This window comes from Zonotrichia leucophrys, chromosome 11 (assembly GCF_028769735.1).
Source record: "Zonotrichia leucophrys gambelii isolate GWCS_2022_RI chromosome 11, RI_Zleu_2.0, whole genome shotgun sequence".
NCBI classification, from domain to species: domain Eukaryota; kingdom Metazoa; phylum Chordata; class Aves; order Passeriformes; family Passerellidae; genus Zonotrichia; species Zonotrichia leucophrys.
The window spans coordinates 2,725,830-2,795,038 of NC_088181.1; the positions used below are offsets into that span (position 1 = coordinate 2,725,830).

The 69,209-nt window shown below is 50.7% G+C and overlaps 4 protein-coding genes across 7 annotated transcripts; 3 read left to right on the plus strand and 1 right to left on the minus strand.

The window, feature by feature from the left end:
• Positions 1-16,595: 16,595 nt before the first annotated feature.
• On the plus strand, positions 16,596-19,383 carry FOXF1 (forkhead box F1). Its single transcript, XM_064723270.1, has 2 exons — positions 16,596-17,655; positions 19,223-19,383. The coding sequence occupies exons 1-2, from the start codon at positions 16,596-16,598 to the stop codon at positions 19,381-19,383; spliced, it is 1,221 nt and encodes a 406-aa protein (XP_064579340.1).
• Positions 19,384-30,814: 11,431 nt separating this feature from the next.
• MTHFSD (methenyltetrahydrofolate synthetase domain containing) lies at positions 30,815-51,671 on the minus strand. 3 transcript variants are annotated; one of them, XR_010441696.1, is made up of 8 exons: positions 51,443-51,668; positions 49,936-50,049; positions 48,826-48,939; positions 47,089-47,179; positions 45,594-45,706; positions 45,257-45,382; positions 33,736-36,674; positions 30,815-33,635 (listed from the first exon to the last, which is right to left on the minus strand). XR_010441696.1 is itself a non-coding variant. In XM_064723192.1 (7 exons), the coding sequence occupies exons 1-7, from the start codon at positions 51,569-51,571 to the stop codon at positions 36,171-36,173; spliced, it is 1,191 nt and encodes a 396-aa protein (XP_064579262.1). In that variant the 5' UTR covers positions 51,572-51,671; the 3' UTR covers positions 30,815-36,170. The 3 variants fall into 3 exon arrangements, 2 of the variants coding, with proteins under 2 accessions (XP_064579262.1, XP_064579261.1); XM_064723192.1 differs by lacking the exon at positions 49,936-50,049 and adding an exon at positions 50,111-50,224 and having other exon boundaries at positions 30,815-36,674; positions 51,443-51,671; XM_064723191.1 differs by having other exon boundaries at positions 30,815-36,674.
• Positions 51,672-56,029: 4,358 nt separating this feature from the next.
• On the plus strand, positions 56,030-58,846 carry FOXC2 (forkhead box C2). Its single transcript, XM_064723086.1, has one exon. It carries the CDS (start codon positions 56,536-56,538, stop codon positions 58,021-58,023), a length of 1,488 nt encoding a protein of 495 aa, XP_064579156.1. The 5' UTR covers positions 56,030-56,535; the 3' UTR covers positions 58,024-58,846.
• Positions 58,847-63,834: 4,988 nt separating this feature from the next.
• Positions 63,835-67,107, plus strand: FOXL1 (forkhead box L1). Of its 2 annotated transcripts, XM_064723189.1 has the most exons (3): positions 63,835-64,359; positions 65,178-65,489; positions 65,610-67,107. In XM_064723189.1, exons 2-3 carry the CDS (start codon positions 65,310-65,312, stop codon positions 66,153-66,155), a joined length of 726 nt encoding a protein of 241 aa, XP_064579259.1. In that variant the 5' UTR covers positions 63,835-64,359; positions 65,178-65,309; the 3' UTR covers positions 66,156-67,107. The 2 variants fall into 2 exon arrangements, with proteins under 2 accessions (XP_064579259.1, XP_064579258.1); XM_064723188.1 differs by having other exon boundaries at positions 65,178-67,107.
• The last annotated feature ends 2,102 nt before the right edge of the window (positions 67,108-69,209 follow it).

The window sequence follows — 69,209 nt, forward strand, 5'->3', positions numbered from 1 at the left end:
TACCATATATATAAAGAATACTATACTAAAGAATACAGAAAGGATACAGACAGAAGGCTAAAAAGATAATAAAACTTGTGACTCTTTCCAAAACCCTGACACAGCTTGGCCCTGATTGGCCAATAAGTAAAAACAATTCACATTAAACCAATGAAACAATCACCTGTTGGATAAACAATGTCCAAACACATTCCAAAGCAGCAAAACACAGGAGAAGCAAATCAGATAATTCTTGTTTTCCTTTTTCTCTGAGGCTTCTCAGCTTCCCAGGAGAAGAATTCTGGCAAAGGGATTTTCCAGAAAATATGGCAGTGACAGGAGACTCCTGTGCTCTGCCACAGACCAAAGCAAGGGCTGAAATGGGAGTGGAATTCAGAGATGCTGCTGTGGGTGGCCCAAATGGGACAGGGACAGGATGGGAGGGAGGGGCAGCTGAGCAAGAATGACTTTCTGAGCTTCACTCCTGAAAATGAGCCCCTCAAAAGGCTTGGGAGGAGTTGGAGTAGCTCATTTTAATGAGTTGTTAAGGAAGAATTCACTGTGCAACCATCAATGTTGTACCCTCAATTCTTACTCCACTGGGCAGTGCATCACATCCTTTGTTGATACCAGCCCTCAGAGAGAAGGAAATTATGTTTTCCCCTGCATTCAAGAAGGATTTATACACAAAGAGTAACCTGATTTCAGTTTAGCAACTTGAGAAAAATCAGAATTTTGCTCCCAGCATTCCCTTTTACTCCTTTTCATTCTCTTGACTGAAATCTGTCCTGGGAATGGTGTTGTCCCCAGCCTTTCCCTGTTCCTGATGGACACTCAGCCCACACTCAGTGACCCTTTGCACAGCCATTTCTTTGATGAAGCCCCTAAATTGGCCCTTCCAGCCAAATGCAACAGAGATTTCACAGAGAAACTTCACAGGAAATCATTTTTTGACCTGATCCCAAAGAACATTTCCACACAGGAGGGAATGGTTCCTCCATGGAGTGGACCTTCTCTGCCCACTGCTATCCTTTCTGCTGACAGGCTGGCAGGTGCTGAATCACCTCAACTCAACACAAAATATTCTGTGATGGATGAAGGAAATGCACAGAGCTGTTTCTCCACCCATTCACTTCCATCTGACAGAGCTCTCCCCTTCTCCCATCTGATTTTCCTGCTTATTTATCCTTCCCCACGAGCTAAAAGCAGCCTCGTTGTCCTAGGAAAGAACCAGGGATGAGATGAAGCCCAACAGGGCTGGCTGCACATCCAACCCTCCCTCAATCCACCTGGATCCATTAAAACAACCACTGAAAAGGGTGTGGAGCCACCCTCCTGCAGGACACTTGGAAGCTGGAGCTGTGTCCATAACCTGATGCAGATTTCCAGCAAATCTGGAGAGGGAAACAGGCTCAAGTCTCCCCTCCAAGCCAGTGTAAACATTTCCATGAAACCTCCGGCCTTGAATCTCTCCCTGGTGTTCCCCACTCCCCTTTTACCACCCAACCTCCTGACCTTGCTAAAATATGGCTCTGGAGGGTCAGAGCAGGGGCCTGGAGCAGACCCTGATTCCTGGGATTAGGGCTGGGTGGCCCAGGGCTGGACATTCCTGCTCAGGGGCTCTGGTTGAGATAAGGCAGCCCCACACTGTGATTTACTCCAAGAGCCCTGTGTGTTCCCTGGCAGATGAGGCAGGGGAAATTCTGCAGGATAAACCCCGTTTAATCTGTCAGTAATGGTTTGCTTGGGGAAAAAAAGCAATTTTGTACAGCTAAAAGCACCAGGCTGGGCTGGACCACAAGCCAAGGCTCACTCCCTCCAAGCCCAAATGCACAGGATGTGCTGAGCTCTTTTATTCCTGCTTTGTTTAACCCTGGCCCAAATCCTCCTGGGTTTGCAGCCTTCTCCTGGTTGGATTTCAGTGGCAAAGTGAGGCAAGAGCAGCAGAGTTTCCAGGTGAGAAAACCCATAGAGATGCTTGGAATTCAGGGTTTGGCAGGGTCAGAGCTAAATAAAAGTATCAATCTCCCTCACCTGGCTGGAAAAGAGAGAATTAATCCCAACCCAGAGGTCCAGCAGAATGGAAAGGTAACAGAGAGTTAAATTCTTTCTCCAGGGGGATTTCATTGATCAGTTTGGTGGGAGGATTGTGTGTGTGTCCCCACCAACACACCCTGCCTTTATCCTCACCTTATCTCTGACATTCCCACCATGCTGCACACACTGGGAAGAGCCAGTTCCCCCCATGTGCAATCCCTCTGGCCATTCTCCAAGGAGGGAAATGCAGGAAGGCTCTTCCAGCCCCTCTGGAGCCCAAACACAACCCCAAGGCTCACAGCTGAGGAAACCTGAAGGTATCAATGCATGGCCACCATGAAACCTTCAGATCTTCCTTCACCTGCAGTGCTGGTCCCAGCTACCAACCAGCACTGGGGCTGGTTTTTCTTGTACTCCATTTGGGTGGCTCCAGAATCTTGCCTGGAAAGCATTTCCAGCATTTTTGGGATGTTACCAAGAGTTGCCAACACTGGGAACTGTTGCAAAATGTGTTCAAGGCAAGAGGAGCCTGAGTGAGGAGTCCCCATCTAAGGTCACCTTGGGAATGTGACATCAAACACAGGATTGAAGTCTTTCAATGCATGGAAACATTTCATGGAGCACAGCAGATGACTTTGGAATTTGAGCTTCACTCCTTTCTTTCCCATATATTTTATTACACAACTTTTTCCCCCCAGAAGAACACCAGGTTCTCCTCCCAGTTTGTGAACCAAAGCAGGAGAGGTGACTCTGACACTCTGGTCCTCAGCCTGAGAGGGCTCCTTTCATCCCTGCCACCGATCTCAGTCCCATCTCAGGGAGGCCACTGGAATGAGTCAGGTGACAAACAGAAAACACACAGTTTATGCAAGAGCATGAAATGAAGGAATCTCCCCTTGGAAAAACAATGAGGCCATTGTGTTCCCCACCAGAGCAGTTGGGAAACTTCAGGGCTGTGATGAATTAAAGGTTTTTCTGCAGCTGATGCAGTTGCTGCTTGCTGCTAAGAAAAGCTCTCTGGTGTCAGCAGCACTTTAAATCCTTGAGCTCACATTCCCAGCATCACCAGAACTTGAAAAATAGCAATAAAATAGAATAATAGAATTCTTTAATAGAATTCTTTATATATCTAATAGAATTCTTTAATAGAATTAAAGGTTTTTCTGCAGTTGCTGCTTGCTGCTAAGAAAAGCTGTCTGGGTGTCTGCAGCACGTTAAATCCTTGAGTTAATGTTCCCAGCATCACCAGAACTTGCAAAATAGCAATAGAATAGAAAAATAGAATTCTTCATTAGAATTCTTTATATATCTAATAGAATTAGATATATAAATTCTAATAAAATTAAATTATATTAGAATTAATTATTTAATTCTATTAAATTCTAATAGAATTAAAGGTTTCTCTGCAGCTGATGCAGTTGGTGTTTCTGCTAAGAAAAGCTGTCTGGGTGTCTGCAGCACTTTAAATCCTTGAGCTCACATTCCCAGCATCACCAGAACTTGCAAAATAGCAATAGAATAGAATAGAATAATTCTTTACATATTCAATAGAATTCTTTAATAGAATTAAAGGTTTTTCTGCAGTTGCTGCTTGCTGCTAAGAAAAGCTGTCTGGGTGTCTGCAGCACGTTAAATCCTTGAGTTCATGTTCCCAGCATCACCAGAACTTGCAAAATGGTGCAGGGGAAGGAGACACCCAGAGCTGAGTGGCTCAGCCCCGTGCTGATCTCTCCAGTTTCATGGGATATTGTTCCTCAATCACACAGTGGAGGGAATCACAGCCACAACAGCTTCTGCCCTGATAGCAGAGCCTCCCAACCTGCTCGGATGGACAGGAGGGCACTGACAGATCCTCTGCTGCTGGGCTGCCCATAGTCCTGCTTGTTGGAGCCTCTCCCTGGAGGTTTCAGCTGAACAAAGCCATGGCTGACCCTGCCCAGAGCTGCTGATGGACCTGCCCTGAGCAGAAATTTGGGTTGGACCCTCTGAGGTCCCTCTGGATCATGCAGAGACCTCCTGAGAAGGTCACAGGAGGGGCTGTCAAGGCAGCAGAGCCTTCCCTTGACCACACTCCCATTTCCAGTCCATCAGCCTGGCTTTTGTTGGATGTACTCCCCTCTTTTGGCTGCAAGAGGCCACCTGGCAGCAGCTACGGGACATTTCCAGTGGGCTCTGAAAAGCTGGAGCTGTTGGAGCTCCAGAAATGGCTCAAAGGGCTCTGCCAGCCCTTCTGCTGTGCCCCCAGCAGCAGTCAGGGCTCGCTGGGAGACAGAAGAGCTCCAATCCTGGTGCTGGAAGCGAGGAACTGAAATGCCAAGAACAACAAGCACAACAATGCCATGAATTTCCTCCTCTACAACACTGAAGGGGAGTGACAGGGAACATTTTGATGGGCCTGAACAGTTCTGAGCATTGGTTTCACTTAAGAAATTCCAACTGGTTGTGTTTTGATTTTTCCAGCGGTTGGAATTGCTCTCAGGGGCAGGAATCATTGGAGTGGATCCTGAGCTCCTGTCTTGCTGCTCCACGGGCTCCAAACCAGTGAAGCAGCTGGGAAAAGGGAGCTGGATCCTCGGGCTGGCTCTGTCCTGCATCCCATGTGTCATGTGGGAACTGGATGCACCTGCTGGAGGAGCTGTGTGGGGGCAGGCCTTATCCACCAGTTATAAATCCTGGGGCTATCAACAGCCTTCAGTAAACATTTGGACAATCCTTCCTACCTCTCCCTCGTCCAAATATTTGCATCACAGGGGCTGCTGCCCGTTTCCTGACACGCTGCAACAGCTCAGAATATCCTGGGATCCCAGGTCGGTTCCAGCTCGCTGTGATGGATGGATGAAATAAATGGCTCGGGGAGAAAGAAAAGGAAAAACAAAAATCTGTCTCCTGATAATAAATCCAGGTCAGGATGGAGTGAAAGAGCTTTCTGGTGGTTTTAGGAGCTTTTAGGATCTGATCTGGAGCACCCAAGGGTTAACAATGAGCAGGTCTGAGTTCTTTTAGTGGACCCAGATCATTTCATCTCTTGGAGGACAGGCTGAAGATGTTCCTGAAAGCTAAGGAAAAATAAAAATCTGTCTCCTGATAATAAATTCAGGCCAGGATGGAGTGAAAAAGCCTTTTGGTGGTTTTAGGAGCTTTTAGGATCTGATCTGGAGCACCCAAGGGTTAACAATGAGCAGCTCAGAGCTCTTTTAGTGGACTCAGAGCACTTCATCTCTTGGAGGAAAGGTTGAAGATGTTCCTGAAAGCTCTTCCTTCCTGCTGGGTTGGGAACAGCCCCAGCCAGCTTTGGATGTAAAATAGGAACCTGCTGCATGAAGCCAGGTTTGGTGGCTCTTCCTCCAGAGCCGAGCCTCCTCCAGGTGAGGAATCACCAGGTTGTAACCTGTGTGTAAAACATTTCATGCAGCAGAGTTGCCAAACAGAAATAAATCACTTTTTTTTTTCTCTTAATGCTGAGAGAGGAAAACAACCTGAACTCTCCTTTAGCAGTGTAAAGGGTTTAGCAGTTAATTGAGTTTAGCAATTAAGAGTTCCAAACACAAAATCTGTGTTTTGTGATTTAAGACTGCTGTGTTAACAACGACTTTAGGAAGATTAAGACAACACAATAATTTTAGTCATTTGCTAAAGAGTTGACATGGCTGGGACTTCATGGCTGAACACACACCACAACAAGCCAGTGGATTTTCTGATAGAGTAGTAAAGAAAATAATCAACCCTCAGCTTAAGTGCAGGATAAACAGCAACCTGGGCTGTTGGAACCCACGGCAGGGAGCTGGAACAAGAGGAGTTTTAAGATCCCTTCCAACCCAAACCACTCCACGAGTTTACGATAAAACTCCAGGTTTAAATTCGCTTTTCCACCGCAGCTTCAGCTTGGACTTTTTGTTTTAATCTTCTCCCCTGTCCAAAACCCACCACAAACAAGAGCAGCACACAAATATGATTTCTAACCCTGATACGGTACAAACCACTCGGAGGGTTTGCTCACCCCCAGGTAATTCCCCTCTTCCAGCATCTCCCCTTTGCCCCCAGCGTGCTCATCACTTCTTTCTGAGAAGCCCAAAACTCGGAGCCGTTTTTGGACAGACTAAACAACATCTGCAGCCGCGGTGGGGACACAGAGCGGGGACAGAGGCGCTGTCACCGCGGAGGGCGAGCGGCGCTGCCGGGGGCCGCGGGCGAGCCGCGATGTGGCGGAAGCATAAAGCACCTGTTGGGAGGCTATTTAGGGATTAGCCGAGTGCTGACAGACAAATTGGCAAGATTAATAAGAGCAATCAAGGCTGTGTGGGCTCGAGCTGCGAGCTGACATTAATGTGACATCACTTTCATCTGCTCCCGCCTCGCCCCGCGCGGTATCCGCGGCGCTCCGGGGGTTGCAGCCCCGCGGGTGTCCCTGAGCGTGTGGCAGGGCAGGGGACAGCTCGGGGTGTCCCTCGGGGACCCAGCAGAGCGTTTGGGGGAGCCCCGGTGTCCCCCAGCCCCGGCGGCTCTGCAGGGCCTACCTGGCTCGCACAGCGCCGGGCTGGGTTTGGGGATGTTCCATTCAAACCCGCTGCCTTTGGGGTTTTGGTTTTCTGTGCCTCGCACGGAATCGCTGGATGTCACCGAGGGAATGCAATGCTCGCACTCTCAAAAAAAAAAACAAAAAACCAAAAAACCCACCAAAAAACCCCCCAATCCCCCCACCCCAAAACAAAACCAAACAAACCCCAAACAAACTAACTAACAAACAAAAAACAACACCGAGGAAAGAGTGGGAAAAAAGCATCAGGGAATAAAGGTTAATTCCAGGTGCGAGGAGAGAACAAAGAAACCCCGCTGCTGTCGCTCTAAGCCCCTCACATCGAGACTCGCTGGCTTGGGGAGATGTTTGACACCCTAAAGATGTTTTAAGGCAGAAAAAGCTGTTTTTAGAGCTCTCCTCTGCCTCCAAAACCCGAGGGAATTCTGCCCTGCTTCCCTCCTGCAGCACGGCCGTTGCACGGGGAAAATATAGGGATTTTTAAGGGATTTTTCTTTTTCTCCTTGGTTTTTTTTTTGAACACATTCCCTGCTAAAATCTCCCTCGCCCCTAACTCTGTTCGCATCCCTTTCCAACGCGAAATTGGATGGATTTTCTTTGTTCTTCAGTCAATGAGGGATCCTAACAGTAATAAAATATCTGAATGTCCAAATCCTGCAGGTCTGCCGGGCTCTGCCGCTCGGGCTGCTCCGCCGAGAGCTTTTGCCCACAAAAGGAAAGTGTTGGAAAGGAGGGAGATGCCAAAGGCTGAGCGCACGTTCGCTCCCAGAGCTCCTGGGGGAAAATAATCCTGTCCCTGGGACCTGATGTGAATCCCTCCGTGCCGGGGGTTTATCGAGTACGAGGGGAAAAATCCGTAAAAATCTGATTTTTTAACTATCAGCTGTTCTAATTTTCAAATGGAGATGGGGATAGACGCAGCTGAGGAGTCAAGAATGATTTTGGAGAAAGGTTTTATGAAGAAAACAAGAAAGAGACTGACCCCAAACCAGACTCAGAAAACAAAGTTACAGGATGATTGGTCCTCCAACCCCCCCCAAAAATTAATTTTAAAAGTCCTTATATTTTACTTTGTATGTAAATTATTGAATTTATTTTTTCTTAGTTGCATTTATAAGGACTGGAGTTATTATACATATCTACTGGAGTTATTTTATATATACAAACATACATATCCCATCCTAAATGGGTGAATTAACGGGGGTTTTGGAGTGAATTTCAGGTTCCTCCAATCTCCACCCTGAGCACAATGTCCCCAGCAGCCGAGGTTTTTTGGGACAAAATTCCATTTCCACCAGGACCCATTCGGGGTCGAGGTGGATTCAGGGAGGGCGAGATGAACCCCCCTTTTCCCTGCCCTCTTCCAGGGCTCGGTTTTTTTGGGATTTATAGCTAAATTTTGTCGTTTTTCCCCTGCAACCCTTCTCCATCCCCGCCTTCTCCACTGTGAAACCACACGGTCAGGGGCAGCCCCGGAGCTCCCTAATTCCTTTACCGCTAAAAATAATAATTCCCCATCATTTTTTTAAATCAGATTTGCTGCCCCTAAAAGCGATTAGGTTAAAAGTACACATCTTCCACCAATCCGGCAGCACCACGGCGGGCATTCAGTGGTCTGTTTGTAATCTCAGCCTTCTTCATGAACATAAACACGGCTCCAACCCAAATACACGCGGCCACCAACGGAGCGAGCGCGGGGCCGCGCTCCCCGCGGGTTAACCCGGGTTTAGCGCAGCCCCGCGTGGAAAACCCACGGGGAAATGGCTGCTAAATCTCTGTTCGCTCTCGTGTTGTGCCCCGGGGATAGAAGGGATCGCGGAGCGGCATCTCCGCCCTGCCCAGAGCCGCTCCCCGCGCACCGAGAGCGGCCGGGCCCCTCCGGGCTGTGCTTTCCTCCCTCTCAGCCCCGTCTGACAGGGGAAAATTGAATTGTCTGTGTCGTATTCTTGGTTTTGCAGGGAAATAATTCCCCTTTCCGTACTCGCTGTGTTGCTTTCTTTGGGTTTTTTGATTTTGGGGTTTCTCTCTTGTTCTGCTCCTTTTCTGTCTTTTTCACACTTCTATCCTTTTGTCTTTTCTCTTGCTCTTTTAATAGTTCTTTTTAAATCTTCTGTCTTTTATTTTTCCTTCCTTTCTCCCCTTTCCTTTTTTTCTTCATTTCTTTTCTTTCTTTCTTTCTTTCTTTCTTTCTTTCTTTCTTTCTTTCTTTTTCTTTCTTTCTTTCTTTCTTTCTCTCTCTCTCTCTCTTTCTCTCTTTATTTTCTCTTCCTCTCTCTTTCTTTCTCTCTTTCTCTCTTTCTCTCTTCCAGCTTTTCCCCTTTCCCTTTTATTTTTCTTTTTCTCCTCATTTCTGTCTTATTCTTTGTTTCCTTTTTTGCTTCTCCATTTCCCCATTCCTCCGGGGTCTTTTTCACCCTTTCTCTATTTCTTACTCTCTTGCTCTTCATTTGTCTTAATTTCCTTTCCTCTCTTATTTCTTTGTTTCTTCCTCACATTCCTTCTAGTTCTCGTTCTTTTTATATTTTTTCCTTTCCTTTCCTTTCCTTTCCTTTCCTTTCCTTTCCTTTCCTTTCCTTTCCTTTCCTTTCCTTTCCTTTCCTTTCCTTTCCTTTCCTTTCCTTTCCTTTCCTTTCCTTTCCTTTCCTTTCCTTTCCTTTCCTTTCCTTTCCTTTCCTTTCCTTTCCTTTCCTTTCCTTTCCTTTCCTCCTTCTCTTTTTCTTTCTTTTTTCCCTTCTTTCTTTCCTTCTTTCCCTCTTTCCCTCTTTCTCCCCCCACTCATCTCTCTTTCATTTCCCCTTCTTTCCTTCTTTCCTTTCTCCTGCCCATCCCGCCCGTTCTCTGCTTTTCTCCTTCTCTTTCATCCTCTCTCCCCTCCAGCACGATTTCTCCGTGCATTTATTTATTGCAATATTTGGAAACATTTCTGTTTTCCTTTCCTGGGGCTGCGGGGCAAACCAGACCCAGGGCTGTGCTCCAGCTCAGCTCCAAACCCTTTTCCCGAGGACAGAAAAATCCCTTTCCTGCGGTGCCAACGCGAATTTCCCAGCTCGGTTGTGTTTGGCCGGCCCCGCTCCCACTCGGGCACTTTTCCATCGTTTTTGGGGCTCAGCCGCGCTCCCGGGGGTCCCCACGCGGGACACGGGGAGAAACCGCAGTTCCGAGTGGGGGAAAACTCCTCCAGCCCTCGCTGTTCTGAGCCAAGTGATCAAATTCGATCGTTTCCAGAGGAAAAACGAATAATCCTGGAAGGAAAATTCTGATGCTGCAGCCCCAGCCCTCGGGCAGCATCTCTGCGCGCAGGTATCCCGCAACATCTGCGGGAGAAAGGAGCTGCAGAAACTCCCTCGTTCCCCGATTTTAAAGAGGATTAGTGCAAAATTAGTTGGTGAATTTTAACAACTTGAATTTGAGGGAGATTGGGAGAGATGAGCTGAGGGTGCTGCGCAAATCGCGCTGGGAGTTTTGCAATTTCCCGAGCGGTTCTGAGAACGGGAAAAGCAAAACCATTTCTGGGTTCATTATTCGAATTTTTAGTGAGTTCTTGGCCAGTTTTGGTGCGGTTTTTCTTTATTTTAGGTGGGGCTGTTTTGTTGTTGTTTTCAGTGGATCGTTCTTTCGGGTTTTTTGGGTGTTTTTACAAAATCCTTCCAAATTCCTCTCTGGCTTCGGAATTCCTCCCAGTCCCTCTGGCACATCTACCCCAAAAGCCCCAAAATATTCACAACGGGAAGATGGACACATGGATGCACCCGTTCCCTTCCCGTTCCCACTGTGATTCTCCCCAAATAAAAATCAATCCCTTTGCTGCAGAAATCGTTAAACTTCGGGGCACAACAACCCGAGCTGGGGAAAGTTTTTCCCACCTTGGCTCGGGCATTTTATGTATCTACAGCTCATCTTTCCCGGGAATGCCAGCCGAGCTTTTTATTCCTTGCAGAACATTTTTTAAAGTCCTTCCAGGTCGCTTTTAATATTGAAGTAGGTGCTGGTTGTGCAAAAGGGATCGATTTACGAGGAGCTGCTCTGTTATCGGGAGGTGGGAAAGATGATAAACCAATTTTTGGTGTATTTTAACTCTCTGCTCTGGCAGCTGTAAAGTAGAGGGGTGCACAAACCTGCACCAGGCAGAACCCGCTGATGCACAACATCATTATTTGGGAATTCTGGCGGTGGAAATCAGTTTTTTTGTCGGGAAAGCTTCCAAGGCAAACCATGCATCTTTGCAAAGAAAGAATCGGGGAGAGCACAACAGCGGGAATTTTTCTTTACAGAGGGAATTTCTGACGGTGTTTGTCACCGAACCCCGGTTTTGGGTTGGGAAAAGGGAGAAACGGAGTTTCTGTGCAGGATTGAGTGTAGAAATCAGGTTTAGAACCCGCAGCCCACCAGGCCGTTGTGCAGCCCAGCCCCGCTCCTGCGCGATTTCCCTTTCTCCACACGAACACCCCAAGCTTCCCTACAGCCAAATCTGCTTTTGCAATGCTCTGTCCCTGCACCGTGGGCACGAACAGGAGGGTTCTGCGGCCCCAGGGACCTTCTCGCACCGAGGTTTTGCTGCCCCGGTACCTCCAGGGACATCCCCGTTCTCAGCATCCCTCCGTGTCCCTGTCCTGCCCGGGTGGCTCTGCCCGATGGGCAGGTGACAAGGGCCAAGGCTGACAAGGGCCAAGGGCTGACAAGGGCCAAGGGCTGACAAGGGACAAGGCTGCTGCCTGCTGGGCACCCCGCCACCTGCCCAGGGCAGTGCCCGGTGCTGCCACCCCGGCCCGGGTGATGCTCTGTGTTGGATAAAATCCTTTTTCCCTGCAATAAGCCCACCTGGATCTGCACCCCTGGGTCCCCCCAGCTTCCCTCGGGGTTTTCCTCTTAGAGATCGCGCTGTCCTCACCCCCAGGGTGCTGTGCCCTGGATCTTTCCCCAAACCCGCCGTGTTTGTTGTCCGCATCTCCCCGCGTGTTTAGGAGCGATCCACGCCGCCACCTTGCTCGTTATTTATCCCCAGAACGGACGGTCCCTGCGGCTTTTGGCACCCGAGGAAGAAATAACCTGTTCCTCCTTTATGTGGGATATTCCGTTTGAATTTCTCCCAGCTCTCGGTGCAGACGGATTCTGTGGGACGCCCCGAAATGGGGCTGGTGACCCTCGCCTGCCTGATGCTAAAATTCCCCTTTCCTCCAGCACCGGCACATTGCTGGGATTTCGACAGCGCTTTGCTTTAAACTTGGGGAAAAAACAAACCAAAGCAAACCCAAACAAACCAAAAATCAACAAAGAGGTTCCATACGGCTGGAAATGAGGCTGAACCCTCTGGAATTCCCTCGTCCTCCTCGTTTTGTGGAGACCCCCGGCCCGGCTTGGCCCAGCCGGACTTTTGGCATCGGGAGTCGCCGGGGGCTGGAGGTGGTTCCCGATGACAAAAAGCTCAGCAGCGAATCGAAAGGTTTCTCCAGCACAATTTTATCTCTATCCTGACGGGATTTGGTGCTGGAAAAGCTGGAAGTGGTTATGAATTTTGTTTGGATGCCATTGCTATGCCAAGTTGTTGGGAGAAGGGAAATCCTATCCCAAAGGTTCTGTTTGCTTTGGGCGCATCCCTAACCTCGGGCCCCCGGGGGAGAAACCTCGTCCAGGAAAGTCTGAATGCCTCAGGAACGGATTTACACCTGGATTTACACCTGGATTTACACTTGGGTTTACAATTCGAGCTGCCTTTAAGGGCGAATTTGTGGAGCATCACTCGCTGGGTCTCAGCCCCGCTGTTTCTCTCGGTACCAAATTCTTCGGTGCTGAATCCCAGCCAGCCCAAAAGCATCTCCCCGGGAAAACACTCTAGCAATCCGTCCCTGAGCGGGGATATAAATACCCGGAGATATTTGGAAGATCTCTGTGGGAAGCGATTGTGTCTGAGTGGTAGCGCTCCGAGCTTATTATCGCTGGAACCGATTTGTATTGCAGGGAGCGGCTCCTGCCAGAAAACTGCACAGCAAAAAAATCCCGAGCTGAAGAAGGCTGTAAATTCCTGTGCTGCAATATTTCACTGAAGGACGTCATGGAAAATCTGGGCTTGAAGGGCGGGGGGAGACTTGGGACGGGCAGAGGGGGGAAACGGAGACAAAAAGGGGGAGATTAAGATTTTCTTCTTTTTTTTTTTTTTAATTTTTTTCCCTTTCTGACCAAAGCCTGAACTTGCGGTGACAGCCAGCCCGCACCTCCCCGCAGCCACCTCACACCCTTGGGCAGCTTCGTTACGCTCCCAAATTTCGCCTTCTGCTCTCCCAAAATCTTCTCCTGGAGAAGATTTTGCCTCCAGGAATGCGAGAGGCCAAGGCTGGGATGGGAAAGGTCCAAAGCGGTGCCGTGTGCTGGACCCGCAATAAAATATTTGGGGTGTGCGTGCATCTCCCTAAAAACATCTTTCCCTCCGTGCTTCCACCTTCCCCCAGCTCTCCTCCCTCCATCCTCGGCCCCCTCGCCTTTAAATAAACATTTAGGGATCAATTCGCCGCGGATTTGGGGCCAGCGGCCACGGGGATGGCGGCGACTGGGAAAAAAAAAAATAAAATAAAAAATAAAAAACCCCCAAAGCAGGCGAGGGGGAAAGGCTGGTGCTGGGGAACAGGGGGGGGTCCCGCGGGGGGTGTTAATGCAAAGCAGGACAGCGGGGAGGGGGACACGGGGCGGTCACTCCCCTCGGCCTGGGTGGTCCGGGCTCGCAGGAACAGCCCGGCCCCGGGCGGAGCAGCACCCTGGAACAATCCCACCTAGATCCATTTCCATCCTCGGGTTACACCGGCCTGCAAGCCGACTTGACTTCACTTAAGCAATTAGCTAGGAAAAATACCTTGGGCGCAGGAAAAGGAAGAAAGCTCGGATTTGTCTATTTTTACACAAAACACGGCCCGAGTTTGGGGCAGGGGGAGGGAAGGAGCCGGGTGGGAAGGGAACGGGGCCGGGGGTGTTGGAGGGGTCGGGAAAGCGGCTCCGAGTGGGATGGCAGAGGCTAATTGCGCCAGATGATAATTTAATTTTTGTCATTTCTTCTTTTCCTCCCTTCTTTTCATCTCTGCCCGTCGGGGGCTGGGGAGGACCCGATTAAGCCACCCAAATCACGAGCAGATAACAGCAAAAGCGAGTCCCGTTTTCCCCCACACCATCCTCCTCGTACACCAGGCTTTTCTTCCCCAAAACTCTCCTTTCCCCACTCGTGCGCTCGGATTAAAACCCCCAAACATTTCTGCAATTCCCACGACGAGGCCTAAAGGACCCGGAGCGAGATATTCCCATTTTTAACTTTTGCTAGCTCTAATAAATGCATCGCAAACCAAATCTTCCCCCTCCTAAAAGATATTGCGAGAGGGGGAAAGGGCACTCGTGAAGGAAGTGATTTTCTTTGAGGGGAAATAGTTTGATTTCCACGGTGAGATTTGGGCTTTTTTTAACTCGGAGATATTTTATTTCCTCGTGGAAACGCTGCCGGTGGCAAACGCTTTGAACGGGATTTTTCCACGGGGGCTTTGTGCTGTGTTTAGAGCTCCATCCCCGGGTGTTTTGGGGGCAGATCGGGGAGATTCGCTCGCAGAGTGATATAAAAGAAAGAAATCCACCTTTTTCGCGAGCCGGGGGGGAACATTCGATGCGGAGCAAAGCTCAGTGTCAGAGATGCTCTCCCACAGCAAAAATAAAAAGAAACGCAGTGAGAAGCAGAGGGAATATTCTGCACCAGCCTCCCCGGGGATTTAAACCCCGAGGAAGGTGATTGCTTCCAATAAAAAGCGATTTTTGGGGTGCTTTCCCCGCTTCCCGAGCAGCCCCGCGCAGAGGGAGCAGCGGCCGCCGCCTCCCCGGACAGCCAGGGCTGCTCCTTCTCCTCCTCCTCCGGGGAAAAGCTCCAGAAATAACTGAAATTACTGTCCCATCCTCCTCCCACCCTCCCTGGCTACCTGCCCCCGGCCCGGGGCTTGCCCGGGGCTCTCCCGTGCCTGTCCCGGGCCCGTTCGCACCGGGAACGGGAGGGCCGGTGCTGCCGGAATGATGATTTTTTATTTTTTTTTTCCCAAAAGGAGGGGAAAGACAGGAGGGGGGAGGATAGAAAGGTAAAAAAGAAAGAAAAAAGAAAAGCCTGATGTGAGATCCCTCTTGGCCGTACCACAGATGTGACAGGCGCCCCGGAGGCTGCTCACAACTGCTCGCCAATAACGCGGAGGGAGTTTGGAAACCCGATCGGTGCCTATCTTTCCTTTAAAAGGTATTAAATTATCATTAAAACCTTGAAAAGGGAAGCTGGAAGACGAAGGGATTGGGGAGGGGGGTGTCCCCTGTCTCTCTTTGCTCAGGGATGCGCCCACAGCCCTGCGGCGAGGCCTGCAGCGGGGTGCGGGGGAACGGGATGGATTTTTTCTCCCCTTTTCCCTTCTCTTTTCTTTTCCCCGATGTCGGGAGGGATCAGGCGGCAGCAGCAGGCACATCGGCAGCCCTGAGAGCCCAGGCTCCTTCCCCCGTGCCCACCCACAATGTCACCACCCCCGCACCGCGCCGCTTTCCACGCGCGGGCCGCGACAAGGTGACAAAGGTTCCAAGCGACTTACCTCGAGTGACAGCTCTGCCGGCGGCACGGTGCTCAGAAAGGCGGTTTTAGGGGGACAGGGGAGGGAGAAACGGGGGTCTGTACCCCTCTGGGGCTCTATTCTCCTGCCCCCCACCCGCCGCGTGTGCCCGCGGCACGGCCGGAGCTCAGCGACAAACTCCGGGCACGGAGCCGCGAAACTCCAGCACGGATTTATACACACCCCCCTGAAAAAAACCCCAAACAACCCAAAACGAACCAAGCCACCCTCATCCCTAAAGCAGCTCCGGAGCGGGCGAGGGGTCCGCAGCCCGTTCGCGGCCCCGTTCGCGGCGGCGGAGGCAGAAAAGGGCATTTCGCGAGGCAGCGGCAGTTTTCGCCGATTTCTTTTTATTAAAGCACCCCCGAGCCCGTGTTTACATTGCGCAGTATAAACATCCTGCCCGGGCCCGCCGAGCTTAAAAAGAGCGCACGAAGAGGGGGTTTGAAGTGGGTGAAGCTGCGCGCAGCGCGGAGCCGGGCCCGGGCAGCGCCGCGCTGCCCCACGCCACGCGCGGAACCTCCGCGCTGCCCTTCCCCGGCCCGCGGGGCCCGGGCTGGGCTTTCCAGGGCTGGGAAAAGGGCAGGGAGGGGATGGAGGAGCCTCACGGTCACGCGTGGCATAAATCACACATACACACACACACAGAGATACACGCGCGGTTCTCTCCGCGGCGGGCAGGGGCGCGGCGTGCAGCCCCCCCGGGTGGGGCAGGGCAGGGCGGCGTGGAAAGGGCTCTTTAAAAGCTGCCCACCAGCGGGGAGCGGCGGCGGAGGGGGCCGGCACGGGGCCGGGAGGGCGGGGGGGAGCGGCTCGGGGCGGGGATCTCCGCTCCGCGCTTACGTCTGTCAAAGGAGCGGCAGACGCCGCTGCGAGAGATAAAGTAGAAGGCGAGCGGCGGGACCGGGGGCAGACTCGACAGCCACCGCGATGGGAAGCAGCTCCCCGCAGCAGCGGCAGCGCCAGCCCAGCTAAAGCCTCCGGAGGGGACGGCGGCGGCCCCGGGAGCCCGGCCCGGCGAGGGGCAGCGGGGCAGGCGCGGGCGGCGGCCCCGGCTCGTCTCTCTCTCGCAGCAGCAGCAGCAGCAGCAGCCGAGCTCAGCTCGCTTCCACCCGCCCCCCCATCCCGCCTCCCCCCCGACCCTCCGCCTCTCGCTCGCCTTCTGCAGCCGCGCTCGGATTTAGGGATAAAGTGGGAGGAGGAGGAGGAGGCAAAGGGGGGGTGGGGGGTGTCGTCGCTTCCATTTGTTTATCCACGGAGGGGTGAAGTCTCCCGGTGGAAAGCGAAGCCGCCGGGGGGCCGGGAGGACGCCGCAGGGAGGGCGGTGGGTGAGTGGCGAGCCCCCAGCAGCGCGGCCTTTCGCGGGGGCGCTGGGGGGGCGGCAGCAGGAGGAGGAGGAGGAGGGCCGGGGCTGGGGCTGGCCGCCGCGGACCTGGCCGTAGATGACTGCAGAAGCGCAGCAGGCTCTGTCCTCTCAGCCCCCTCCTCCTCCGGTGCAGAGCAGCTACGGCCCCATGTCCTCGGTGGCTGAGAAGCAGCCGCAGAGCTCGGCCATGGACGCCGCCTCCGCGGGGACCGGCGGCGCGGCCGGCAGCGCCCCGGGCAGCGGCGGGGCCCCGGGCGGCGGCGGCCCCAAGGCGAAGAAGACGAACGCGGGGATCCGGCGGCCGGAGAAGCCGCCTTATTCCTACATCGCCCTCATCGTCATGGCTATCCAGAGCTCTCCCTCCAAACGCCTGACCCTCAGCGAGATCTACCAGTTCTTGCAGAGCCGCTTCCCTTTCTTCCGAGGCTCCTACCAGGGCTGGAAAAACTCGGTGCGCCACAACCTCTCGCTCAACGAGTGCTTCATCAAGCTGCCCAAGGGCTTGGGACGCCCGGGCAAGGGCCACTACTGGACCATCGACCCGGCCAGCGAGTTCATGTTCGAGGAGGGCTCGTTCCGCCGCCGGCCCCGCGGGTTCCGGAGGAAATGCCAGGCGCTGAAGCCCATGTACAGCATGATGAACGGGCTCAGCTTCAACCACCTCCCCGACAGCTACGGCTTCCAGGGCTCGGCCGGCGGGCTCTCCTGCCCCCCCAACAGCCTCTCCCTCGAAGGGGGCTTGGGGATGATGAACGGGCATTTGTCCAGCAACGTGGAGGGGATGGGCCTGGCGGGACACTCCGTGCCCCACCTGCCCGCCAACGGTGGGCACAGCTACATGGGCGGCTGCACCGGCTCCTCGGCCGGGGAATACCCGCACCACGACAGCTCCGTGCCCGCGTCCCCGTTGCTCCCCGCCGGCGGTGTGATGGAGCCGCACTCGGTTTACTCCAGCTCGGCCTCGGCGTGGGCGCCCAGCGCCTCGGCGGCCCTCAACACCGGCGCGTCCTACATCAAGCAGCAGCCCCTGTCGCCCTGCAACCCCACGGCCAACCCGCTCTCCTCCAGCCTCTCCACGCATTCCCTGGACCAGCCCTACCTGCACCAGAACAGCCACAACACCGCCGACCTCCAAGGTAAGGCGCGGCCACGCGCGAGGGGCACCCGCGCAAACGGGGCTCGGCCGGGGCTGCGGGCCCCGCCTGGATCCCGGCGGTGCCGCTGCCAGCCGGGATCCCGCTTGGTGGGCGGCTTTAATGCTGGTCCCGAGGGGAAGATGCCTTGTCCTCGCTGCTCGTCTCCTTTCCCGGGGTCAGCCCGTCGGGGCTCTCCCCGCTGCGGGGTCGGGGCTTCGTTTTTCCCGGCGGCTCCCTCACGTCCAGGGCCGCCCCAGGCCTAAGGCCGGTGGGCTCAAGCAGCGGGGAGCTGCGGGAAGGAGAGGCCAGGAATGCTCCCTTGGGCTCTCCCACCTCCATCGGCACTTGGAGGGAAAAGGGAGGAATTCCCCATCGCCATCCCACCCTGTGCCACCCCAGCCCCTTCCCCGCCATCAGCTGTGTTTTTCGCACATCTCAAGGCCGTGTTTTCCAGGCCCATCACCTCACTCCATCCGCCGGCCAAGCCGAATCCCCTGGCCTGGATTCCCCAAATCCTCCCGCTCCCCAAAACCCCGGCTCAGTCTCGTCCCTGGAGCTGTCGGGGCTGCATTTGCCCTGAGGCTTGGAGCGGAGATGGTGTTTGGCCGGGAACAGGCCTCGAAAGGGACGAGGCCAGCGCTGGGTTTCGCTTTGCTGCCCAAATTCCGCTCGGGCTGCGGTGGCTGCGGAGCTCTCGTGGCACGGGGGAGCCCCCGAGTCATGGGCGGGTGGTGGGGCAGATTTGGGGGTCCCTGCCCATCACCCCGGGCCTTCGGGGGAGCGGGACGTGCCTGACAGGAACGGCTGCGAAGCGGAGAACAAACGGGTCAAAAACACAAAGCGAAACGGGGAAATGCACCAGCCGGGCCGGGCCGGAGCTGCAGAACCCGGGCAGAACCCCGGGCAGTGCCCACCACGGGCACCCTCCAGTCCCGGGGCGGTTCCCGGAGCTCAGCGCATCCAGGGCCTCTGGAAAACGGAGCTGGGAATCCGCCCCGAGGAGCCCCCGGGCCCGTGCGCGGCCTTCACGGAATCGCTCCGATTTTCACCTAAAAGAGCAGCGGGAGCGCTCCGGGGCAGGGCACCCCCTGCCCAGGGCACCCCCAATTCCCGGGGCGCTTTTCCATGCCGAGGTGGCGGAAGGGGCGGCGGGAACAGCCCCGCTCCCGGCGGCTCTCGGCCCCACCGCCGCTCCCGGAGCTGCCCCGCTCCGCACCCGGCGCATTTCCCGCACGGGCCGAGGCGCTGGGAAAAGCAGCCTGGGCGAAAGAAAATAAATCCAAGTGTCGAAACAAAACCAAAAAACCCTAAACCCGAGGCAAATCCCTTCTGCTCGCAGCGCCCTCGGGCCGGGCAGGGAATCGCCGTCCCGGGGCTCTCTCTGCCGCACCTGCACCCGCGGATCCCAATGTGCCAAAACAGCCCCAAATCCGCGCTCGGAGCGGGCCGGGCGGGCGGGTTGGGTTGTTGGGATTTTTTTAAACCCCATCCCGCGTTGCTGGGATGTTGTTCACCCTCTCCTGCTGAACTTCTTGGCGCTGCTGACCATCTCTCCCCCGTCCCGCAGGCATCCCGCGGTATCACTCGCAGTCTCCGAGCATGTGCGACCGAAAGGAATTCGTCTTCTCTTTCAACGCCATGGCCTCCTCCTCCATGCATTCGGCGGGCAGCGGCTCCTATTACCACCAACAAGTGACATACCAGGACATCAAGCCGTGCGTTATGTGAGGAGCCGGGCCGGACAAACCCCGCTCCTGGGGCCGGAGCCGGGCCATGAGCATCCCCCAGGACGCTCCGGGTGCCAGGGGATGTCCCGTGTGCCATGTCCCATGTCCCAACCTGGCTTTGGGCAGCAGGAACAGACCGGAGATGGGCGCTGAGCATCCCCCAGGACGCTCTGGGTGCCAGGGGATGTCCCATGTCCTATGTCCCCATGTCCCAGCAAGGCTTTGGGCAGCAGGAATGGACCGGAGCCGGGCCCTGAGCATCCCCCAGGACGCTCTGGGTGCCTCCCTCGGGACGCTCAGGGTGCCAGGGGATGTCCCATGTCCCCTGTCGCCTGTCCCATGTCCCAGCCTGGCTTCGGGCAGCAGGAACGGACCTGAGCTCCGGCAGCGAGCTGAGCATCGAGCCCGTCTGTGCCTCCTTCTTCTGCTCGGGGAGGGATGGAGGAGAAAGCAAAAGCAGCCCCCGTGTCCGTCTGTCTGTCCCGAAAGCCCCGGCTGCGAGTTTGGGGTGAGGCTTTGCCAAATGAGGTTTTGATGCTTCTTTAAAAACAAAAAAAAAATTGCAAACTCAGTTTGGGAGTTGGCGGTGAGCGATGCCACCAGGGCTGGAAAAGACCCCGAACTCAAATCCCCTCGGTGCTGTCTCACTTCGAGCCCGGAAAAAAATACTTTTAAAATTTTTTTTTCCTTCCTTTTTTTTTTTGAATTTTTTTTTTTTTTTTTTGCCGGCCAACACCCAGCGGGCAAAAAAAATCTCTCAGAGGGATTTTTTGGAACTATGAATTTTGGGTTTTTTTGCCTGCATAAAGACTGCAGGATCAGACCCTATGCAGAGAGAACAAGGCACTTTGGAAAGAGACAGCCATGCTCATCCTGTTATTTATTCTACAATTCTTTTTTGTTGTTGTTGTTGTTGCTAATAATCGAGACACGAATAGTCTCAGTTGATCAGTATTAAATCGGGGAATCTCTGTTGGCAATATTTGCCATATAGATTTGGGTTTTTTTAGTTAACCTTTGTAAATTTGCAAGCGACCGTGGTCTCTGTGTAAAGACAATCCTCCATATGTTTTTATAGAAATATATATATAATGAAGGATTATTCCCCTCCCTCCCCTCTCTATTTTTTTTTTCCACCCTGACGTTGTACAGTTCGGTGACACCTATTTTAATTCTTTCTGCACTGTATAAAATTGTAATTATGTGGGTTTGTTTTTTTGATTTTTTCGTTTTTTTTTTTTTTTTGTGTACGTTTTGTCCCTAAAGGAAAAAAAAATCCCGAAATAAAACCTGTATGTTATTTGTACATGGGCTTCACGATTGTATGAGCAGCAAATAAACGAGCATGCAGTGTAATTAAGCTTAATTAATGAGGAGTCCGGCCCTGCAAACCCTCGGGCAATAATTCCCTATCCCGGCACAGACTCAAAATCGGCTTTTTAGGGTTTTTTCACCTTGGTAAAGTCCTGCTTGCCAATTTCCCTGCTGGGAAATATTTCAATTGAGGCTATTGAAACGCACGAGGAGGAAAAGCGGCGGTGCTTTTTATTTTTAGCTTTTTATTATTAGGATTATTCCATTTTTTTTTCCAAGGCTAAAGGCGCTGTTTGACAGCTCTTTGCCTCTCCCTCGAATTCCAGGCGTGAGGCTGCCGGGATGAAACCCGCGGCTCCTTTTTCCTCCTCCTCCATCCCGGGAATTTTCCGGCCCTTCTCTCCTCATCGGAATTTTCCTGTTCCTTTTTCTCTCCTCCATCCGAAAATATCCGACGCAGAAAATTATTTATTTTCCGATGAAAAATAATAAAATTTATAATCGACGCACTACCCAAATTAACTCAAATTATTAGGAATTAATAAACAGGATAAAAATTAAGCAGATCAACCGCACCATCTCCGTTGTGCACAGGGCAGTGATAAATCTGCATTTAAATATTTGTATTTTCCTGTGAAGTTTTAAAGGATTTTGGCTAATTCAGGATCCACCAGTATCCAGAATTTTTTGCTTTAATTCGTGGGCCAATCTGTCTCTATTAATATTCAATATTAACGCCCATAAAAAAGAGATGCAGGGGAATTAATCTGATTACGTGGTTGTGGATTTCTGCCTTTAGAGAGGGAAATTTAATCACTGCACACTAATTAGCCCAGCTTAATTAAAATCCAAGTTCGCTGTAACAAGGGAAAAATTTATAATATTATTGTAATTAAGCAAAGCTTTATTAGAGCTGGGGAGGCCTTTTCAGAGTGGGGTTTTTATTGTTGTTTTCTGGATTTTTTTTGAGGAGCATTGTGGGGGTTTTGGTGTTTTTTTATAAATTTTGTAAATGTTTTGGGGGGTTTTAAATATTATTTTAGATCTCTTTAAACCAGCAGCAATCTGCCTGCAGCATTATTGATTTTCCTGATTTTTATGCTTTTCTGGGCTGATCTTTCCCACATCCCTGTTAGAGGTGAGCACGTTGTCTCCATCCTTTTAGATACAAGCTGCAACCAGAAGGTTTTTTACTCCTGAAGCAAATATCTGTACTAGGTGTGGCTTCAATAATGGTCCAGGGTTAGGAGCTCAGCTCCTTGAAATGCCACTGTCACTCCCAAGGTTTGTTTTCATCCCTTTGGGTTGATTTTGGGTGGAATTTGGGTAGATTTGGGGTTGATTTTGGGTCCTGTTTGGCCGGGCAGGGCAGGCAGCACCTTGTGAGGCTCAGGCCCAGCTCGCAGGGGTTCTGTATCTGCCCCCCACCAAAGCCTGATGTGATTCATTCCTCTCCCTCCCGTGGCTTTCCAAACCTGGAAAAACAGAGCAGCTGCATTCCGGGGACGCCACATATTCCTCAAGCCAGTGAGCTCAGTCTAAACAGGAGCTCTCCATCCCAGAGCCCTCCAGCAGCCAGGAGGGACCAAAACCCCCCAGCTCCTGCAAAACCCCCAACTCTGCATCTGCAAACCCCCAATTCTCCATCTGCAAAACCCCAAATTCTGCATCTGCAAAACCCCAACTCTGCATCTGTAAAACCCCCAGCTCTGCAAAACCCCAACTCTGCATCTGCAAAACCCCAATCTGCATCTGCAAACCCCCAATTCTGCATCTGCAAAACCCCCAATTCTCCATCTGCAAAACCCCAGTTCTGCATCTGTCAAACCCCCAATTCTCCATCTGCAAACCCCCGATTCTCCATCTGCAAACCCCCAATTCTGCATCTGTAAAACCCCCAATTCTGCATCTGCAAACCCCAATTCTCCATCTGCAAAACCCCCAATTCTCCATCTGTAAAACCCCCAATTCTCCATCTGCAAAACCCCCAACTCTGCATCTGCAAACCCCCAATTCTCCATCTGCAAAACCCCAATTCTGCATCTGCAAAACCCCCAATTCTGCATCTGCAAAACCCCCAATTCTCCATCTGTAAAACCCCCGAGCTCCTGCAAAACCCCCAACTCTGCATCTGCAAAACCCCAATTCTGCATCTGTAAAACCCCCAATTCTCCATCTGCAAAACCCCCAATTCTGCATCTGCAAAACCCCCAATTCTTCATCTGCAAAACCCCCAACTCTGCATCTGCAAACCCCCAATTCTGCATCTGCAAACCCCCAATTCTACATCTGTAAAACCCCAATCTCATCTGCAAACCCCCAATTCTCCATCTGCAAAACCCCCAATCTTCATCTGCAAAACCCCCAATCTGCATCTGTAAAACCCCCACTCCATGCAAAACCCCCAATTCTGCATCTGCAAACCCCCAATTCTGCATCTGCAAAACCCCAACTCTCCATCTGCAAAACCCCCAATTCTCCATCTGTAAAACCCCCAATTTTCATCTGTAAAACCCCCAGCTCTGCAAAACCCCCAATTCTGCATCTGCAAAACCCCCAATTCTCCATCTGCAAAACCCCAAACTCTCCATCTGCAAACCCCCAATTCTGCATCTGCAAAACCCCCAATTCTCCATCTGCAAAACCCCCAACTCTCCATCTGCAAAACCCCCAATTCTCCATCTGCAAAACCTCCAAACTCTCCATCTGCAAAACCCCCAATTCTGCATCTGCAAAACCCCCAATTCTCCATCTGCAAAACCCCCAATTTCCTCGTAACCTCAGTCTGCAAAACCCCAATTCTGCATCTGCAAAACCCCACTCGCATCTGCAAAACCCCCAATCTCCATCTGCAAAACCCCAACTCTCATCTGCAAAACCCCCAACTCTCCATCTGCAAAACCCCAACTCTCCATCTGCAAAACCCCCCAGCTCCTGCAAGAAACCCAGTTCTCCATCTGCAAAATCCCCATCCTGCAAAACCCCCCAAATCTCATCTGCAAAAGCCATGGTTTCCCAAAATTCAGCCCCAGGATGGCAAACCCCAAGGCAAAATCCTCCCAATTCCTGCAAAAGCCCCCCAGCCCCTGCAAACCCCCCAACTCTCCATCTGCAAAGCCCAATGGGATTTTTCCCAGTATTTTCAGCAAACCCCAGTATTTTTTAGGCAAACCCCAAGCTGTTTGTGCATTTCCAGGAGTGGTTGGGCTCTGAGAGGAGGTGAGGAGGGATAAACTTGCCCAGAAATGCTGTGGGAGCCCTGGGAGAGCAGCGAGGCAGGGCTTGCTCAGAAATGTGGGATTTGCTGCTGGAAAGGCTCAGATCTGGCTGAGCTCAGCTGCTGGGGCTCAGCTCAGCACCAGCTCCCTGCTCCTCATCCTCACACCCCAATCCTAAGGGGAAATAACCCATTTTCTTTTGGGGTTTTGGCATTTCTACTTCAGGAAACAGCTTCTCATTGCTGATGTCCTGTGCAGGCCCAGGAACTTTCTACAGGGATGGAATTGCCCAGGAATTTTCTAGAGGGATGAAATTGCCCAGGAATTTTCTAGAGGGTTGGAGTTACCCAGGAATTTTCTAGAGGGATAAAATTGTCCAGGAATTTTCTAGAGGGATGGAATTGCCCAGGAATTTTCTAGAGGGTTGGAGTTACCCAGGAATTTTCTAGAGGGATAGAATTGTCCAGGAATTTTCTAGAGGGATGGAATTGCCCAGGAATTTTCTAGAGGGTTGGAGTTACCCAGGAATTTTCTAGAGGGATAGAATTGTCCAGGAATTTTCTAGAGGGATGGAATTGCCCAGGATTTTTTTTTTTTTTACAGGGATGGAATTGCCCAGTAATTTTCTACAGGGATGAAGTTGCCCAGGGATAAAATTTTCTACAGGGATAAGATTTTGGAGTGTGATGACAAACAGGGCCTGGTGTCTCCAGGCAGGTTGTCCCCTCTGGATCAGGAAATATTGGTGTCCCTTGTGCAGGGATTCTGGTGGCAAATTCTGGCAAATCCAGAAGATTCTGGTGCTTCCCTCTGCTCCTCCCAGGATGTTTCCCCCCATCCCCACAAGGCCCCCATGGAGCTGGAGCTGTGTCTGTCACTGTCACCTGCTCGTGGGCTCGTGTCCCCAGGGGTGTTTGTGAGCCCCACGTGGGGACAGAGCTGGAGGGAGCACAGGGATGGGGCAGGGATCCCAAGGAAGGCCTGGAAGAGGGGATGTGAGGCTGGGTCCCCTGTTGGGGGGCACACATTTTTGGGAAGGTCCATTGGGATGATCTGCAGCATTTTTGGGAGGCAGCATCGGGGTGGGGATGGTGCTGAGGGGTCTTTCAGGGATCCTTGGGGTTTGGAGGGTCTTGGGGGTTCTGGAGGGTCCTGAGGACATTGGATGATCCCAGAGGATTGGAGCATCCTGTGGGACAATTGGAGGGATCCCCAGGGGCTGAGGGGTCCTGGGACTTGAGGGATCCTGGGGGCTTTTGGACAATCCCGGGTGGGTTTAAGGGATCCTTAGGGGTTTGGAAGATCCCAGTGGGTTTGGATGATCCCAGGGCTGTTGAATGATGTCTGGGCTGCTGGATGATCCTGGTGGGATGGGATTTGGATCCTGGCAGGGGTTGGATGATCCTGGGGATGTTGGAAGATGCCAGTGGGTTTGGATGATCCCGGGGGGGGGTGGGGGATCTAGATGATCCCGGGGTGTTGGATTATCCTGGTGGATGCTGGATGATCCCAGTGAGATCTGGATGATCCTGGTGGGATTTGGACAATCCTGGGGGTGTTAAAAGATCCCAGTGGGTTTGGAAGATCCTGGTGGGATCTGGATGATCCTGGTGGGATCTGGATGATCTTGGTGATATCCAAATGATCCCAGGAGGATTTGGATGATCCTGGTGATATATCTGGATGATCCCGGTGGGTTTGGGATGATCCTGATGATATATTCGGATGATCCTGGTGATACCCGGATGATCCCATTGATATCCGGATGATCCCGGTGGGACTGGGATGATCCCGGTGATATCCGGATGATCCCGGTGACAAATTCGGATGATCCTGGTGGGTTTGGATGATCCCAGTGATATCCTGATGATCTCAGTGATATATCCGGATGATCCCGGTGATATATCCCGATGATCCCGGTGATATATTTGGGATGATCCCGGTGATATATCCGGATGATCCCAGTGATAAATTCGGATGATCCTGGTGGGTTTGGATGATTCCAGTGATATATTTGGGATGATCCCGGTGATATCGGGATGATCCTGTTGATAAATCCGGATGATCCCGGTGATAAATTCGGGATGATCCCGGTGGGATTGTCGATCCCGGTGGGTTTGGGGGGGGCGGTGCCGTTCCCGTGCCGGCAGCGCCACCTGGCGGCAGCGAGCGGGAGCGCCGGCCCGCGGCTGCCCCAAAATTTGGCTCCAAGCCCGTCCAGGTGGGGCCGGTTTGGAGCCTTTCCCCACCTGGTGGATGCTAAAAGTCTCGGGGTTTTTCTTTATTAATTAATTTTTAAAATCTCTTTTTAAATGTATTTATTTTATTTTCATTTTCCCCTTCTGGCATCCAGACCTGTGAGGGGGAATATCCCCTTTATCCCATCCTCACACCAGGTGAAACTCCTTTATGGAACACTTTGGGATCAAACCTTTTCCGTGTCCAGGTGGGACAGATGGGAATAGCTGGCATGGAAAAGCATGGAGTAATCCATGGGTACAGGCACCTGACACAGGATGCTCTCAGATGGGCTGGATTATCCAGATTTGCAGAAAACCTTGAAGATTTAACCTGTGGGAGCAACACCTGGAATCTTACCTGGGTATTTGGGATACCAAGGGATGAGTTTGGCACCAAGTTCTTAGCAGGTATAAAGGCTGAGATCCATAAGAATCAGTAAGCACCTGATTTCTCCCTCAAAACCAAAATATTTGGGATCTGTGCACCTCAGGGGGTTAAAGAACAGCTCTTGTCACTTTTGGAAGGGGACTTCAATTTCTGCAATGCTTTTGGGAGGCCACACCTGAACATCTGTTCCCTTTCCAAGCATAACTCCTGCCTGATGCTCTGCAGGAAAAGAAAAGGCAGTGCTGGGATGCTCCCGGGGGCTTTATCCCTGCCAAGGAATCTTTGCACAAGGAATCATCCTCAGGGATCAAACAGGTGGATGAAAGGAGCCCTGAGGAGCAGGAGGTGCCCCCAGAGCAGCTCTGCAGCTGGAAGCTGATGTTATTCCTAGAAATTCTCAGGTTGAGCGAGGAAAGGCACAGGGCTGCCCTGTTTTCTTTAGTAACTTTCCCTGTCAAAATCCAGAAAGGAATTAAAACCAGAATATTCATATCAGTGGTTGGACTGGATGATCCCAGGGGGTATTTTCCAATCTAAATGATCCTCTGGGTTTATTATTAATAAAACATAACAGAAGGAATAAATCTTATTGAGCTTCTGGTTTAATATCCAAATTTCCATTATCACAGGGTGCCCAGAGGAGCTGTGGCTGCCCCTGGAATTGCCCAGGCCAGGTTGGACACTGGGGTTTGGAGCAGCCTGGGATGGTGGAAGGTGTCCCTGCCTTGATGAGCTTTGAGGTCCCTTCAAACCCAAACCATTCCATGAATCAGTGGTTGCTCTGCTTCATCCAACTTCTGATAAATATTCCAACTGCAGTCTTAAAATTAATTAATTTTTTTCAGGGGAGCTGCAGATCCTTTGGAAAGTTTCACTGAGGGTGTCACTGTGCCATCAACAGGGATTTCCTTTCCTCACACACTTCTCCAGGTCACCTCAGAGATGTCTGGAACAACACCAGAGAGCAAATGGCAATTCCAGAGGTCAAACCATGGTTAAATCATGGCAAGGGATGTGGGGACACTGGCAGTGCCGCTTGGCAGTGAGAACAGGAGCCTGAGCACAGACCTTCCTTTATTGAAAGCAGCAAAGCTCAAAACCCTTGGAATGGCACAGAAAGTGCAGCTCTGTGGCTCAGCTCAGCTTCAGGCTAATTACTGCGAAAATAAACAACCACACCTGGGAAAGCAGGATGACATGGCCTGGAAAGCTTTGCAGGGACTTTGGGGGAACCAGGAGCTCCTTTGGAGCAGAATTTGCTGCAGCAGTTGTGTGGGGGTGAGGAGAAATCCCTGCACAGGGATGGAAATGTCACACTGCAGAGCCTGAGCAGTGCAGGTGCCTGGAAACACTCTGAGATCCCTCTGAAAAACACAACCATGGCTCTTGTCTCAACAATGATTCACCCTGAAATCTGAAGGAGTGGTAGCCATGGGTTTGGTAATGCTTAGAAATGGGGCAGCTTTCAGCACGTGAATGTTTCTCTTTCCCCCTGGCCATTTCACTGCCCTGTGTTGTTTGTTTTATTCTTTAAGGAAAGGTAAACCTGGCTTGGCTCAGAGTGTGGGAGGAGGGGGTGAGAACACATTTGGGTGACTTGGACACTGATGGAGGTGGCATATTTGGGGAAAAATTTGTTTTGTGTCTTATCTCCCAGAGCAGGAGCTGTGCTTTGTCCCTGGCAGGTGCTGGAAAGTTCTGGAGCAGGAGAACCAGGGGGATCAAAGGCTCCAGGTATCGCCTGGGAGACAAAATGTTGGGAACATCAGTTTTGTCACACAGAAAATCCCAAGAGACGCTTGGTTGAGGTTTTTTGAGAGCTTTTGCTGAGTTTCTGGCCTGTGCTCCTGTTGTTTTCCAAGGGGGTGGGAATGACCAGTCTATGAAGAACCATCTCTGCCTTGCCATCTGCAAAATGTGGATGTTCCTGGGACAAAATTCTGTGAAAATTCTGTATAAAAGTTCTCATTGGTGCCTTGTCTCCCAGAGCAGGAGTGTCCGGTTTTCGGCTGTTTGAAGGGCCTGGAAAGGCCCGGGGTGGCCTTGGGGCAGCCCGCGTATCAAAGGAACAGAAGAGGCTTCAGTTCTTTTCTCGGTCTCGGTGTTTATTAATTGTTTATCTAAAAGATTTTCTCTCGGCCCGACAGAGCTCTGCTCAGCAGCCAGCCATGAGCACACTGTGCTGCCCTCCGGACAGTCACCTATCTTTATACCCATGGTTACGTGTACAATATTTATCATTTTCCCCAATACCTTTCACCCTTATTGCCCAGTGCACTTTCAGTAATGACCAATCCCAAAGTGCCACCATCACCACAGAAGATGGAGGAGAAGAAGAAGAAGAAGAAGGACAGGACACGCCCCAATTCCTCCATCTTACTTCTCTAAACCCCCCTGTACAGAAATCCTAAACCCTGTGTCTCACCCTCTAATTAACCAATCCCTTCACCATTCACCCCGGTGAAACCCTCCTGTCCTCATACAGGTGTCGTCTCCTGTGTAGGATCAAAGTCCAGCCACCAGACACTTCTGGCAACATTCCAGGACTCCCGAGCCCCCCAAGGGTGCTCTCGGTGACACCTCAGTCCTGAGGTGCTGAGATCCCACACAGGAGCTGTGGTTTGTGCCTGGCAGGTGCTGGGTATCTTCATGGAAAGTTCTGGAGCAGGAGGACCTGTGGGATTAGAGCCACCCCAATGCTCCAGGTATCAAAATCTCCATTGGGATCACTTATGTCACAAAGAAAAGCCCAGCAGAGGCTTGGTTGAGGCTTTTTGAGAGCTTTGGCTGAGTTTCTGGCCTGTCCTGCTGTTGTTTTCCAAAGGAGCAGTTGCCTCCAGTCTATCAGGAGCCATCTCTGCCCTCCCCTCTGTGAAATGTGGATGTTCCTGGGGCTGCAGCAGAGATGGAGCAGAGATAGATCCATATCCTGAACTCATTTCTCCCAGGCACTTCAGTGGGATGCCCAGCCCAGAACAATGGCAGGATACACGACCCTAAACATTTCTGCAGGGCTTTGAAAAGATGAAAAGCAGAGATTTTGCTACCTATGTCAGAGGAGGGCCGGGGAAACGTTGCATGATGTTTACAGCAGCCATCACGGACATTACACATGGGAACATGGGAAATGCTGCCCTTTTCTGGGAGGCAGATAATCTTTAAGAGATGGCAACCAGGAAATCAAAGCCTTTGGTACACAGCAGCCTCCCAAGCAGGGGGGTTTGCCTCAGGAACGTGGCCATGGCCACAGATGTTTCCTCCAGAGGCAAAAGTGCTGTGAGGGGCTGTTCCTTGGGAGGAACCGGAATGAGAGAAATCCCTGCACACGCTTTTCCTCCCCCTTCTCACCCCTGGGGAAAATATTTCCAATTTTTCAATGGAAATATTCCCCTAAAAGCCGTTTGTTTCTCCCTTTGGAGGAGTAGAAGGTGATGAAATAAAAAAAGGCATATACGAAATAAATACATGATTTGGAGACAGTGTTTAACCATCCTTTTCCTGAGTTTTTAAATTGGGATAATGGGATAAAACCTCTGTCCTTGCACAGCACTCCTGAAGTGCTGTGAGGGGCTGTTCCTTGGGAGGAACCAGAATGAGAGAAATCCCTGCACACGCTTTTCCTCCCCCTCCTCACGAGAAAAATCACAGCCCTAATGCTGGATTTTTCAATGGAAATATTCCCCTAAAAGCCATTTGTTTCTCCCTTTGGAGCAGTAGATGATGATGAAATAAAAGAAAAGCATACACAAAATAAAGACATGGTTTGGAGACAGTGTTTAACCATCCCTTTCCTGCGTTTTTAAATTGGGATAATGGGATAAAACCTCTGTCCTTGCACAGCACTCCTGAAGTGCTGTGAGGGGCTGTTCCTTGGGAGGAACCAGAACAAGAGAAATCCCTGCACACGCTTGTCCTCCCCCTCCTCACCCCTGGGGAAAATATTTCCAATTTTTCAATGGAAATATTTCCTTAAAAGCCATTTGTTTCTCCCTTTGGAGCAGTAGAAGATGATGAAATTTTAAAATAGCAAACACAAAATAAAGACATGATTTGGAGACAGTGTTTAACCATCTTTTTCCTGAGTTTTTTTAAATTGGGATAATGGGATAAAACCTCTGTCCTTGCACAGCACTCCTGAAGTGCTGTGAGGGGCTGTTCCTTGGGAGGAACCAGAACGAGAGAAATCCCTGCACACGCTTGTCCTCCCCCTCCTCACCCCTGGGCACAAAAAACACAGCCCCACTGCTGGATTTTTCAATGGAAATATTCCCCTAATAGCCATTTTGAGCAGTAGAAGATGATGAAATTAAAAAAAAAAAACACACACAAAATAAAGACACGATTTGGAGACAGTGTTTAACCATCCTTTTCCTGAGTTTTTTTAAATTGGGATAATGGGATAAAACCTCTGTCCTTCCAGGCTGCTCGTTGGGAGGGGATCAGGGAGATGCTGGGCCTGGATGTGAGATCCAGGAAAAAGCCTTGATGGTGAGAGATTTTCTTGTCCCCTTTTCCTTTCTCTGGAAACAAACAGTGTGTGACTGCTGTAACTCAGAGCCTGCCCAGCAAGGCAGCTTGTTTACTGTTGTCTTTGGTGGCTTGAAGCTGTGTGGCCTTGTCCCCGTTCCAGGAAATGCATGGACACGGCTGGCTGAAGGAAAACCCTCACGCCTGTGCAGTTTTGGGGTGGCACAGAGCCACCTCAGCCTCATTGTTAGCAGATTCCAGCCTTGCCTCACTGCTCTGTGCCACACACAGAGCACTGATGGCCTCCAACTAAAACCCTCTCCAAAGTCACCCTGCTCTCCCTCATGGAGCTGTGGAGGCTCCATTCAGCCCATGCTGGTTTCTCTCTGCATTTCTCCCTCAAATGAGGGTAGGGAGGAAAGGAGAATGTCCTGGGAAGGTCACATCCCTCATGGAACACCTTGGTGGTTGCTGTGGTGTGTTCTTAAGTTCGTTAGTTTGCTCCCCCCATTTTCTGTATTACTTCCTGCTGCTACCCTGCCAGTTAGGTTGCTATGGAAATGAAACTGCTCCTCCCTTGGTTTCTCTTATAAAGTGAAAGTTGTTTCCTCCTTGGGGTCAGTCAATCACTCTTTTTCTCCTCCCAGGTTTCGAGAATTTTCTTTTCTCTGGGAGGTATGGTTGGCTGTAGCCCCGGAGCCCCTCCTATGATTTATAACAGTTGGTTACTTTAGTATATCAGTTATGTTTCGTACCTCCAAATATGTATTTCTATTGGATAGCCGGGTTTCCCTGCCTTCTTCCCACCTTTTCCCTTAAAACCCTCTCCTGCCCCTTGTTCGGGGCCATTTGCTGGGTGTTTCCCCTCCTTGTTGGTTCTTCTGTAATAAACCGACAGTTTACCCCCAGCAAGTGGTCGCCTCCTAATTCGTCTCTCACCGCGCTGCTCCGAGCTATCCCCCAGCTCAGCCCAAGGCCAAGACGCCGAGGGGGGCTGCTTTCTGATGCGCAGGGGCCCTGGCCTTCGCCCCTCACCAGATAGCCGGATTCCAGGGCCGTTCACGCCCCCGCGCAGGTGGTCACTGCTGGTCCCAAACCCAGCCCCAGGGGTTCACTCCAGACCAGCATCTTCCCCCTCTGAACCTCAAAGAGAGGGGAGAGCAGCAACAGCAGCTCAACAGCAGCATCCCAAATGTCTGTGCCATGAAAGGAGCTGGAAAGAATGTGCCTGGCCACATGACAGGCCAGGCCATCGGGCTGTGCAGAGAATAGAGAGCCCTCAGTCTGAATTACTGGGAACAAAGTTGGCTCAGGAAAGCGTTTCCCATTGTACTGCTGAACGTTTCTGCTCATCACACAGCTCTGCTGCTGCTGCTGCACCCAGGGCTGGGCTGGGCATCACTTCACTCCCCATTAAAGCAGAGTAGAGATCCATCAGCAGCATTTCAGACCTTTCTGCAGCATCCAGGCACTGCCTTGTCACTGTTGAAGATTTTCTGATGAGTTTCAAGCAGTAAAACTGAGTCAGGATGCCCCTGAGATGAGGCACATTTTGTGTCTTTGTGCACAGGTCACAGCTACAGCAGGTACAGAATGAGGAATTATGACTTGAGGAAATATTCTGCTCTTTAATTCACTCAGAGAATATTTCAGGCTATGGATTTTATGGTTTGATTGTTGGTATCTTGGCATCACAGGTCACAGCTACAGCAGGTACAGAATGAGGAATTTGAGGAAATATTCTGCTATTTAAAGGCTGTTTATTCACTCAGAGAATATTTCAGGGTATGGATTTTATGGTTTGATTGTTGGTATCTGGCACAGCCTTGATCTAAGCCAAAGTAAAACATAAGGAGGCTTCAATTCCTTGAGATTTCTTGTAAGATCAGAACCCAAGGATTCAATAAAATCTCCTGCACTTCAGAATTTTGTGGAGTTACAGAAATCCCTCCTGCCTGCTCTAAGTGATGCCTTCCTGAGGCTGCAGAGAGCCTGGAACAATAGCTCTGACACAGGCACACTGCCCCATTCACTTTTTCTACACAATCTGCTGCTTCCTTTAGGGTCAGCCCACAAGAGAAAATCCACATCACACAGCTGCAGACACCAGAAGGCCGTGCAGGGCTGTGCCTTGGCCACTCCTGTGTTTAATTAATTTCATTTATTCAACAGCAGTTTGGCAGCTGGCACTGACATGTCTTTTAGCTGGAGAAGGGCAGCACCAAGAGCCCCATCCTGATTTCAGACAGGGATTTACTGACTGAGATGGCAGCACCTGAAAGACCTTGATATTTATTAATAACCTGATCAAAAATACAAAAATACTGCAGCATTTTTCCAGTCCATTCAAAATGCTAATAAGCTTACAGTAATTATTTTTCTTCCTAACCACAGTTCACAGAATCATAAAAGTTGGAAAAGAGCTCCAAGGTCATCAAATCCAATCTGTGACCCATCCCCAGCTTGTCAGCAGCCCAGAGCACTGAGTGCCAGCTCCAGCCCTTCCTTGGACACCTCCACCACCTCCTGACCACCCTTTCCATGAAGAAATTCCTCCTGATTTCCAACCTGTTGCACACCCCTAGTTAGCATCTCCTCATAGCATGGTTTGGAGTTTCACTCTCAGCTGGGAAAGGAAATTGGGTAAATACAGTGAAATGTGGCATTGAGACATGACAGAAACAAGTGACAGGCTGGAGAGAGCCAAGGTTTTGGACACTGCTCACCTGTGGGTTCGCCCAGAGCCACAACTGCAAACAGAAAAACATCCAGATGTTTGTCCAAACAAAGCTGGGCCCTGGCTGCAGGCTGGGCTGACAGGAAAGCAAGCAAAGTCACCACATTTACAGAACACACAAACAGATCTGCACTGAAACTCAAGGTGGGAAGAAAGGAAAGAAGGGAGAGGATGTGATTCCCACAAACGTGACCAGAAAAGGGTCACACCTGAAATGCAACAGGGGAAGTTTGAGATGCTGGAAGTTTTCTTTGGCAGAGTCACTGGATTTTAACTGCTAAGGTCACCTGGATATCTTCAGCAGAGCAAGAAATATCCCAGAGTGAAAAGGAACAGCAAATGATCTCATTACTCAATTTGCCATCATTTGGAAAGGGCAGGCAGGGATGGATAATTATTTTTTTGCTTTTCTTTCCTCTGCTTTGGAAGCTGCTGATGCAGGGAGTGTGTTTGGGCAGTAACACAACCCTGGCTCTCAGCCTTGAATGCCAAGGGCTGCAATGAGACCCAGAGGGTTGTGCAGCCGAGTTTGGGCTCAGTGATGCTGGAAATCACTTGGAGCTGTACAAAGAGTGGAATGGAACTCCTGATTTGTTCCAGATCCTTTGCTGACCTTACAAGGAGTTCACAGAATGACAGAATGGTTTGGGTTGGAAGGGATTTCAAAGATCATCTTGTTCCAGCTCCTGTGCTGTGCACAAGGACTGTGAACAAGGACACCTTCCACTATCCCAGGGTGTCCCAAGCCTGTCCAGCACTGCCAGGGATCCAGGGGCAGCCACAGCTGCTCTGGGCACCCTGTGCCAGGGCCTCAGCACCCTCACAGGGAGGAATTCCTTCCCAAAATCCCATCTAAATCCACTCTCTGGCAGTGGGAAGCCTTTCCTGTGTGCTGTCCCTCCATCCCTTATCCAATGTCCCTCTCCATTGGGAGAAGGAGTGAATTCCACTTGGAAAGTGATGAGCTCACACCAAAACCTTCCTCCAGGCTGAACAATCCCAATTCTCTCCACCTTTCCTCCTTCTCCATCTCCCTGCTCATCCTGCTGCCTCCTCTGGTGCTCCTTGTCCTTCCTGTGCTAGGGCAGCTCCAAAGCTTTCCTCCAGCCCTTCCCTACAGAGCCACAAATGATGAGAACTTTATATTTAATACTGAATAAATGTCTGACCCTCAAGGCATAATAATCTGCTTAAAATATACTTAACAGTCCTCCCTGGCTAAAAGAAAAAACTTTCCAACTCTTACTTAAAAAAAAAAAAATCCATTTAGATGCTTACTTTGACTACGTGCCCAGCACCACTGGCAAAAGCGCTTCTGTTTAGAAAGGATGGCTGGGCCAAAATTTAACTTGTTTTTCAGGAATAGGAAACCCAAGAGGGAAAAAAAAAGGTAATAAGAGCCATAGCAGATAAATCATTATTGGCCATTCCACTGGAAGGGAATGTTCATGTCCAGGGCAGTGCCTGGGAGCATTTTCAGCTGGAGAAGTTGGGTGGTGATGCCTCATCCTCCTCACTGGGATGTGGAAGAGCATCAGGATGGTGACAAAGCATCAATCTCCAGCAAATTCCCAAAGAATTCCATGCCAGACTGAGCACCAACAAGTTCTGACCATGGTGTGCCTGCTTTCCATTCCAATAATAATAATAACAATAATAATAATGTTATTTCACAGAGGCAAAGGAATCACATCCCATCGGAAGAGAAAATCAGGAAAAGCAGCTGAATTATAAAATTATATAGCTAAATTATAAAATTATATAGCTAAATTATAAAATTATAATTTTATAATTATCTGATCCATCAGAAAAGCAGTATTGGGGAAAACCAGAGAAAACTGGGATTTGTTTTCCTTTGAAATAAGAAATATAAGGTTTACCAAGGGCAGATTTAGCAAAAAGCCTAGAAGGGGTTCCCATCTTTCCCACCTGATGTTACCAGCTCTCACTAGAGCTAGAACTAAGCCAGTGTTTCCACAGCCACTCTTCAAGGCACAAAAAGGACAATCTCTCTCTCTCCCTGGTCATTTTTATAAAAAATAAACTGAAAAATTCCAACAGGCAAAGCCCATTTTTCTGTAAACACAATTGTTACCCTCAGGACAGATGTCCTGCTGCTGCCTTTTAACCTGACAGGTATCGAGGGGCAGGGCTTTAAGCCAGGCTTAACAAAACCACCAAACAGCACCAAAACCAGAGTGTGGGTACTTTGTGGGCAATTATTTATAGATAAATGGCTCCTCTGTCACCTTGTCCCTTTGTGGGGACAAACCTTTGCATGTCCACGTGTAGAAGTGAGGAAAGTTTGTGCAGAAATTTGGTTTTGTTAAACCTGAGGGTTACAAAAACCTTACAACTTCAGGTTGGCTTCTCACAAAGCAATGAAAACACCTTTTTTGTGTGTTTTTTTTTCCCCTTCCATTCTCATTTGTGAGTATTGATTTCTCCTTGCCCTTTGTCCCTGTGGCTCTTGGCCAGCTCCACTCTCAGGGCATTGCCCCCAAGGCTCAGGCCCTGCAAGGAGGACAGAGCTCTGTGGGCAGCCCCCTGGTCCCTGTAGTCCAGGAAAGCTCTGTGCTGTGCCCCCTGCCACTTCAGGGCAGCAGGAAGCACCTGCAGCTCCCTCAGGGCACTTTTCAGCTGGCTCACCCTCAGGCTGCCAGGCAGGTTCCCCACGTACACAGTGGTGGTTGTGTCAGATGCCTCAGATTTGGGATTTACAGATTTGGGATTTACAGATTTGGGATTTACAGGGTCACTCCATGGCTGGGGATTGGCAGCCATCACCTCCCTGTCTGGAATTGCTGCTCTGCTGGTGTCTGCCAGGGCTGGGTGTTCATCTTGGAGGGTGACATCCTTGCCAGCCTGCTTCTCCCTCCAGCGAAGAGTCTTTAGGATGGGGATTTTTCCCAGCATCTCAGAGCTGACCTAAAAAGGAGGAAGATGGATGTAATTATTGTAAAAGGGTTTCTTGCCTTCCAGAAAAAGATTATGCTGTTTGTGACACAAAAAAAGAGGAACCTTATTATCCTCCTGCCATGCAGACAGCCAGAGCATTCCAAATGTCCCTAATTGCTGCTCTGATTGGGAAGGCTCCCTAAATACACACTCAGGACAAAAATAAACATCAGTGACTCCTGAAGTGAGCAGCACAATGTGGATCCAGCAGGCAAATCCCAACCAAAAGCAGGAATATTCCAATGTGACATTTATTTATCTGAGTGCTTTCAGATCTGCATTCTCCTTGTTCTCCCTCTGTGTTTGCTTTGACTGAGGGCCTGTGCTCCTGTCCTAAAGAATCCTACACAATCCTTGTCCTGGCAGAATCCTACACAATCCCTGGCCTGGCAGAATCCTACACAATCCCTGGCCTGGCAGACAAGGCAGACAAGGATTCAGAATCCTACGTAGTCCCTGGCCTGGCAGAATCCTACACAATCCTTGTCCTGAGAGAATCCTCCACAACCCCAGCCCTGGCAGAAATCCTACACAATCCCTGCCCTGACAGAATCCTACACAATCCCTGGCCTGGCCAAATCCTACACAATCCCAGGCCTGACAGAACCCTACACAATCCCTGGCCTGACAGAATCCTCCACAACCCCAGCCCTGGCAGAATCCTACACAATCCCTGCTCTGGTAGAATCCTACACAATCCCTGGCCTGGCCAAATCCTACACAATCCCAGGCCTGGCAAAATCCTACACAATCCCTGGCCTGACAGAATCCTACACAATCCTTGTCCTGCCAGAATCCTACACAATCCCTGCTCTGGTAGAATCCTACACAATCCCTGGCCTGGCAAAATCCTACACAATCCCTGGCCTGACAGAATCCTACACAATCCCTGGCCTGGCAGAATCCTACACAATCCCTGGCCTGACAGAATCCTACACAATCCCTGGCCTGGCAGAATCCTACAGAATCTTTGTCCTGACAGCATCCTACAGAATCCTTGTCCTGGCAGACAAGGCAGACAAGGATTCAGAATCCTACATAGTCCCCTGGCCTGGCAGAATCCTACACAATCCTTGTCCTGGCAGAATCCTACACAATCCCTGCTCTGGTAGAATCCTACACAATCCCTGGCCTGGCAAAATCCTACACAATCCCTGGCCTGACAGAATCCTACACAATCCTTGTCCTGAGAGAATCCTACACAATCCCTATCATGGCAGAACCCTACACAACCCCAGCCCTGGCAGAATCCTACACAACCCCAGCCCTGGCAGAACCCTACACAATCCCTGTCCTGGCAGAATCCTACACAACCCCAGCCCTGGCAGAATCCTACACAATCCCTGGCCTGGCAAAATCCTACACAATCCCTGGCCTGGCAGAATCCTACACAATCCCTGGCCTGGCAGAATCCTACACAATCCCAGGCCTGGCAAAATCCTACACAATCCCTGGCCTGGCAGAATCCTACACAACCCCAGCCCTGGCAGAATCCCTCCCAACCCAGCAGACCCTTCCATCCTGCAGAGCTCCTGGTGCTCTCTTGCCCCAGCACAGGAAATCCCTGGGCTGGCTCACACAATGGTGGAGCTGCAGCAGGAGCGTGCCTTGGAGCAGGGTTCCTGTGCATGTGGGCCCAGCTGGAGGCACATCCCCTGCTTGGGGCACATCCCCTCTGTGCCACCCGACCTCCCACAGCACCCACAGCTCCTCAGACCCCACAGGGAAGTGCTGGGCTGGAGCAGGGAACAGAAGTGCTGGGACACTGCACTCACACTGTGAGTTTGTTATTCCTGCCATCCATCCGTCCATGCCTGACCCAAAGAGCTTTTCTGGAAGGGCTCTTCCTCTCAACAGCTGAACCCCATCCATGTGAGGCATGAGATGCCCCAGGCTGCACTCAGGCACTGGCAGGAAATGCAGTGGTTCCCCAGCTCATGTGGTCGAGCTCTTGGCTTGCACACTGAGCTTGGAAAGAGGAGGAATTCCTGCTTGGCTGCTGGACAAGCCCAACATCCATCAACACCAGCTCCAATGCTGAAATGTAGGGAGCAAAGCAGAGCCTGGGGAGGCAATGCCTGAGCTAGCAGAGACCCAGGATGTGAGAGGGCAGCACCATGAGCAGGCTGGGCTGGAGCAGCACCAGTACATCCCAGTATGCCTGCAGAGCTCCCAGTTCAGACCTCACCATTGGAATTAAATACCCAGAGCCTCTGGATTGCTGCTCCTGCAGTTCCAGGCACAGCCTGCCTGTGTCTGCACAGCATCAAGCTCAGCTCCCTGGGGACACAAACCCAGCCCTGAAGTGACTCGAGGAACAGCCAAGGCAGGGTGGGGGCAGTGTCAGGATGAGGTGACAGGCAAGTCACTCAACAGAATTCTCTTCATCTCCTGAAGAGCAAACAAGCAGTTTTATTTCAGGCTGGAACTAAATAAAACCATGATTTCCATAAGGCCTGTGCTAGTTCTGCTAACACAACATCAAACAGCAGGGACTTGCTCCAGGAGCCTCCTCACTCACAAAGGTGCAGAGCATTTCCACATTTTACAGAGTTATTTCTCTGTGGATTCTGGGGCTGATTTGTTTTTCTCAGCCAAGAATTCCAAGTGCTGTGTTTGACAGCAAACCCCCCTTCCCTGAGTGATACAACATCAAACCAAGGGCTGAAAGATCTCTCTTTGTTTGTGCTGGCCAACAATGAAGAAGGTTTGTTGTCCTCTGTCAAATTTCCATGTGAAATGGAAGCTCTGTGCTAATTAAACCAAACAGGAAAAACATTTTTCTGCTCTCATGCAACCCAATCACTCCTGGCCCCAAAGCACAGCCCAAGAACTGCTCCTTTCATCCTGAAATTACACTCAGTTGCCAAGGCATGGCTTGGGTGTTTGGTTGGAAAGGGAAATGCCACCAAGGGCAAAGCCTCAGGGCTTTGGAGATTGGGGAATCAGAGATGGGCACTGAGGGGATCAACCCTGGAATTCCCAGGACAACCCAAGGACAGGATTTAGATAATCCAGGGAACAGCACAATCTCCAAGGGACTTCCACCAGGCACCTCCTCTCACTAAGGAGATTTTGGCACCAGCCTGCAGCTCTTGGAGCTGCTGTTTCAGGCTCCTGGCAACCTCAGGAAGATGCAGTGACAACAGCATTTATGTTTCAGGAGGAATTTCTGCACAGAAAGGGGGATCAGACATTGGAATTTCTGCCCATGGTGGAGTCCTCATCCCTGGAGGTGTTTATGGAAAGATAGGACATGGAACTCAGCTGTCTGGTCTGGGATCTGTCACAGGTTGGACTTGATGATTTTGGAGGTGTTTTCCAACCTCAGTGATTCTGGGATTTTTGTAAGGGCTATGAACTCTTCTTTAAAGTTCTTATCAAACCCCACCATGAAGTGATTCTGTCATTGCCTCAAAATCCAGCCCTGTGCAGGCACAACAGCAACAGACCTTCACCAAAGCAACAAAGGCAGCTGATTTAAGATTTTTATTTTTTTCTATTAGCAAAGATTTGTAAAAAACATTAGGCAAGTTCTGCCACTGTCAGCTGACACCCTCCTGTCACAAGAGGCACAGGGATTTACCTTAAAGGCTTTTTTCTCTGGGTTCTAGGAGAACATTTCAGCTGGGCCAAACCTTCTAAACCCTTCCTTGTTTTCTCTCACTTTTATGCCACTGAAAGGCAGAAACTCCATTTGGGGTTTCAATTCAACAAATAAATCCATTGGGGTTTTGGGGTTTTTGAGGGTGAGAACTAAAAGGGCAAAGGGGGCAGTGGGTGGCAGGGGAGAGGAAAAAGCTTGTTCTGCTCTGTTGCAAAAGAGCAAACAAAAGAACCCTGTGATAGCACAATGTGTTGCTAATTACAATCATGCAAAAAGTTCCTTTTGTCCTGTGAGCTGGGGAGGATTGCAAGGATTTATTTCCATGTGGAGAGAGGCCAAAGATATTCCTCCTCTCTTTCAACAAGCTGCACACTTCTGGGATGGCTGGTCAGTCCTCTCTAACCTTGCTCATCCTTATTCCTGTCCTTGCCTACTGCTTTAGGCTAAGGCAGAATTTAGGGATATTCCAGCCCAAGTCTGGTTGATCCAGCTCTGTGAACACGGGCAAACCCAGCTCTGGAAGCTTCCCCCATCCCTTTAAAACCAAGGCCAAACCATTTACTGATGCTTTGAAAGCTTGGATTGAGTGTTGGGATTTAGCTTTGCTAGTGAAACCAAAGCTGAAGAAATTCCCTGTCATCCCCTGACCACCAATTCCCAGACCAGTTCCACACTTCAGCCCTCTGGGCTTGGCCAAAGAAATGCTCATGGTTCTGTGTCATAAACTCTGAAATAATTTGGGTTAAAAATAACCCCACCAAAGCCAATTAATCATTTAATAATCCCTGCCACGGCTGGGAGAGCCTTGGGGACATTTGGAAGTGTCCAAGGCCAGGCTGGGGAGCACCCAGGGACAGTGGAAGGCGTGCAGGGGCTTGGAATAAGATTCTCTTTCAAATCCCTTCCAACCCAACCCATTCCATGATTTTAAGATGGAGAGTGATGATGCAGCTGCCCTGGCAGGCTGCAAACAGCACCAAAACCTCCAGGGCTGCAGATCCACCAGGTGGGCAAAATTGTTTGCAAGGTTCATCCTCAGAGGGCTCTGACCCCAGATTGTTCAAAACCTCCAGCACAGACCCAACTTCTCATGCTGTGTCCCCTTTTCATGCTGTGTCCTCGTTTCCAGGAGCTCTGAGCAAACAGGGATTTGTGGCACAGACAAGGCCAGCACAGTTGAACATTTTATCATTCATTTGCACAAAATGTCCAAATATGTGCACACACAACCCAAGGCAACACTGCTGGGAGCTGGCAGCCTGCTGGGGTCCCTCAGGAGAAACTTGTGCAGCCCACACTGGGAATCCATCGGGGCATTCTGGGGACTCTGCAGCGAGGCTGAGCTTTGCAAAGGTGCTGAGATGTGTGAGCAGGTGTGGAAAACAGTCCCTGCCCCAACCATCCCAAAATCCACACCAAAACAAAGCCCTGCCTACACTGACTGCAATTTGCCACCTTGGATGGGTGCATTTTGGGAGCTTTCCTTTCCAGATGTTCTATCACACACCCAAAGCTGTTGTTGGTTGTTTCCATCTCTGCCACTGGGATTCCCCCTCAGTTCATTTCATTTCATCTCCTTTCATTTCATTTCAGGAAAATTCTTTTCCTACTCCTACAAAATCCTCAGCAAAAGAATAATTTCCAAGCCAGAAGGAAATACTTGCTAAAATTTAGTGATTTTTCCACCAGCTACTCTCCTTTCCCTTTTCACGAACTCAAATATTTTAATTTGTCTGTACAGTTTCAATTTAAAATAAGCACAGCACAAATAACTTGATAATTACAAATATAATAGCCAGTGTCCCAGATAAAGATCACAGTTACCCATAGAAAATATTAAATGAGAAAGCAAGTAGCTTCATGAATTTAGAGTTCCCAGAAACAATGGGTTGGATTTTCAAGACAGATGAAGCCAAATAATTCTCCACTGGCATCCAAATAAAGTTCTCCAGAGTGCTCAGCTCTCAGCAGCTCCTGCTGCCCTCCAGTAACTCCAATTGATGTCCCAAAGCTCTGAGCTCAGAGACAAAAGTTCCACAAACACCCCCCAGCACTGGGGATGCTGAAGTGTTTCTGGAGTGCCTGATAATGATTCTTTGGTGTTGATGGTGTTGTGGCTCTTCCACTTCCTTGGAAGTCTTTAAACAGCTCAGAACACACAAAAGCACTCCAGGAAAATGCAGCAGCTCCTTCAGCATGGATTTGTTTGCTGGGTGAGCTCCTCCTTCCCTTCCCTTCCCTTCCCTTCCCTTCCCTTCCCTTCCCTTCCCTTCCCTTCCTTCCCTTCCCTTCCTTCCCTTCCCTTCCCTTTCCCTTCCCTTCCCTTCCCTTCCCTTCCCTTCCCTTCCCTTCCCTTCCCTTCCCTTCCCTTCCCTTCCCTTCCCTTCCCTTCCCTTCCCTTCCCTCTGGAGCTGAGTGTGCATTACTGACAGCACATCCCCACAACAACCCTCAGCTGTAATCCCATATTTGCAAACACCTGGATTTCAAACCCCTAAACATTGTCCAGCCCTGCTCCCCAAGGATCAGCTTTTTTTAAACAATGGATTTTCCTCCTCACAGGTCCTCACAATGAAGTTAAGCTACTCAGTGTTGACAAAAGCCCGTGTTTAGAAGTGGATGATTTATTTACTCACTGCCTCTTGGTTCATTTAGTTTTGCTCTGAGGAACAGGAATGCACCAGCAAAGCCAGGATTTGAAGGAGAAAAGGATGGAGAGAAAATGATGGAGAAATAGCCAGGAAAATCCAAAGGATAAACACTGAAATAGCCCCTATCAAATGCTGCCTTTTTCACACCCTGTGATTAACCAGACCTCCCACCTCCAAAACTGTCTGTACAAAAACCGAACACCACAGGCACACACTAAATAAATGTCACTCATTTCCCTGGGCAATAATGGTAATTTGTGCTTCATACAGAAATTACCACACTTTGTTCTGGTCCCAAAAAGACAGAAAAGTGATGATTATCCCTGGTCTTCTCCAATATTCCTATTTAATCCATACAGCTCCAAACAAAAGGTGTTAAATCAACACTGAAATATTCAAATAAAGGGTCAATCTGTGCTCCATTCTCAGTGAAAGCTGCAGAAAATTCAGTTTCTGCTAAAGGCACAAAAAAAGAAATAGAAAAGTGTCAGCAAGGCCACTTACTGAGAAGTCTGACACCAAGGCAGACAAACTGATCAAAAATATGTTGGCAAGATGGATGGAGCACAAGGGGTAGGCCTTCAACACAATTACATTCAATAATATCCTAAAAAAAAAATTACAATTCAAAAATAATTCAATGGAAAAAATGCACTAGGGCAGACAGAGCTGTTATTTATTTATTTATAACCTCAAATCCTCAACCACAGGCAGGGTAAAATGCTCTCCCACTTCTGGAATAAAAATAGTCCTGGCTAGAATTTGTTTGTTGTAGATACATTACCTAAAGAAATTTAACTCTTTCAGCTGGCTGGCAAATTTTAACAAACAAATTTTGATTTCCTTCCCTGGGAGTATTCCCTTAAAATTGCTCAGTTTGTGCAAGATGTGGGTGCACAATTCCTCATTTCAGCATTCCTGCTGTACTCACTCATGCAGGATTGGGTCTGCTCCCTGACTGGATGATTTCAGAAATGAAAATCCAATGACAAAGAAAAAGCTTTCCCAGCAGGAACCTCCAGTAAAACAATTCACTCAAGGCTTTCCTGAAACTATTTGGGAAGCTGAGGAAGTTTCTGACACTGGGCAGGGGGAAAAGGCCAATCTATAACAGAACTACCAATATATAAAGATTCATGTTTAAAGTCTCTGTTCTTCCACCTGAAATTGAGCTGCAGCCACAGATTTATCCCTGGAAAGTGAATCCACTGCAGGAACAGGAATGTACCAGCAGCAGGTTGTGTTTTCCCTTCACAACCAGAGCAGCACAGACTTTACCCACCAGTCCCACCCCTGGGACACTTCAGGATGGGGCAGCACCTCCTGATAACCCCTGGATACAACCTCAGATGGAGGGAAAAATCTCCTCACCATTACCCCTAAAACCCCACTGCCCACAGATGCTGCTGCTTTGTTCCACCTGACAAACACATCTGCTCTTTTACCAAATATTTCTCATTTTAAAAATTGTTTCTGTATAAAAATGGGGGGGGTTATCAGCAGATTATTGGTACCAGTAAGCCACCAAGAGCAAAGGTTTAAGATTTAACTGGATTAAACTGAACTTGGTTTGTGCCACCAGCAGCAAAGGTTTAAGATTTAACTGGATTAAACTGAACTTGGTTTGTGCCACCAGCAGCAAAGGTTTAAGATTTTAATTTGAATGAAGAGTGAATTTGCCTTGTGCCACCAGCAGCAAAAGTTTAGATTAACTGATGATGATTGAATTTGTTTGTGCACCAGCAGCAAAGTTTAAGATTCACTAGATTAAATTGAACTTGTTTGTGCACCAGCAGCAAAGATTTAACTTGATGAAGATTGAACTTACCTTGTGCCACCAGCAGCAAAGGTTTAAGATTTTAATTTGAATGAAGAGTGAATTTGCCTTGTGCCACCAGCAGCAAAAGTTTAAGATTTAACTTGATGAAGATTGAATTTGGTTTGTGCCACCAGCAGCAAAGGTTTAAGATTTCACTAGATTAAATTGAACTTGGTTTGTGCCACCAGCAGCAAAGATTTAACTGGATTAAACTGAACTTGGTTTGTGCCACCAGAAGCAAAGGTTTAACTGATGAATATTGAACTTGGTTTGTGCCACCAGCAGCAAAGATTTAAGATTTAACTGGATTAAGATTGAACTTGGTTTGTGCCACCAGCAGCAAAAGTTTAAGATTTAACTGATTAAACTGAACTTGGTTTGTGCCACCAGCAGCAAAGGTTTAAGATTTAACTGGATTAAACTGAACTTGCCTTGTGCCACATTATTCCCTGAGGTTTTGTTAAACTGAACTTGCCTTGTGCCACATAATTCCCCGAGGTTTTGGTCGTTTGCAATGGGTCTGGATGGTCCTGGTTGGAGTGAGGATGTAATCCACAGTTAAATCATGGTCACCCAGCAGCTCCTCTGCTATGTCAAGCACCTACAAGGCAGAGATTTGGTTAAGTAGCTAAAAACAAACTCCCTAAAGCTGTGCCCCATTCCTGATGTCTTGTCACATGAAAATCCATCCAAGACAATGGGAAGGAAGATGCCAAACCAGCTTCATTCCATGTCTCCTCTGCAGACAGAGCAGGAAGTGTCCCAGAGCTCCCTCCCAGCTGCACAGGGGATATTTGGACATCTCAGCTCACCTGGCAGTCGTGCACGATGGTGACCACAGGTGTGTCCTCCTGCACTGCCCCCATGGACACCATCATTGCATATTCCATGTCTGCATAACCTTCCCCTTTGCCAATTCTCCAGCCTAAAGCACAGAAAAGTATGAAAAAACCCCAAACAGCACAGTGGAAAGTTGTTAAAATGGTGTAATTAACACAGCAGTCTGCAAGCTGCAACTCTGGAAAAAATCAGATCAGCATCTCTCACAGAGAGCAGCTTTCCTTGAAATCAGCACTGAAACGAAATAAAAAAAAAATCAGTTTTAATGACTCCTAAAAGACCTCAGAAGCTTCCCATTCAGAATAAACAAATTCAATGTAATTAACCCAGCAGTTTATTTAGCAATTGTATTTAGAACCTTCTATTCATGTCCCACACAGGTTAATGTGGGTAAAGAGGAGTCTGGGTCACATATAAAAACTGTGTTATTTTAGGCAAGGGATAAAGTCAGTGGAAAATTTTCAGCACCAGCAGGTTTCCAAAATACTAGAAAATGCAAAATCTGATCCCCAAATAGGCCCTGAATCAGCAGGTCTAACACAAGGCCTTTCACACAGCCTGTGCGAGCAGAGCAGATCTGTGACAGGGAGCCTGCTTGGATTCCTTCAGAACACAAAGAATTGCTTTCCTCAAGAAAAAAACCACTGAAACAGCCCCAGAACATCTCTGAGGCCACTGCTGTGTGCCCCCTGCATCCTGAGGCAGCCCTGCTTCCTGTCCGGTTTATCTCGGCTGTTTGAGGGGCCTGGAAAGGCCCGGGGTGGCCTTGGGGCAGCCCGCGTATCGAAGGACGAGAAGAGGCTTCAGTTCTTCTTTCGGTTTTTATGTTTATTAATTGTTTATCTAAAAGATGTTCTTTCAGCCGAACAGAGATCTGCTCAGCAGTCAGCCATGAGCACACTGTCTGCCCTCCGGGGCAGCCACATATCTTTATACCCATTGTTACGTGTACAATATTTATCATTTTTCCCCAATACCATTTATTCTTATTACTCGGTGCACTCTCAGTAATAACCAATCCAAAAGTGCCACCATCACCAAAGAAGATGGAGGAGAAGAAGAAGAAGAAGAAGGACAGGACACACCCCAATTCCTCCATCTTACTCCTCTAAACCCCCCTGTACAGAAATCCTAAACCCTGTGTCTCACTCTCTAATTAACCAATCCCTTCACCATTCACCCTGGTGAAACCCTCCTATCCTCATACAGGTGTCGTCTCCTGTGTAGGACCAAAGTCCAGCCACCAGACACTTCTGGCAACATCCCAGGACTCCCGAGACCCCCAAGGTGGTCTCGGTGGCTCAGCACCTCAGGACTGAGATCTTGAGATCCGACAGCTTCCCTGGCAGCAGGGACTGGGCACACACATAGGGGCAGAAGCCAAGGCCACAGCTCAGCTCCAAGGGGAAATCTGGCTCTGCCACCGGGCTGGCATTTGGGATCTTTCTGCTGCAAGTTTTTCCTCACCTTTTTCAGAGACAGCCACTGACCCCACAACAACCAAGTCCACTTGTGCTTTGCTATCCAGCCCCACAGGCACGCTGAAGTCTCTTACACCCTGCAGGGAAAAAACAGCATTTGAAGTTTGCAGAGGGCACAATCTTCCAAGGACTGAGGCAGAAATCCAGGGTATTTTGATAAATCCCAGTAACTCCCCACGTTTCCAAGTGTCTTTTCCATGTTTAGCCAAGCTGTACATGTCTGGGAAGTTATCCCCCAGGGAATCCTAGAATAGATTCCCTACTAGAGTGACAGGAATTTTGGCACACTGCAAGGAGAGCTGAGGGAGGTGGGCACTTTTAGAAGCAAGGTTTTTTATTTAGGATCAAAAGCTGATATTCTGAAACATTTGTTTTGGAAATCTGTTCCAAAAATGAGGACAAGTGACACTTCCTATTTACACTTCCCTACTCTACTAAAAGCTTGAGGAATACCAGAGCACTGCAAATGCTTCAATTAATTCTGAAATACAAATTACAAAGTTCATTTAGACACAGACAGCTACAGCACAAAGAAATCTGAAGTTACACGAAGTGATAAAATTATTTTTTCTTCCCTTCTCTCCTTGTTCAACTCCACCCAGTCTTATTCAATCTGTTCTCATCTTAACGAAAATTCTGCCCAGATTGCAGAAATTAAAAATTATGTTTACTTGGATTTTTAAATATCAGAGGTTTAGAATTATTTAAAATACACCTTGTGATTCAATCACTCCCAATTGTACAAAATGGGTACAGCACACTGCAAACGCTCCTGACACCAACTCAACTCGCTGCTAATTATAAATTAACAATATTAAAATCACAATAAGGAGACACACATTTTCTGTGCAGAGCAGAAAGCCCAAGAATTCAGTAATTTGTGGCTGACTATCAGCACTAACACCCCTCAGGCACCTCCCAGCAGTGTGGTCAGGATTGTTTGCACAGTGCTTTGGAAATACAAACTGCCAACAGCATTTTTTCATTAGTGGGCTGGGGGAAAAACCAGACACAGGGTGGGAAGAGCCCAGATCAGACAGCAGGCCAAGAGAAAGGTCTCTTACAAAAGTGCTCTTCAGCCCTGAACAGCTTAATTAGTTAATGACTGCAATAGAACTCCCAACAAAGAAAGTCACTACTAATTACCAGCCTTTACAACCTCGTTTGTTTATGGAGTTGCTGCACAACTTTATTGCCTTTAGCAGGAGATAAAGGAGGAAATAAATCCCTGTGGTAAGCTCTTCATGTTGGGTTTGCACGGCAAATAAAGATGTAAGCGCTGCAGGGCTGTCTGGCCGCGGGCTGTGCGGTGAGGTTGGAACACGAGAGGGCAGCAAGAGACCGCTGCAAACGCGACCTCCCCACGTGGCTGCACGCAAATATCTCAATTCACGGCTTCCTGGGTCTTGGGTTCTATAAAAAAGCTCGTCTTTTCTATCTGGTAACACCTAAGAGCACTGAAATATTCCCCAGAAGGTTCAGCAGCTCAAAACTGCAGGATGGAGGAGCATGAAGAAAGATCTAACTCACCTCAAGTCATGGTTTTTCAAAAGACACTGAGAAATATCAATTCAAATCCCTTTGAACCTTCCCAAGACCAAATTTTCTCCTGATTTCAATATAATCAAGCCAGGAATAACATCGTAACATGAAGATATTTCAGTTTTTCCAACTTCCAGCTGTCCCAAGGTTAATTCAGCCCTCCCTGATGCCTCAGTCCCACCTGGGATGTGGCACATCTCCTCAGCATCTCCTTGGTTGCACCAGGAGGGGGGACAATCCTGTTGAACAGCCCAGTCCTCAGACGTGGTGTGGGAACCAGCAAAGTCTTCCTTGCCTGGGGAACCACATGAGAAGGTTCATTTTACACTGAAGAAATATTTTTATTGTCATTCAGTAAAAACTACATGGGCAAATATTTAATTTTTTATGTTGTAGATTGTGTAGTGCTTGTAAGATTAATTTCCTTCAATACAGGAAAATTCCACAAAAAGGTTTATTGAAGAAATAAAAGGTAAGACAGACATTTGAAGATATTTCAGGAGATACCTTTAAAGATAATTCCTCCTTTACAGCTATGTCTCTAAATAGCTGTATGAGATAATAGTTTCAAAGTGACAAAGGGCAGGGTTAGATGGGATATCAGGGAGAAATTCTCCCTGTGAGGGTGGGGAGAGAAGGTGCCCAGAGAAATTGTGGCTGCTTCTGGAATGTCCAAGGCCAGGCTGGACAGAGCTTGGAGCAGCCTGGGATGGTGGAAGGTGTCCCTGCCATGGCAGGAGGTTGGAACTGAATTATCCTTCAAATCCCACCCAACCCAAACCATTCCATGACACTTTTTGATTTGAGCTGCACATAAACCCCTTGAAGATGCAGTCCAGGTGTTGCTGAGTTGTATTTTCTCCTAGAGCCAGGTCTGGGAAGCTCTCAGAGGAACCCATCACACCCAAGATATCCCAGCTACCCCAAAGAGCATAAAATCAGCAGGATGGCTCTGAGGCAGTGTTGGAAAGAAGAAAAAGTTTTAATAACAGGCAAAATAACAAAGCTCTTACAGAGACAGGGGGCTCTTGCTTCTGGTAAAAACACCCCACAAAAGGGATTATTTCCTTTGTTCTCTTCTTTTTTTAGTGAATTACCTAGGTGGGACCTTTTGGCTTCTGTCCAGTTGGGTTTGAGGTGAAGTCCCCTATGAGGTGTCTTTTTACCAAATTGAGGAGAGAAACTTCTGGGCTTTTTAAGGACACAAAGGATCATTTATTCACTGAGGGGACACATCCCTCCTGCCAGGCTGTGCTGTCCCCTCCCAGCCCCTCCTCAGGGCTGCCTTTACCTGCAGAGCCGCCAGCCGGGCACCTTCCAGAGGTTTGTCAGGATCCACCTTCACCTCCCGTGCTCTGCTGAACACCTCCAGCTCCCTGAGAGAGCAGCAGGCCTGCAGGGAGCCCTGGCACAGGGAAGGAGCCAAGAGCAGAGGATTTGCACTTACTCTGAGCACTCTCACTTACTTCCAGCGTGAGGAAGCGGGCGTTCCTCTGGGGAGCATCGGGGTTTATTTTTACTGCACGGGCAGCTCGGAACTGCTGCAAGCCCAGGAGCCTGGAGGCAGCGTGGGAGGAGCCCTGTTTGCATAAAATATCAGCTCACAGCAGAAATGGGCAATGCAGAACCTTGCACCCTCTGGACAGGCTGATTTCTGCAGATTTTTAATTGAGGGGTGGCTAATTTTCTGTGAAATGTCCAGCGCCAGCTTGGACAGGGGTGGGAGGGGGATAGTGAAGGTGTTGCTGCTGAGGGAGCTTTAAATTCCCTTCCAATCCAAACAGAATCACAGAATCACGGAATCACACAATCACAGAATAATGAGGTTGGAAGAGACCTCTAAGATCATCAAGCCCAACCCATGCCCTCACACCTCAACCAGAGGTGCCACCAAGTGCCATGTCCAGGCTTTTTTTAACACACCCAGAGATGGTGATTCCACCACCTCCCTGGGAAGAGAATTCCAGAACTTTATTATTTTTTCAGTGAAAATTTTTTTCCTAATATCCAAACCGTTCTGTGGCTTGGGAATTGACAAGGTGGCTTTGTTTGGTTTCCTTCCAGGGCTGCCAGGCGCTGCCCGGGGCACTGAGGAGGAACTGGGGGCACTGGAGGGGAACTGGGGGAAAACTGGAGGGCGCTGGGGGGAACTGAGGGGAACTTGGGAGGATCTGGGGGGGAATTGGGGGGCACTGGGGGAATTTGGGGGAACTGGAAGCACTGGGGAGCATGGGGGTGGACTGGGGGCACTGGGGTAGCACTGAAGGGCACGGGGGAGGAACTGGGGGACACTGGGGGAAGAAATGCGAGGGGGAAATTGGGGGCACTGAGGGCACTGGGGAGGAACTGGGGAGAACTGGGGGGCACTGGGGGGGAATTGGAGGCACTGGGGGTGGCACTGGGGGAGAACTGAGGGGCACTGGGGAGGAACTAGGGGAGAACTGGAGGTACTGGGAGGGCACTGAGGGGGAACTGGGGGGCACTGGAGAGCACTGGGGCGCACTGAGGGACACTGGGAGGAACTAGGTGGAGGCAATTGGGGGGGCACTGGGGGGAACTGGGGGACACTGGGGAGAGCACTGGGGGCAATGGGGAGAACTGGGGGCACTGGGGGGGATCTGGGAGGGCACGGAGAGCACTGAGGGGGCACTGGGGGGGGATCTGGAAGGGCACTGGGGGGCACTGAGGGCACTGGGCGCCGCTCCCGGCAGAGCGGGGCAGGGAAGGAGCAGCAGGAGCAGCAGCAGCAGCAGCAGCAGCAGCAGCAGCAGCAGGACGCGGCCCAGCGCCGGCCGTACCTTGAAGTTGGGGATGCGGCCGCGCACGGGCCGCGGGAAGTCGGCCAGGCCCGAGGCCTCCAGGTGCTCCCACACCTCCTCCCGGATGTCCCCCTTGGAGCGGCCCGCTGGGGACAGCGCCGCCGCCATCGCCGTGACGTCACCGCCATCCCGCACCCGCCCGCCGTGACGTCACCGCCATCCCCTCCCGCATGCCCGCTCTCTCCGCCGCGCCGTGACGTCAGCGACGCCCCGCCCCTCAGTAACTCATTATCGGGACGTCACCACCGCGTCCACCCGTCAAAATAGTGACATCACTGCTGATAAACCACGCCTCTCATAGGATCAGCGCGGAGGGGCGGAGCCTCCACGTTGGCCACGCCCCCAACGGGAGGGCGGTGGCTACGGCGGCGCTGAGGGCTCAAAACGCCTCGAAGACAAAGTTGGGGAAGCGCCGTGAGGGAAGGTCGCCAAGGGCCCGATTTATTTATGGAATTAAACATTAAAAAGGCTGTGCTGGCGCACTAATGGGAGATTATACAAATATCACGGGCCTTCCATCAAGTCTTATGACTGGGGGTAAAATCCCACCTCGCTTTTTGTAAAATTATCCTTCACATTAATTGCTTTTCCATTTAGAACTGGCTGGTGGTGAATAAAACAATGTCCAGCCTCTACGTGGGTTCCCCAGTCTGCCGCCTTCCCACAAGTTCATTTCTTGCTCGCCTTTAATTGGATAATAAATGATTTGTTTGTGCGATTTATTATTTATAGAATTAGAGCATTCTACTAAAACCACCACAAAAAAAGGAGTTTGAGAATCCCGACATTCCTGAGCGGGATGGAGGGGTCATGAGAACAATGAAATGGCGAATAAAATTCATGAAGGTTTATTTTAAAGCATGCTGGAGAAGGGGGGAAATGTCTTCAGAGTTGGTATATTTATTATTATTTATATTATGTTGTATTGTATTATATTGTAGATATGATATTATATTATTTGTTATCATATTTATTATTATACCCCACTTGGCAGGGATGCTGCAGATCCTCGGTCAGAGCCAGCTGCAGCTGTGCCGCCCCAAAAAATCAGAATAAATTGGGACGCTCCTCTCTGAGGGCTGCAGATGCAAACTCCTTTTCTGAGTTGTTTTCTCTCCACAAAGACCATGACTCTGCTGAGTTCAGGAATTTTTCCCTCCAGCTCTGAGCGATTCATGTGCATCAGTGGGTCTTGGCTGGACTGGTGTCAGACAGAGCCCTTTCCTTTTTCCTTTCCTTTCCTTTCCCCTTTTCCTTTCCTTTCCTTTCCTTTCCTTTCCTTTCCTTTCCTTTCCTTTCCTTTCCTTTCCTTTCCTTTCCCTTTCCTTTTCTTTTCCCTCCTTTTTCCTTTCCCCTTTCCTTTCCTTTCCTTTCCCTTTCCTTTTCCTTTCCCCTTTCCTTTCCTTTCCTTCTTCCTTTCCTTTCCTTTCCTTTTTCCTTTCCCCTTTCCTTTTTCCTTTCCCTTTCCTTTTTCCTTTCCCTTTCCTCTTTCCTTTCCTTTCCTTTCCTTTCCTTTCCTTTCCTTTCCTTTCCTTTCCTTTCCCCTTTCCTTTTTCCTTTCCCCTTTCCTTTCCTTTCCTTTCCTTCCCTTCCTTTCCTTTTTCCTTTCCTTTCCTTTTTCCTTCCTTTCCCTTTTTCCTTTTTCCTTTCCTTCCTTTCCTTTCCTTTCCTTTCCTTTCCTTTTTTTTTCCTTTCCTTTCCTTTTTCCTTTTTCCTTTCCCTTTCCTTTTCCTTTCCTTTCCTTTCCTTTTCCTTTCCTTCCTTTCCTTTTTCCTTTCCTCCTTTCTTCTTCCTTTCCCTTTCCTTTCCTCTTCCTTCTTCCTTTCCTTTCCTTTCCTTCCTTTCCTTCCTTTCCCTTTCCTTTCCTTCCTTTTCTTCCTTTCCTTCCTTTCCTTTCTTTCCTTCCTTTCCTCTCCTCCTTTTCTTCCTTCTCCTCTTTCTTCCTCCTCTTTTTTCTCCCCTCTCTTTCCTGTTCTCCTCCTCTCTCCCGTTCTTCCTCATTCTCCTCTCGCTTCTCCCTCCCTCTGCTGTCCCTGTCCTGTCGTCCCTGTCTGCGTCCGTCCTGTCCCGCGTCCGGGCGGTGCCGGGGAGCGCTGCAGTTCCCGCGGTGTCCCCTGGGGGGCGACACACGCCGCGCGGAGCCCCCGCGGGCAGGTGAGAGCGGAGCGAGCCCGGGAACGGCACCGGGAACGACAACGGGAATAACACTGGGAACAGCCCGGGTATGACATCGGGAACGACAACGGGAACAGCCCGGGGAACAGTCCCGGGAACGATACCGGGAACAGCCCCGGGAATGACATCGGGAACGGCCCTGGGAATGACACCGGGAATGGCCCCGGAGCGACACCGGGAACGGCTCCGGAGCTGACCCAGAGCGGCCACGGGAACAACACCGGGAACGGTCCCGGGAACGGCCCCCGGGGCGCCCCGAAAGCTCCGCTGCCGGTAAAGGTTGCGAGAGGAAAAGCGGCGGCTGCCCCGGAGAAGCGGGCGAAGGGAGCCCCGCGGGGAAAATCCCGCATTTCCAAGCGCCTCCCGCTCTCCTCCTCCTCCAAGGGGCTCCTTTCCCCGCGCTCCCCAGCGAATTTTTCATAATACTAATTTTTATTTTATTTTGTTTTGTTTTATTCAAGCCATTCGAATTTTGGGTTTTTCCGAGCCCGCTGGTTCGGTCTCTGCTCGGTGCCCAGCTGCACCAAGCAAAGAACTTTTGCTGCTTCTGGGGGTTCTGTAGAAATTCAGCTCAGTACAGTTTTCAGCCGAGGGGAGGTAAGATTCCATCGAGGATATTTCTCCAGGCTTCTAGGAAGGGACAGCACTGCGACACCACAGGGGCGGCTTTGCTCAAGCTCTCTTTTATAAAATCCCAGCATTTTATAAACTTTTATCGTTAAAGAAATCCCATTTGCTTGTGTACAATGAGACGCAGCCCGAGTTGTTACGAGAAATGTGATTTATTTGAAAACCGAACATAAAAGTGTGAAGTCGTTCTCAAATTATTCCTGAAAAAAAAATAAAAGTTTTCTCTTATGGTCATACATTTACATTAAAAGTATCAGCTTATCTCGCTGAATCCATTATTTGTTTTCCCAAACAAAATATCCCCGCACATTTTCTCGGTGGATGAAACCCTCCCCGAACATTCAAAATTATTTCCGTCAGAACTAAATAACAATTTTGAAACACCCGAAGAACCTCCCCAATCAATTTTTCCATCGCAGATCATTTTTAACCATCCCTCCTTGTAGAGGATCTGCCTCATAATTTAATTTTTTCCCTCCCTTTAGTTATCGCATAAAATCGTTTCCTTTCTTATTAAGAAAATCTCCGGTAATTAAGAGCCCCGCCGGGTTCCCACGAGCGGGAAAGGGACCCTCGGTGCCAGCAGCCGCCCAAAATCCCAGCCCGACTTTGGGGGCAAAAAATATCTTTGTTTAAAGCCTTACGAAACCGCACAAATTGCAAGGAGGGCAAGGCAAAATTACAGTGTAAGAAACCCAAAAATCACCGCTCGGGAATCAGAGCGGCAGCAGCCAGGCTCGGGGAGGCGGCGGGAAGGAGCCCGAGAGAAGTGACAGCAAATTAATTCCGACCTTATCTCGCTCTTTTCGAACTCAAATCGATTTTGCAGCGCTATTTTTGATTATAGATATATTCTGATTTTTATATTTTTTTTCCCTGCGGAGCGGGGAAATCGCTGGTTTCCCACCTCGGTTCCTTCGCCCGCAGATCCACGCTTCTCCCGGGTGGAACAGAACAATTCGCAGCAGTTTCCCCCAACACTTGAGTTTACACTTGGTCACCATGCGTCCCTAATTGTCCCGCTCTGATTGCCTCTAATGAACTCATTAGGGACAAGGCACAGGGGCGGATTTCACAGCCACGAGAAAATCCACCTCAATGCCCGGAACGAAAATAAAATACAGACACTTAAATGCGCTCGCTGCTTTTTGTCGGGTTTGTTGGGTTTTTCCTGTAATAATAAAATATCCCCAAACTCCCCCAAAGCGGCAGAGCCCGCTGAACCCGCAACATTCAAAGCGCTCTGAACCCGCAACGACGGCACCACCGGGGCCGAGCCGCGATGTCCCCGCTACGGTGCGAGAACCCAGCGGCTTCTCCGGATAAATTCCATAGAAATACATGTAAAACCGTGACCGCACGGCCCGCTGGCCACCGGGACATGGGGACACGGGGACACCGCGACACCGCCATCAACCTGCCCGCACTGAGCGCTGACAAACCCCGCCGTTAGCACGGGGCAGGCAGCGGGAAGCGGGAAGCGGGCAGCGGGACGCGGGCAGCGGGCACATCCCCGGCCCGGCTCGGGGCTGTTTTTGGGGCAGAACCGGCGAACCCCGCACGGAGGGCCCGGGGGTGCCGCGGGTGCCGGAGCGGGGCCCGGCCCGGCAGCGCCGCCGCGTCCCGCGCTCCCATTGGCTGCGGCCGCGGCGCCGCGCGCTGCCATTGGCTGGCGGCGGGGCCGGGGGGCGGGGCCGGCGGGCAGTAAAAGCGCGGCGGCGGCGCGGGGCGGTTTTGAAGCTGCGCAGCGCGGCCGGGAGGGAGCTCGGCGGCGGCTCCCGCACCCCTCCGGGGGCTCCGCAACGCTCCGGGCCGCTCTTGTGACAACGACTGGGCTTTCCGCAAGGCTGCTTTTTCGGCTTTTTCTTTCTACGTTTTTTCCCCAAATTTTAATTTTTTTTTTTATACTTTTGTTTTGTTTGTGCTTTTTTTTTTTTTTTTAAATTCCCTTTTCCTGCGAGAACAGACCCCCCACCACCAGCCCAGCTCCCCAGCGGGCCGTAGGCGTGTGTAGCAGAATCACAGTCATACAGAGGGAGGGAGAGGCCGCCAGAGACCACCCTGCCCCCGGCGACCCGGAGGATGCCGCTGCGGTGCCGCTGCTAGAGGACACGCTGGGATTGAGCTCGGCTCCGAGACTCTCTCTCTCTTTCTCTCCCGCTCTCTCCCTCTCTCCCTTCTCCGCGGAGGGGTCCCGGACGGGGGTGAGGCCTTTCCACCGTCCTCCTCTTCCTCCTGTCCTCGGCGGCCGCGGGCAGCCCCTCTCCATGATGCAGGCTCGCTACTCCGTCTCGGACCCCAACGCTTTGGGAGTGGTGCCGTATTTAAGCGAGCAGAATTACTACCGGGCTGCCGGGACTTACGGCGGCATGGGCAACCCCATGAGCGTCTATTCGGGCCACGCCGAGCAGTACGCGGCGGGCATGGGGCGCTCCTACGGCCCCTACCACCCGCACCAACCCACCGCCCCCAAGGACCTGGTGAAGCCACCTTACAGCTACATCGCCCTCATCACCATGGCCATCCAGAACGCCCCCGACAAGAAGATCACGCTCAATGGGATTTACCAGTTCATCATGGACCGCTTCCCTTTCTACCGAGAGAACAAGCAGGGCTGGCAGAACAGCATCCGCCACAACCTCTCGCTCAACGAGTGCTTCGTCAAGGTGCCCCGCGACGACAAGAAACCGGGCAAGGGCAGCTACTGGACCCTGGACCCCGATTCCTACAACATGTTCGAGAACGGCAGCTTCCTGCGCCGCCGGAGACGCTTCAAGAAGAAGGACGTGTCCAAGGAGAAGGAGGAGGCCCGGGAGCGGCTGCTGAAGGAGCAGCCCAAGCCCCCCGGGCTGCCCGGCGCCGACCTCCCCAAGGAAGCCTCTTCCTCCTCTTCCTCTTCCTCCGCCTCGGCGCCGGCCTCCGAGAAGAAAGTGGTGATCAAGAGCGAGACGGCTTCTCCCGAGCTGCCCGTGATCACCAAGGTGGAGACGCTGAGCCCGGCGAGCGGCGGGGCCGTGCGGGACAGCCCCCGCAGCGCCGCCTCGCCGCCCGCCGCCGCCGCCTCTCCGGACGCGGCGCTGCCCGAGCATCACCCTGCGGGCAACGGGCTGCCGGGCTTCAGCGTGGAGAGCATCATGACCCTGCGGACTTCCCCCGCGGCCGAGCTGAGCCCGGTGAGTGCCGCCTCGGGCCGCACGGGCGGCGGGCTGGCGCTGGGGTACCCCGCGGGGCAGCCGTCGGGCTACGGCGCGGCTTGCGGCCAGGCGCTGGACACTAGTGGGAGCTACCACTGCAGCATGCGGGCCATGAGCCTCTACAGCGGCGACAGAACCGCGCACATGTGCGCCCCGCTGGAGGACGGCATGGCCGAGCATCCTCCGTCACCGCTGGGCACGCTGAGCCTGCCCGCGGGGCAGGACGGAGCGCTGGGCACCGCGCATCCCCACGGAGGAGGAGGAGGAGGAGGAGGAAGCGGAGGGGCGGCGGCTGCAGCAGCGGGGGGACAACCTGCGGCTTCTTGGTACCTGAACCACGGCGCTGAGCTGAGCCACCTGCCCGGGCACACGTTCGGCTCTCAGCAGCAGACTTTTCCCAACGTGCGGGAAATGTTCACGTCGCACCGGCTGGGCATGGAGAGCGCGGCGCTGAGCGAGCACCAGGTGAGCAGCAACTCCGCCTGTCAGATCCCCTACAGATCCGCGCCCTCCCTATACCGCCACGCCGCCCCCTACTCCTACGACTGCACTAAGTACTGAGTAGCCGCCAGTAACCCCCGCTAAGACCCATTTGAAAAAAAAAAAAAATATTAATAATAATTATTTTTTAAAAATCGGGAGAAATAAACCCACGGCAACAAAAATAAATCTGACACAGCTTCCCCGTGGACTTTGCGGCCACAGAGTTTGAAGATCCCAAAAAGCCTTCCTTAAATTCCGGACAAGTAGATTTTACTTGAAAAAAAAAAAAAGGGGGGATCTCTCATTTAAAAAAGAAAAAAAAAAAAGAAAATAAAAAGCTTTTTAAAATTATATATATGTTTATCTAAAAGTGGCAAATTTTATATGCTAAAGTATAGGGGGTCTCAGAAAAATAAGTTATGGACCAATATCGCAACGACCATTTATACGTTTTAAAAGGAAAAAAAAAAGTTTATAAATATATATATAAATATATGTCCTGGGTATTTTTGAGTTCTCTGTTGTGCTGTAAAAAATATGTGGATTTCTAATCAGGCTGATTTTCAGAGCCATTAATATAATATTTAAAGTTGAGTTCACTGGATTATTTTTTTCTCGCCCAACGGTTCCTAACTTCCAAATTCATGACAAGTGATTTCTTTTTCTTCTGTGTACAATTATGCAATAGATTTTCTTTCGTTTTAGAGCTGTTCTTTTCTCAAGACGAGGAAATAATTTATTTTTTGCTGGTGGATTTTTTTTTTTAAGGAAAAAAAATAGACAAAGTATCTGATACTTTTTTATTATTATTTACGACGTGTGATGTTTTGTATAATAGATTTCACCTTTACCATTCCTAAGGACTTATTTGCTTTAACCTGCTTCAAAGTTCGTTTGTCTTATGTGGTCCTAATTGTTGTACTTACCTTAAAATAAATCCATGCTGGTTTTTTCTGCTCCAAGTCTGCCGCTTCTCTGTGTATAAACTGGGGATTTTTTAACAGGTTTTTTTATTTTTCCGTCCTTCACGCAGAAAACGTGGCAGTGGTTGTTTTTAAAAGAAAAATGATTTTCCTGGAGGTTTCTTTCTTGGAGACGAGGTTGAATTCACGTGAAGAGCTGGAATTGTACAACTGGGGAGGGTGGGGAAGGAAAAACAGCGGGGCTCAATCCCAAATCCCTGCCAGGGTGAAATTTCGGGATTTTTCCCAGGCCTGCCATGGGGAAAACAGGAAAAGAGGAGGCGAAGGGAGGGGAATTTCTGCTCCTCTCGCCCCCTCCTTGCACGCCCGGAGCCGTCTCTTCCCAGGGCAGAAAACACCCACCCACCCCTAAAAAAAAAAATCCATTTCATTTATTTATTTATTTGGTTTTCTTGAAAGGAATCCCGAGTGCCTGGGAGTGAGAGCGATCATTTCAACCCGGCCTCGCCGCGGAGTCTTAGAAAGGTGGAAAGTTCACTCGGGAATCGTTTCGGGTTTGAAATCCTCTCTTGGTGGAAGAATTGGCTGTTTTTAACTTTTTATTTTCATTTATTGATGCTCAGGTTCGCAAGGCCGGGCTCTGTCAGATATTCTGGCTTTTCCCAAATCATCTTTTAACCTGTTCAAGGTTTTTAATCCAGGGCAAAGCGCCGGATTTAGCAATCCCGAGAGCCTGGGAATGCCGGCAAAGCCTAAAGCCGAGTTTAGGAGATCTTTGGAACTTTTCAAGCCCAGATTTCTGGAGCCAGGCTCCTTTCCCAGCTATAAAATCACATCCATGCAGCAAAAAATCCCACCCGTGCCCCATCCCACCTCCCGCAGCCCCCCAGTGCCCCTCAAATCCTTTATTTTTGTGTTATATCCTCGTCAGGCTGTTAAAATCGATGATCTAAATTGGTTTTGACCGGTTAAATTTCGCCTGCGCTTGAAAGCTGGCAAAAAGCAGCGAAAGTCTCGATTTAAATGAGAAAAAAATGTCTGAACCTCAGTTGATCTGTGTTTTAAGGAACATTCTTGTAAAAAAACCTCCCCGCCGTTTTTCCTGGCTGTCGGAGGGAGTTTTTTATCTAATTTTATATTTTTCTTCTTTTTTATTATTTTTTAATGAAATAAAAGTCAAAGTGCTTTCTTAATAAGAGAAAATACAGTGTAAAGGATTAAAAAAATAGGAGAATAAAGGGGAAAAATGATGAAAAGAAAATAAATAGGAGAAAAAGGGGGGGGAAATACGAATTGGGAAATAATTCTTCCACAATCCAGACCATCTTCCCGTGGGATTTTTTTCCTGCGTGGGTCCCGGGTGGCTGTGGGGGGGATGGCTGAGGTCAGGTGCCTGCTGTGGCTTTTCCCACCCGCGTGGAGCAATCCTGGGGTCGCTCCCACATCTTCCCTGGGAAGATGGGAATTTGGGGACCCTTTTCCTCAGGCAGGGATGGGATCTGGGACACCCCCAGGGCTCTGCAAGCTCCCCCCGCGCTGCTGCTGGACAGTTCCTGGCATCCCCTTTTCCCCCAAATTCCTTTTTTTGGTGTTTTTTTCCCCACTTCGTCCTGCAGGATGCTCCAGCACGGGATCTGCGCCACTCCTGTCCCCTCTGGAGAGTTCCTGCGGGGCTGCGAGCATCGTCCCCTTGCTGTGTCCCCTCCTGTCACTGGGCCCCGTCCCCTGTCACCCCAAACACCCCACGGCGAGTCCTTTGGGGTGGGCTGGTGTCTCATGAGAGCTTTTTGGGGCGGGTTGGCGTTTCTGGAGAGCCTTTTGGGGTGGGCGGGTGTCACAGAAGAGCCCTTTGGGGTGGGCTCATGTCTCAGGAGAGCCCTTTGGGGTGGGCTCATGTCTCAGAAGAGCCCTTTGGGGTGGGCTGGTGTTTCTGGAGAGCCCTTTTGGGGTGGGCTGGTGTTTCTGGAGAGCCCTTTGGGGTGGGCTGGTGTCTCAGGAGAGCCCTTTGGGGTGGGCTGGTGTTTCAGAGGAGCCTTTTGGGGTGGGCTGGTGTTTCTGGAGAGCCCTTTGGGGTGGGCTGGTGCCGCAGTGGGGCGGGCTAGTTTCACAGGAGAGACTTTTAGGGTGGGCTGGTGTCCCATGAGAGCTTTTTGGGGCGGGCTGGTGTCACAGGAGAAGAGAGAGGATCCTTTGCTGACTGTTTAAAAGCTGCGATAGGGATCTCGGTACCGCGATCAGAATCTGTCACAACAGGTGACTCCAGCCTGGCCGGAGCAGAGGGGAAGGAAGGAAGGAAGAAGTGAAGGAAGGAGGAAGGCCCAGGGTGACTTTTGAAGGCTGCCATGACCAGATTTGTATTTCAGCCCCTGAAGGAGCAGCACAAACCCCCATAGCCCCTCTCCCGCAGCTCAGGGGAGCAAGCTCGGCCCCGGGACTGGCTGATGCTGTGTGGGGCTCAGGGAACAGGATGAGGATGGTGGATTCGTCTCCTAATTTTTTTTATTGTATTGCCATCCACCACCGCGTTTGCAAACCTGTCCCAAACCCCAGCCAGTTTCGGTCCTGGGGAGCCGAGCCAGTGGTTTTCCATCTCTCCCCACAGCCCAGCCAAGGCAGCGTTTCCCTGGTGGAACAAACACATTCCCGCCAGGAATGCCCTGCACAGCCCAGCAGAGCTGTCCTGTCCCTCCCAAGCACTCCCACCTTCCCTGGAGCTTCGGGAGAGCGGTTTTTGGGGAAGGCCACCAGCTCCTCTGTCATTTCCAAAGGGACTTGGCAGAAAATCCATAGCGGGCACTGGAAGGCTGGGAGAGAAGGAAACACATCCCTGATCCCAGGGTGGCACCGAGAGACCGGGTTCTGTGCTGGGCCAGGGCCGAGGGGCGGGCAGTGCCCACCGGGAGGGCATTGCTGGGGAGGCCGGCCGGGATGGGGCAGGAATGGGGAACTCAAATTCACATCCCTGAGGAGCCCGGCCGGGATGGGGCAGGAATGGGGAGCTCAAATTCAGATTCCTGAGGAGCCCGGCTGGGATGGGGCAGGAATGGGGAACTCAAATTCACATTCCTCCCGGTTGCAGTATCTAGCCGAGATACAGCGGGAATGGGGAGTTCAAATTCCCATCCTGCTCCCCTCCAGGCCGGGATGAGGCAGGAATGGGGAGCACGGATTTACATTCCCTCTCCTCTCTAGTCCGGGATGCGGCAGGAATGGGGAGCTCAAATTCACATTCCTGCTCTACCCCAGGCCGGGATGGAGCAGGAGAGGGGAGCACTGTTTTCTGCCCTGTTCCCCACATCCTGGGATACAGCGGGAATGGGGAGCTCTGGTTCACATCCCGGTCTACCCCAGGCCGCCATGCAGCAGGAGAAGGGAGCTCAAATTCACATTCCCTCTCTCCCCCAGGCCGGGATGCAGCAGGAATGGGGAACACTTTTTTTTTTTTTTGCCCTGCTCCCCAAATCCTGGGGTACAGCAGGAATGGGGAGCTCTGATTTATCCCCCCATTTCCCCTGGGCAGGACTAAGGCGGGAGTGGGAATCACTGATTTACAGCCCTTCTTGCTCCCAAAATCGTGATGCAGAAGGAGTGGGGAGCTCTGATTTTTGGGTTCCTCCTCCCATTTCCCGGCATGGTTTAGGAATGGGGGATCACTGATTTGCACCCCTTCTTCCCCATTTCCCAGCATAGATCAGGAATGGGGAATTCTGATTCACAGCCTTCCTCTTTCCCCCAAGATTGGGATACAGGATTAGGAATCCCTGATTTCCACCCCTTTTCCCCTGTTTCCCGGGATGCAGCAGGAATGGGGAGCTCTAATTCACACCCTTCTTCCCCTCGAGACTGGGAATCCCTGATTTCCACCCCCGCTCCCCCAATCCTTGGGTGCAGCAGGATTGGGAATCCCTGATTTCCACGCTTTCTTCCCGCGTTTCCCGGGATGCAGCAGGAACGGGGAGAGCTCATTCGTGTCCTGCTCCTGCCGGGGGCTCCGGGCGGGACCGCTCCTCGCTGCTGCTTTAAAAGGGGCTCGTCAGCTGGAGAGAGGAGGGGAAACCCATCCAGGAGCGCCTCCATCGCCGCGTTGTTTATTATTTTTTTGGTTTTTGTTTTGGTTTGTTTTTTTTGGTTTTTTTTTTTTTTTTTTTTTTTTTTTTTTTTTTTTTTTTTGGTTTTTTGTGTGTGTGTGTTGTTTTTTTTTTCTTTTATTTTTTTTTTTCAATTTAGGGAAAGAGCGATGGAACCAACAGCATCGAGAACCCCCCTCTGTCTTTTTTCCCCGGCCATCGGAGCCTCTCGGATGCCGATCCCGTTCGGAGCTGCAGCGATGCCGCCGGCAGGGAAGGGATAACAGGGATAACACTGCAGCACACACGAGCTGGGAAAAAGGAACGGAGAGAAAAGCCGCATCCCCGCCTCCAAGGATTTCCCACCGCCGAGAGGGGAAAACAAGGGAGGAAGCGAGAATTTGGCTGGGGGAGGGAGCTCGGGGAGAGAGAGAGAGAGGGAGCCCCGGGACTGTCTCCGGCCGAACGCGCGAGTATTGATTGTTCTGCTAATCCGTGCCTGGAGTGTCTCAAGGAGCGGGGGACTCCCCGAGGTGGGAGAGGAGGAGGAGGGTGAGGGGGGAAGACCCTCGGTGGCTGCTCTGAGGATGCTCCGGGCGGCTCCGTTCCATCCCTCCCCGGTGAGGATGCTCCAGGGGCGGGGAGGCAGCTCGGGGGTGGGTGCTGCTCCTCAAATCCCTCCTTTCGCCTCTCTCTTTATTTATTTGGGGCTTTATTGCGCTTTAGCACGGCGGGCGGGTGCTGCAGCTCCCGAGGGTGCGGGAGGGATGCGGAATCACGGGCGAGGGCGGTGTTAGAGGGGTGAATTCCCCTCCCACGCGTGGGCTCAGCCAGTGAGAGGGAAGACCCCCACACCCCCGCCCCAGAAGGCGCTCCCCGCTCACCCCGGCTGCGTTTCCCAGGCTCTCCTAGCGATTTGCAGCTTGCAGGACCCATCCGGAGCTCCACAGCATCGCGCTGGGTTTTTACAAAATTAAAAATTAAGATTAAAAATCCTTCTCCTGACAGGGGAGCGACGCTGGGTCAGAAACACCATGGGTGAAGGGGAACTTGCAGGGAAATGCGGGGATGGCATGGCCAGGGCAGGGTGGTGCTGGGGGACAGCCGGAGCTCGGCTTTTACCTCCTCCTCCCCTGCCAGGTAAAAATCCCGTGGGAACTGCTGTGCTGTTGGGATGTTTCTCTTTGAAGGAGAAAAGGATCCCTCTCAAGCCTCAAGATGCTCCACAGGACAGGTCTAAACCCGCGGGGGGATTGGGGACACAGAGGCGACACCTCCAACTGCATCGGAATCCCTCGGGGCCTCGCATTAAAGCTGTTACGTCAGTAAATCATATTAAAAAAAATAGTAAAAAATCCGACAACAGAAAACACAGCCCCAAACCTGGACGTTTATACAGAAAAAGAGCATCACAAATTCCTAATGTAAGCACCGGCCAGCTGTGTGCACTTGTAAAGTTGTTATAATCCCCCTCCTTGTTATAAACAGGAAAGTACATAATATAAAGCAACAGGCCCGCATTCACAAATACTGACCCTCCTCCCCGGGCCTGCCAAATTCCCCTTTTTGCTGCAGTCTGGGCTGCGAGGGGGCTGCACGGGGGTCCCCTTCGCCCTCCCGGGGGTCTCCTCGGGGTGGAAACCCGGATCGGGAGGTGCCAAGGACCCCTCCACACCTGATCCCCCTTCCCTTTTCCTTCCTCATCGCAGCTCTGCCTCCTCTCCTCATCCACCTCTTTCTCTTCCTTTCTTCAATTTTTAATTTTTTTTTTTTTTATATTTTTGTGCTGTTGAATGCCGCAGTTTGGCTGCGGGGATCCCTGCCCGCTGCTCCCCAGCTCCAGCAGTGAACATCCTGCTCTGCTGTGTGTGCTTACAGCGTCAAAGGGTGGACGTGATATTTCAAACATCAGATCAGTGCGTTTATATATTGGGTGCCCGGAAATTTTTCCAAATAAACACAGCTTGATTCGACTTGGGTGGGCAGACTTATCAACAGACTAATTCTATAAACAAATGAAGGAATAACCCGAAGACCATTGGCTGGTACCAGCGAGACACGTGGAGAGAGCTCGGAGTTTTGTAGCAATGAAATTTTAATTAATGTGGGTGGGCTGAGAACACAAACGACTGTTTATCAGAGACAATTTATTTTCCAGCGCTAAGTCAACATATAATAGCAAACTTACAACAATTATTTAACTTTTTTTTTTCCTCCCCCCCTTTTTTTTTTTTTTTTTAAGAGCTATGAAGCAGGGACAGAGGCAGAGCGAGCTCCTTCAGGCAGGGCTGGGAGCTGAGCTCGCACAAACAGCTCCCCGGTGGACTCACGATCCTGCTTTGCTCGGCTCCGAGGGGGAAGGCGCGGAGCTGCGATGAGCCACATCTACAGCAGCCACCTGTCCCCCCTGGGCAGCCCGTCCATGGTTTACCTGCCCGCCGCTCTCGGCTTCACCCCCGGCGGGGCCATGTCCCGGCAGGACCCCCCTCAGAAACCCCCCTACAGCTACATCGCCCTCATCGCCATGGCCATCAAAGAGGCTCCGGAGCAGAAGGTGACCCTGAGCGGCATCTACCAGTTCATCATGGACCGCTTTCCCTTCTACCACGACAACAAGCAGGGCTGGCAGAACAGCATCCGCCACAACCTCTCTCTCAACGATTGCTTCGTCAAGGTGCCCCGCGAGAAGGGCCGGCCCGGCAAGGGCAGCTACTGGACCCTGGACCCGCGCTGCCTGGATATGTTCGAGAACGGCAACTACCGCCGCAGGAAGAGGAAGCCCAAAGCCGCGAACCCTCCGGACGCCAAGGGCACCGAGCAGCCGGCGCCGCCCGCCCGCCCCGTCGAGCCCAAGCGGGCCAAGGGGGACGCGGCGGTGCCGCGGCCGGCTGAGGGGACAGCGCCTTGTCCCCAGCCCCCGGTGCCCCCCGCTGCCGTCCCGCCGCACAAGAGCGTTCCCCGGGGCCGCAGCTTCAGCATCGAGAGCATCCTGGCTCAGGGGCTGCGGCCGCCGCCGCCCGGGGCAGCGGCGCCCAAGGCGGCCCGGGCCAGCCCCGGCTGCCGCGGCGGATCGCTGGTGGCCGGCGGCGCCTTCGGGCCGGCCCTCAACGCTTCGCTCATGCTCGACTCCCAGGTGCACGGGAGGCTTTACCACATCGGCATCCCCTTCCTCTCCTGCTTCCCGCTGCCCTTCTCCGAGGCCGTGTTTAATTTCCAGTAGTTCCCCCCCCCTCCCCTACAATTAACGCGCCCCCGGTGCCGAGCGCTGCTGCGGGGGGCGCGCTGGGAGGGAGAGATCGGACTCAGACCTCACCACGCGGGTAAAGACCTAAAAAATCCCCCCCAAAAGCGACGTTTTAGAGGTGACTCAGGATTTCAGGGCATTTTCAAGGCGCGTTTTGCTGCGGATTCTCTTCTGCCCCTGCCAGAGCGACTTTGGAAGGTAAAAAGCGGCTTTGTGCTCCCGTGGGCGGTGGAGGCAGCACCACGCTGGCCCCAAGCCCCGAGGGCTTTGCTCTGCACCTTTACTCTTTGCATCCCTCAGGTTCCTCAGAGCAGGCTTCCCCCGAGCCCTTCAGGTCTCTGTTTTATTTTTCCTTTGAAAGCCAAGCCCCATGCCGGGGGGAGGAGGCTGAGTTTTGTTTTGCCATCATTTTGTTTTGCCATAATTTTGTTTTGCCATCCGTACCCACAGGTATTAATAATGCCCGTAATTTTGCCATCAATACCCACAGGCACATGATAATTCCTGATATTCCCCACTGGCCCAGTTCTCCCAGTGGGTAACTGGAGCTGAACTCATGGCAGACCAAGCAATCCAGGCTCACCCTGAATATTCCTGCTTGCTTTGACCCAGCATGGCGTGGAACTGGTTTCCTGCTCAGCACTGATGCTTTGGAGTATCCCCACAGAGTTTCTGCTCATGGATGTGGCCAAAAAACGGGGATGGATGTGCAAACACGAAAATTTGTCTTTTTCCAACTCTTACTGGGATTGGTTTCTTCTGACCAATTAAGACTGAGGCAGGGTTGTGGAGGCCAGGAGAAAAAAAGATAAAAAGAGACATCAGCAATGTTTCTAAAGATTTTTGTAAAGAAAGAAGAATCCTGACACACTGCAAGAAATAAGGAATATTTTGTATTTTTGTTTGCCGTAAATAGAGGCTTTTTGTATATTCGTGGATAAATGCCCTTTTCGGGAAAAATTATATTCTCAATTTTCATTATGAAACTAAACCTATATCCAATAAAGGTATTTTTGTTCAGGATTGTGGCTGGTGTGATGTGAAACACCCCTTGGTTTGTGCTGGAGGATGGAGGAGTGGGGCCTGCTGCTGATATAATGGGCCACAAAAAGATGGGAGTACAAATAAGCTCCTGGGAAATTCCCTGTTCCTTGAAACGCATGAAATCTTTCTCCAAATGATTGTTCCTCCTTCTCTTCCCCTTCTTTCATCCCACCCTGTCTCAAAAGCAAAGCTTGCTCTTAAATGAGCACCTGGGTATTGGAAATGTGGGGTTTTCAGGTGAGTTTTAGTTCAGTTTTGCAGAGGAAGGTTGGCATCAATTCCTTGATGTTTGGACCAGGGTTGCTCATTCCAGCCCAAGGCAAAGAGTTCTTATGTGGGGAAGGACAGAAAATCTCCAAAAGGTGAGAATTGTTATTTAGCTTCCCTGTAAAAATGATGCTCATAGGCAGATCCCTGGATGGGCTGAGCTGGAGCTTCTCAATAAAAAAGACAATAAAAATATTTTTTATTTTTTAAAATCAGATTTGCAAGATATACTTTATTTTATTAGCTTCTTATTTCTGGCAGCTGCTGTTTGAATATTGAGTTGTTGAAAGTGCTGTCACTGAATTAGAAAATGAAGAAACACTTGCAGAAGGTTGTGAAGGTGTCACTGCTTGGTCTCCAGCATGATTCCCAGGGCTGGGTGAGTGCTGTGAGGGTTCAATGTCCCTGTGTGCCACCCCTGCCCTGCAGTGCCATTCCTGTGTGGCATTAGGGACAGGTGCCAGGTACACAAGGGGTCAGGAAGTTCCATTCCAGGCTGGCACTGACATCACCCACAGGAAAGGGGAGGAAAATGAGCCCAGCAGAGCCCTCAGGTCCTCCCTGCACCCCCTGTGTGCTGATTTGGGTTTAGGGTGGGAGGTTGATGTTCCCTCCCAGGAATTGTTTGATGGGTCTCCATCAAGCCCTTCCCCTGCATCCCTGGTGTCCCCACAGCCCAGCCCATGGAAAGGTTTCACCCCCCAAAATTGGATATTTACGCTCTCAGTCACCACTTTTAACCTGCATCTTCAGTTCTTCTGTTTCCCTTTATCCTGACTTGGCCTCCCAGCTGTGACCCCCAGTTTTGTCACCTCTCAGCTCCTATTCCAGCCCCCAAAATACCTTTTTGGGTCTGCAAACAGGGCTTTTATTCCTTTCCTACTCACCCATGTGGGACCTCTCCCTGTCTGAGCCCTTTCTGTACAAGAGCAGTTTTTTAGTGGTGAAAAAAGTCAGTCTCAGTTTAATACACAATGTATATTTTTATCACAGACACTTTTTTTTGGAGACCCAGCTTTTTCTATGCAATGGGAATTTGTTTCTTTGTGAAGCTTTGCTTTGACATTTGATCTTATTTCTGTTTTGGTGGAGCGGAGTGGGACCAAGTGCAGCTGCAGCCTTTAAAAGCCACATTGAGCTTGATTTTGGTTTTGCTTGAGGGAGTGAAATTAGTAAACTTAACATGCTCTGCACAAAAGTGACACTAACTCCAATGAGCTCAGAACCCGGTGAGCAGTTCTGAGGGGCAATTTGGAATTAATTGGGATCAGGCCAGTGCTGTAACAGGGGATAAATACCAAGAAAAAGGGTCTTATTGCCAGCAGGCTGGATGAGTAACCACACACGGCTTCTGCACGTCATCTGTTTATAGAGAGGGGAGAAGTCATGGTACAATAAAAACATACAGTAAAAACATAAAATAAAAACACACAGTGAAGACAACAGCAGAGCAATGAGTGTGCAGTCAATTCACCAATTCCTGCCCTTTGCATGGGGCTGAGCATCCTTTAATCCTCTCCACATCCACGTGGATTTCGGTGCCGTGGAAAAATCGAGGACCTGAGGAGCTGCAAGGAATTGGTGCCAGTGGTTTCACACCTGCTTCACAAGCCAAAAAAACCAGCTGGCAAGCACAGAACTGCCACCCAGCATTTCACTCGTCCCTGCAATCTTCCTCCTCCTGGCTTTCCCAGCCTCTCAGGGCTGGCTATAAACACC

Bases quoted from the DNA above. Each gene is read 5' to 3' on its own strand.
- MTHFSD (XM_064723192.1), bottom strand. From the start codon at position 51,571: ATGGCGGCGGCGCTGTCCCCAGCGGGCCGCTCCAAGGGGGACATCCGG. The intron at 48,940-50,110 runs GTAAGTGAGAGT...GTGGTTCCCCAG, and splicing joins CCCGCTTCCTCACGCTGGAA to GCAAGGAAGACTTTGCTGGT. The intron at 36,675-45,256 runs GCAAGTTCAGTT...CCTCCTTTTTAG, and splicing joins GGGGAATTATGTGGCACAAG to GTCAGCTCTGAGATGCTGGG.
- FOXL1 (XM_064723188.1), top strand. From the start codon at position 65,310: ATGAGCCACATCTACAGCAGCCACCTGTCCCCCCTGGGCAGCCCGTCC.
- FOXC2 (XM_064723086.1), top strand. From the start codon at position 56,536: ATGATGCAGGCTCGCTACTCCGTCTCGGACCCCAACGCTTTGGGAGTG.
- FOXF1 (XM_064723270.1), top strand. From the start codon at position 16,596: ATGACTGCAGAAGCGCAGCAGGCTCTGTCCTCTCAGCCCCCTCCTCCT. The intron at 17,656-19,222 runs GTAAGGCGCGGC...CCCGTCCCGCAG, and splicing joins CAACACCGCCGACCTCCAAG to GCATCCCGCGGTATCACTCG.